This window comes from Stegodyphus dumicola, chromosome 9 (assembly GCF_044657685.1).
Source record: "Stegodyphus dumicola isolate Sdum_Otavi_A_Nest chromosome 9, ASM4465768v1".
Lineage (NCBI taxonomy): Eukaryota > Metazoa > Arthropoda > Arachnida > Araneae > Eresidae > Stegodyphus > Stegodyphus dumicola.
Genome location: NC_140776.1, coordinates 95,397,626 through 95,469,714, shown reverse-complemented (window position 1 = coordinate 95,469,714; position 72,089 = coordinate 95,397,626). Strand labels below are relative to the sequence as shown.

Here is a 72,089-nt window from a genome sequence, read left to right as displayed (position 1 = left end):
GATCCTTAAACTTTCATGGAAGAAAATAACATGCAGGAATCTGAAAAATATTTAAGAATAATGATTAAATAAATAAATTTCTCTGTATTTTTCTGTTGCACTTTTAAGAAATTAAATGTATGTTATTCAGGCTTTCGAATATCTCCTGAAACATCGATAAATATTTTGGCACAAAGCACTATATACACAGAAGTCTTTCTTTACAATGCTCGTTTTTATTGTTCATGTACATATATAATAAAGTATCACAAAATTTTATTTTAAAAGAAAATTATCCCAACATAATTTACGTGCACTATGCTGCTGAAAATTAATCAATTATAGACAAGAAATAAGAAACTAAAACCAAATCCACAAAGACGCGAAAGAAATTAAATTATAAAATTCAAAACTCCCCATAAATATGTAAAAAATCAAACAATAGTCATCAAGCCATTACAGAGAAGGGAAATACAAAAATAACAAATTATATATAGAAACAGCAATGCAACCAAAATTTGGTTCAGCATTATCAAGAGGAGGTAAATCAGATTCAATTGTATCCCTTCCTCCCCCTCGAAAAACCACTGCGTTTTTGTTAATCCAAAAGGACCCGCTGAACCATTGTAAATAATTCAATTATAACATTTCACCCGAAAATTTTAAACTCCTCCTCTACTCAAAGGAATTTCGAAAATGAACTGAAATTATACAAAAACAAATCCATATGTTATAAATTCAATGTCCAATAAAGTAAAAGAATAATAATTAAGCCCTTTTTTACAGAAATAAACGCAAATAATATGAATAATATAAAACATACCTAAAAATTAACAGAGAATTGGTTTCAGAACTTACTGTTAGGCAAATGAAGAAACCAAAAGACCGAAGTTGAAAAGTAGACACCAAAGTTTGCCAGTTTAACTTCTTTGGCGAAATTATTAGCGATGGAAAGTTTGAAATCATACGAATGGGACATTAAAAGCAAGTAATTTTTTTATATAGTAAAACAAACAGTAAAAAAAAAGGTTATTAAAAATTAAGTCTTCACGTCATGAGCTTTTATCATGACGACTTAGAATAGAGTTGGCCCTCTGTTCATAAAAACATGGTTTAGAATTTCATCTCTTTTGTGTCTTTGCGGATGTGGTTTAATTTCTTATTTTTTGTCTGTATGTATATATATATATATATATATATATATGATTAATTATATATATATAATTAATTATATATATATAGTATATATATATATAATATATATATATATATATAATCATATATATAATTATATATATATACGATTAATTATATATATATAGTATTAATTACATATTATATTATATTATATTATATATTAATATATATATATATATATATATATATATATATGATTAATTATATATATATAATTATTTATATATATATTGAATTAATTACATATTATATTATATTATATTATATATTAATATTATTTGATTAAAAAGAATTTGTCCTCCTATCATAGACATACGAGTATATGTCTATGTCTCTCTCTCTTTATGAATATGAAATAATGAAATATGTCTTAATGACTAAAGAAATATTGATTATATTATCTTCTAATATAAATTTAGTAGAAGTATCAAAAAAGATTGAATCCATACATGTATGAGAACAAATTTGTTTTAATCAAAGATTTGTGGTAGCTAGTTAATATAAAGGAAACGTACATCCTAGTGCACACACTAGAAAAATAATCTTGGAAATAAATATCAAAATAAGAGACGATTAACGAATAGTTATATAAACCGAAAAATAAGCTAATAACACTAAGGTCTTTTTCAAGGAAGGGATTAAGGCTGCTCAGTCGGAATGACATTTCTGAATTTTAACTGAATAAATTCCTATAACACATGAACATTAAATGGAAATTCTAAATAAAGCGATTTTGATTTGATATTGGAACGACGGGATTTAAAATGGAGCATTAATAGGGCAAGTTTTGTTTCGATGCGGCCTGTAAGAATAACATGTTATTTTTTTTATGCCACAAATAATTATTGTTTAGAAATAACGTTTCGAATAAAGCCTAAAACAAGAGAAATTTTGCCTAAGAAATTACGTCTTATACATTGTGCACTCATATCCAAAGCTAAACTGAAATTTCATTTCTGGAAATATTCCAAATTTTAAAATTCTTTTCGTGATAAATAATAAAGAGTAACTAACTAAAGAGAGAAAGCCTAATCTCGTATTCTTAACGTAAGAGAAGTATATATTGCAGCTAATCTTAAGAGAAGTATATATTGCAGCTAATCTTATACTGGCATTATTAATTATTTATGTTTAAATTTTCTAAATTGCATACAATTCAAGCTTCACACTCAAACATGTTGCTGGTAATCGTTGACTACATATCATTGATATCATCACCAATGAGACAGCGCCATAATAGTTAATTTCTATACTGATGTTTATGTTCTGCAAAATTTTTGTCAATTTTTTTTTCATTTTCAGTAGTATTATTATGTAATAAAATTGATTATTACATATAATCTTACATATCACTTCAACCATTCATGATGCGAATGAAAACCTCAATTAATGTTACGAATCAAAACCATAGGGGACCAACAGGAATAAAGTCTATAACAGCCTTGTATGCTTGCTATCATAAACTGAGCTCAACATTAGAAGACTGTTTAGTAAATAATCACTAAATCTTTAAAGTACTACAAAATCAAGAGAATGGTGTAAAGGGCCCTTTATTAGCTCAAACAAAGTTCATAGACGGCACCAATTCTTGCTTACAAAAGCCAACACTTTTAGGTTTAACTCAAGAGGTAGTGAATAACTTAAAAGTAATGAAGTTACGTATAGCTGAACGGCTTCACAGATTAACTATCGCGCAAGCTAGCTCTTACTTGAAAGTCAGCGTAAACAAGCCAAATAACACGAATAGCTCAAAGCCACAGAATTCTAATTACTAGGTAATGAATGTTAGCAACGTGGCCTTCAAGGAGGAAGAACACGCTCTGGTTTCATCCACCAAAACCTTCCCATAAATACTAACTTCTTTCTCTCTCATTTTATTATCCGAGCGCTAGTAAATTTGCTTTCTGGGCAGAAAATGTGAGTTGAAAGGAAGAGCGATAGGGGAGCTGCTTAAACATAGAATAACTGTTAAGTAAATTAAATAAATCCACAAAAGTCAAGGAAACAATTTATAATTCTTAACCTAACTTTCAATGTATCAAAAGCATACTCAAAGTATGAAAGCAATATCCCTAATCATCAGCAATTAAATAACATTAAAAATTGCGTCATATTTTGAGCCATATAATATGTATCTTAAGTTAACGAAAATAGCTAATTTAAGAAGTGTTCCTCAAACCTTATGTGTATAAAACTGTACCGCACATATAATCAGACTCAAGTATATCTTTTTTGAATAAGAGAAAGTATAGCTGTAGAAAAACTGAGCAGATCATCTTAGCACAGTTTTTATTTATCAACTCAAAAACTAGGGATCAGTATGACCAGTTACTAAAATAAATCTAGATAGCGTCATAAATATTGCTAGATTAAAAGGTAGAATATTTTTGACTGAAAATGCTTCATTCAGAATGATTGGCGATAACTGAAAAGATTGTTAACTACTATTAATACTTTGAATAAAAGTTATAAATAATAATAAAAACAATTGCACTCACAAAACAAAATTATACATAAAAAAATTAACTATGTGACTGTTATCAAATTCTCTAACTTATCACAGAATATTCAAGCCTAAGTTTTCTTGGGCATATTAAGCAAAAGGCTGACTCTTTGAAAATAAAATAAGTTTCTCAGTTTGTTGATACCATGTAGAATCTGCCGCTTTTTAGAAAAATATGCGATTCAACAAAGTGATAACTTCATACGCTTCCCAGCCTCAAAATTTACCGTCGCGTCTTATCAGTGATCTTCAGACATTGAAATGTTTTTGTTTGTTTTCGTGAAATTATTTATAGAAAAAGAGAAATATTACAGCACTTCACAATAAAATTGTAAATCTAGATATGCAGAATACGTGTAATTATGTTAAATTGTTTCCTTATCATGAATTTCTGAAGCTCTAACTAATAAATTTAAATTTTATTTTGATACTTTTCAATAAATAACACACTGAAAATTTTCATATTGTTTGAACTTCTGAAATGCATTTATATGTTACTTCTTTTAAAACACCTTTCGCAATGTGTATTCCCTTCAAAGTTCTTTCGGCAGAGAACTCACCTTCATGCTTTTTCCCGCTTATCTATTAAAATTACAGTTATCAGTTTTAACCTTTTTGCTAGCCGTGTTAACATTTTCTTCGTAAAATCCAGTATTACTACTTTAAATATTGTGCTTTGATATTTTATGTTAACTTTAATCCCAAAAGCTGCTGTGAATGATTTGAAAAAGCACGCGCTATGAATCTATATCAAGTTACAACAAACAAGTTTATTTTAAACCTTCTTCTGTGCATATTTGTTTTACTGTTTTACGAAAAGTCGCTTAAGTTAGTTTTGTAAATGGCTGATTTCCATATAGATTCGATAAAATTTCGCTAAGAATTTAATCTATGAAGGAAAAGAAGTAGGCTGAAGTACCAAATTCTAAAGATGATATTTTTATTATTTATATATATATTCAAGGATTGATTATTACGAAACGCAATAATCTCCAAATTTCCGTGATATACATAAATTAAAATTATTTCACCTAAAAATCAGTTCTCCTTTTGCAATTAAACGATAATTTTGATTTTTTACATTTGTATCTACTGTATTTTTTTTTAAATTTGTTTCATTTGTATTATTTTATAATGTATCACACATATGCTCAGGTACACTTGAATAACATTTTAATGGTTACCATTCAGCCTAATTTAGTATTTATTTTTCACACTTTTAAATTAGTTGAATTGCATATATTTTATTTAAATTACAATAATATTGAAATAATCTTCATAGGAGATAACAATTAAATTCTAATATTAAATATATATATATTCTCAAGACAATCTTTGGTTATATATTTATAATATATTCTTTTCAATTTTTGCATCAAGTTGCGGAATCAAGCTCGCAACATTAATCAAGCCCTTTCTTTCACAAATTTCCAGTTCTGAGAGTGGTATATATTTTCTCAATAGTGAAAGAACTTTAATTCATTTTTTAAATTATAACAATGTTATTTCTCATTCTAATAGATTCAGGAATGTAGAAACATTATAGTACTTTTAATATTATTTATGCTTAAAACTGTAGCTGTGTAACTTTGCTTAAAAGTGTAAAAAATTAGTTATTTATAAACAATAAGTTTTACAAACCGCCTTTGACGAGAAAAATTCAACCTCTAAGTGAATGCTGTGTGTTCTTTTGGCATAATAATGCGATAAATAAAATAATATGAAATGAAAAATAATAAAAATGAAACTATTTAAAATAGGAATGTATCAAAATAGCTATAAAAAGTTATATACGTACTTCATTCAAAATATTTATATACTTACTTCATTAAATTTGGCCACATCCGCAATGTTAGCTTTTGAAGCCCGTCTGATATCTTAGAACTGAGAATGAAATTTACAAAATTAGAACGCTGAAGGAAGATTTTCAGTAGGCCATATCTCGGTACTCTCATCTCTAGCATACTCATTTTCAGTACTTTCATCTCTAACATACTTACTTTAACAGTTGGTTCGAAAACAATCAAGAACTGCGATAAATTCATTGCTAAGTACTACAGCATAGCATCAAGTCTCGAAACAGTCAGAATAAAGTGTTTCAGTTTAGAGCTACCCAGAGTTTTTATCCACAAACTATAATCAATACTATTTGTTTCGGAAATTGCAATTGTGCTTTCTTATCACATTTAACTTCTCACCAAGAAAGTGATAACATAATGTCATAACAACGCAGATAATGATAATAAACTGTAACGTCACGTTGCTTATCAAATTGCAAACCAAACTGTAAATGTAAAACTAACGAAATATTCCCAAAATGCTACGTCATTTGAATTGCATAATCTCATCTTTTTCATTCATCTGTCTCCGTTTTTTACAAACATATTTTTAATTTGAAATAATTTTCTTCAAAAGAATAAGGGATTTTACTAACATCAAAATTAAAATTTTGATATTATTTATATTTTAGACTTCGTTCAAAAGTAAAATCTGAACACCACAGAAAAATTTAAAACTTCTCAGAAATGCTTCCCTTAAAGAAAAGATTTTAAAGGAAGTTGGGATTCGGTCAGAAGACTCAATGGCATTCTGTAGTGGTAAAAAAAATCTGCTAATGAAAACTTGAAAATAAATGAGAGGAAGAATGTCAACGCAAGAAACGTCAAATCAGTTTTCGGTTAAAGAAAAAGAATTTTGTATTTTCGCTTAATCAGCAATTACATGACATGAAATAAAATTTTTATTACCGTTGAACCACAACAGGGCAGAAAACATATTTACTTTGTTTAGTTTCATTAGTAACTCTGGTAAATCAAGCTTCTAGGGCATTGGTTCCGAACACTTTTTCTTTTTCTTGTCCTTTAAACTAACCAGTTTTGTTCAAAGTTACTTTTCTTTTCTGTCTTTTCTCACTTCCATTTCTTGCCACGATGATATTCCAGTTTCTCGTATAAGTAGGATTAAAAGGTACAATTTAAGCTGGTTTCTGGGTTACTTCAGACAGAAAAAAAGCATACGAGAAGTTTTGGCCAAAGACCAAACGGACAGTTTTCCAGGCCATATGCGGAAAAAGCGATAACATCTTGTAACGGGAATAAATTTCAGGATAGAAAAAAAGGCGATCGCCAAAATAGGCCGCAAGATTTAAAAAAGGGGACAGATAAAAAGTATTTAAACTAGGACGGGTGGCTGCTGAAAAGGGGGTACAGTCACACCATTCGAAGAAAAATCCTTCAAAAGTTCAATTGAATACGGTGATTATAAAAAATTTGTCCTTACCTGTAATTCACATTCGAATAAATAAGGTCCTGTTCGGGCGCCACATGTAGTGTTTATGTGAGTATCGTTTGTTTCATTTTATTGTTGCAAACAGAGTAAATTTCTTTTGTTTTTCTTCCTTTAGTTTTGAACTTTATGTGTGGCAACAAGATAATTGATTGATAGAATTGTGTTTGTGACAGCCATGTAGAATGGCTCGCTTCATTACCGACTTTTGGTGGTAATATTACAGAATGATAGCTTTTAAAGATCTTTTCAGTGCTTGTGTAAGAAATAATACAAATTTATCTAATGCTAAAAAATTGCAGCATTTGAAGGCTTCGTTGAAAGGTGAAGCATATCGCATTATTCAAACCATTCAAACTTCGGATTGAAATTTTGAAATAGCATGGAATCTGTTAGACGAAAGATATTCAAATAAGAGAGAACAAATTTTTGCATATATTAAACATTTTCTAAGCTTACCAACTTATCAAAATGAATCAGCATTTGCTATTTTAAATTTAGTTGACAATATTAATGAAGTAATTCGTTCTTTAGAAGTATTGAATCAAACCATTGATAATTTTGGTGACACTTTAATGACTTATTTTATTTTGCAAAAATTAGATCTTTCTACAAAATTATGGTGGGAACGTCAGTTAAAATGTAATGACATTCCAAAATTTACGACTTTAATTGAATTCCTAAAACACTATGCAAGAGCACTTCAAAATAGCAAATCTACAAGTAATTTAAGGTACCTAAATCTGTGTTTCAAAATAAGAATAATGTTCTGGTTGCTACTTTGGGTTGTGGTTATTGTAAAGAAGATCATAGTTTAGCCAAATGTTCGAAATTTCTAAATTTATCGGTTCAGCAAAGGATAGAATTTGTAAAATCTAATCGTTACTGTTTTAATTGTTTATCTAATATGCACTTGCTCAAAAAATGCAAGCGTTTAAATACATGTCAACATTGCTTTAAGAAGCATCACAGTATGTTCCACATTGTAAGTAATTTAAAGAATAAAACTCAGTTAAACAGTATATCTCAGCCTACCCAATCTATCCCTAAAAGAGATGAATTTACGATTCCTAAGGATGTTTCAGCCACAGTTTGTGCCTCTCATTATGATTCGAATGCAAAAGGTAATCAAACCAGTCACATTTATTGTGTACTGCTTTAATAAAAGTTCAAAATTCTGAACAACAGTTTGTGAAGTGTAGATGTTTATGTGACTCTGGATCTCAGAGATCATTTATTTCAAGGGATTGTGTGAAGAAATTAGAATTACGAGTGAAAGATAATTCCATTTATGTATCATGTCTAGGAGAATTTAATACTATAAGTAATGGGGAAGTCGATTTAGTATTCATTTCTCATTTTAAAAGTGATATTCGTGTATCAACATCGGCGTTTGTACTGGACAAGGTGACGGATAACATTCCCTATGTACCTTTGCCATCAATCATCTTCGATAACTTCAGTGATTTACAATTAGCTGATCCATTATTTTACAAGTCACAAACAATTGACATTTTATTTGGAGTAAATGTATTTCTGCATTTAATGACGGGAGAAATTGTCAAACGTGGTCCTGATCTACCATTTGCTCTAAATTCGAGGTTGGGATGGATAATTTCGGATACTACAAATTTTGAATCTACGAATTTTGAGCCAGTATATGTAAATCATTTGAATACAAACACAGATGAGTTAGTAAATTCTTTCTGTGAGTTAGAAAAGTTTCCAAATGTACAACCTTTAACAAATGAAGAAAAACTTTGTGAAGAACATTTAAAAAACTCGCATTTTAGAGATACATCAGGTCGTTATTCAGTTGCATTACCATTCAAACATAATAGAGATATTCTAGGTGACTCCCGTGAAATGGCGCACAGAAGATTTCAATAATTGGAGAAGAGGCTGTTATCTATGAAAGAAATTTACAACCAGTATATTCAGTTTATGAAAGAGTACTTTTCACTAGAACACGTAGAATTAGTGCCAGACACAGATTATGAATTAGAGAATAAATACTATTACGAGGGCAATCCCAAAAAAAAGGTCTCCTATTTTTGGGGGACGTAGAGAAAGTTTTAATACGGTTGTTGGCAACACTGTTGTGAGTGGTGCTTTCTCCACTACCACATAAGCACGCAGGCGCTTCGCTCGGATGCTCAGTCTTGGCTTGGCAGCCATTCGAAATGGAACTCCCGATAAACGTTACCGCCAAGTGCGAAGTGCGCGCAGTTATTCGATTTTTTAATGCAAACGGCGTTAAACCGGTTGAAATTCACCGCCTATTGACGGAAGTGTATGGACAGTCGTGCATAGATGTCAAAAAAGTTCGCAAGTGGTGTAGAGAGTTTACAGCCAGTCGTACTGAAATTCGTAACGAAGAAAGGAGTGGGAGGCTGTCAATTGCCGATGAGACAATCGCGAAATTTAAGGAACTTGTGCGTGAAGATCGGAGGATCACTCTGGATGCTTTCTGCATTTTGGTTACTGAGGTTTTCAGAAGCACCATCCACAGGATTTTAACGGAAAAGTTGTAATATCGGAAGGTGTGTGCAAGATGTGTGCCGCGTATGTTGACAGAAGACCACAAACAGCAACGGGTTTATTCTTCCCGCGAATTTCTTCGCCGCTATGGAGACGAAAAGGACAACTTCTTGGCTTTCTTGGAAAGATGAGGGTCAACACTTTCTGAAGGGCATGGCGGCAAGCTGGTATGACATGGGCATTGTAAAACTGCCACAGCGTCTACAAAAATGCATCGATTGAAATGGCGATTATGTTGAAAAATAAAGCATTCTTCAATCTTTAAAGAGATGTAACAATTATAGAAAATAAATGTTTCTTTGTATATCTAAAAATATAGGAGACCTTTTTTTTGGGGGGATTGCCCTAGTATATCCCACATCACTTCGTGTTGAAGGACTCTAGCTTAACAACAAAATGGAGAGTTGTTTTCGATGCGAGTGCTAAAACAACCACAGATGTTTCTTTAAATGATATGTTAATGATAGGCCCAAAAATACAAGATGACTTAATTTGTATTTTACTAATTTAGACTTAATAACATTGCAATAACCGCTGACATTAAAATGATGTACAGACAGAAAAAGGTTCATGAAAAAGATAGAGATTTTCAGAGAATATTATGGAGAGATAGCCCGTATAAACAAATACAAGTTTGTCGTTTGGGAAAACAGTTACATATGGAACTGCAGCTGCTCCACATTTTGCAACCAAAGTTTTGAGTCAGTTAGCGATTGATGAAGGATTGAACTTTCCAAAGGCAAAGAAAGTAGTTGTAGGGTTTATATTTATTTTAACTAACATTTATTTTAAGTTTAAACTATCTTTCCTGTTAAGCCTTACTTTCCCCTAGAACTGCCAATGCCAGAGTATGTAAATTTTAGTAGAACGCGCAAGGATTCAAATTATCAGCGGAAGTATTCTGAGTTAAATAGAAAGGAAACGAGTTTGAAAGGTGTGCTTTTCTTGCTTCACGAGTGTGGAGGTGGCTATTTAGAAATTGAAGAACCACGCGTTTCGGCTTGTGTGCTTGCCTCGGCAAATTGTTAATCTTTCAACGTAATATTCAGAGTTTGCTGAATTATCAGCGGTATTTTAGAACGCGGTGAGGTTAGTCACGTTTAGAGAGCCTCGTAGTTAGTCACTTGTTACTATTCTTTTCTTAGTTTCTTATTTTTATTTTACCGCCGGGTCGGCGTAGTTTGTGAGCGTCAAGAGCACGCATTTGTAATTTCTAAAGTTGAATAAAAAGGGATTTAAACCCTTCTCAAGACTTTGGTCTATTTCCAGTTCTCAGCAGTCACCGCTTTGTTGCGTGCAGGTTGGAAGCGCGCAACTTTACATAGTTTTAAGATATTTTTATGTTGATGATATGTTAACTGGTGTAAAAGATAGTTCGGAAGGTATTGCATTGATAGACGAATTGCAACAACTACTGAAAAGGGGTGGCTTTGAGCTTCACAAATGGTCGACAAGTGAACCGTCATTGTTAAAAACCTCTGGCTTAACAAATACAGATAGTGACAATATTCATTGTGTAATAGAAGACAAAACATTGAAAGTTCTGGGATTGGAATGGCATCCGGACAATGATGAATTCAAATGTAATGTCGGTGTAATAGAGTATCAAAGTGTTCCGACTAAAAGGATTATTTTGTCATTCTGGTAGCAAAGCTATTTGATCCATTGGGGTGGATAGCTCCGTTTGTAATTCTCGCTAAAATGATCCTTCAGCAATTGTGGAAATTACAATTATCATGGAATGATCCTGTAACAGAAGAGATTGATCGAAATTGGAGAAATCTATGTAGAGAAGTTAAACTTTTGAATTCTATAAATATATCTAGGAAAATTCTGCTGCCTGATTATTTTCGATATGAACTTCACGGATTTTGTGATGCGTCTGAAAGGGGTTATGCAGCAGTTATTTATGTCAAAACTTGCAATAACTTTGACATTAATGTTAAACTTGTAACAGCTAAAACTCGTGTAGCACCATTAAAATATATTACGATTCCAAGACTGAAATTATGTGCAGCAGTGTTATTGGCACGCTTGATTCAGTCTGTAAAAACTGCATTAGTTATAAATTTTGATTTAGTGCAAGCTTGGAGTGATTCACAAATCGTGTTGTCATGGCTAAGGTCAGATCCTAAAAAATGGCAAATATTCGTATCCAATAGAGTTTCAGAAATACAATCCATCTTACCACCTGAGAACTGGAGTCACGTTGATGGAAAGGAAAATCCAGCTGATTGTGCTTCACGTGGGTTATTTCCTGCAGAACTACTATCTCATCAATTGTGCTGGAATGGTCCTTCTTGTTTAAAGTGCAGTGAGATTTCCTTGTCTAAAAATATTCTTATAGATGAAGAGGCATTACCAGATGCACGTAAAACAGTCTCATTTGTAGTTTCTGAACCTGTACAGGAACTTGCTATTATATCAAATATATCTTCATTTCCAAAGTTACAACGCATATTTGCTTGGATATTATTAAGATTCATATCGAATTCTAAAGTAGTGTGGGTTGGCATCGTTCATTTATAATCGGATGACGAGACAAGCTGTGAAAATAAATCTTTTACTTTTCCGATGATAGAAGGCAGACGATTCCGGTATTAAGACGATGACGCGATTCAAAGATGTTTGCTTATGAAATACGATTCCTTCTCTTCGTTTGTAAATAATCTCATCTATTTCCTTCTATGTATGTAATTACTTTGTAGTTTGTAGCAACTCTTCATGTTTCATTAAATATTCAAGTTTTACATAAATCGGACTAGTTTATTAGCCCCTAGACAGCCACATCGGAAGTAAGTTTACAAACATCATATTCCTAGACAGTAAGTACCGATTCTACAGATTTGGGGGCTCGGCCGGGATTTCCAAATAAAGATTTTTGAATTTCAAGTTTAGCTATTACTTCTTTACTAGAGGTGGTTTTAGTTGGATGTAACCAAACAAATTTTGTAAACGAATCAATAACCGCGAAAATGTATTTATAATTCTTGTTAGAACTCTCCAAAGGTCCATATAGATTACAACAATATTCTCCTTTAAAAGATCACGAAATATATCGTAGATGTATCTTTGGAAAACACTTGGGCTGTTGGCAAGACCGAACGGAACCCTCAGAAATTCATACTGTCCGTTTTGTGTCACGAAAGATGTGTATTTTCTACTTTCTTTTAATTTTTTCCATGATATTATACCTTTCAAAGACCTAATAAATACTTTAGCAGAACCAGTTAAACCTAAATAACTTTGAACATCTTTTAAACATCTAGGTTCTGGAAAGTTAATTACTGCTTTCGTTTTAGAAGAAGAAGGATATAATTTCCCATCTTTAATTTTGTGTCCTAAAAATTCGATTTCGCGCTTCAAAAATTGACATTTCTTAATGTTTAGTTCTAGTCAATATTCCGATGCAGTCTGTAATACGCGTTTCAATTTTTGAATTCCCTGAGCTTCATTCAGTTGTGGGTTGGCATCGTTCATTTATAATCGGATGACGAGACAAGCTGTGAAAATAAATCTTTTACTTTTCCGATGATAGAAGGCAGACGATTCCGGTATTAAGACGATGACGCGATTCAAAGATGTTTGCTTATGAAATACGATTCCTTCTCTTCGTTTGTAAATAATCTCATCTATTTCCTTCTATGTATGTAATTACTTTGTAGTTTGTAGCAACTCTTCATGTTTCATTAAATATTCAAGTTTTACATAAATCGGACTAGTTTATTAGCCCCTAGACAGCCACATCGGAAGTAAGTTTACAAACATCATATTCCTAGACAGTAAGTACCGATTCTACAGATTTGGGGGCTCGGCCGGGATTTCCAAATAAAGATTTTTGAATTTCAAGTTTAGCTATTACTTCTTTACTAGAGGTGGTTTTAGTTGGATGTAACCAAACAAATTTTGTAAACGAATCAATAACCGCGAAAATGTATTTATAATTCTTGTTAGAACTCTCCAAAGGTCCATATAGATTACAACAATATTCTCCTTTAAAAGATCACGAAATATATCGTAGATGTATCTTTGGAAAACACTTGGGCTGTTGGCAAGACCGAACGGAACCCTCAGAAATTCATACTGTCCGTTTTGTGTCACGAAAGATGTGTATTTTCTACTTTCTTTTAATTTTTTCCATGATATTATACCTTTCAAAGACCTAATAAATACTTTAGCAGAACCAGTTAAACCTAAATAACTTTGAACATCTTTTAAACATCTAGGTTCTGGAAAGTTAATTACTGCTTTCGTTTTAGAAGAAGAAGGATATAATTTCCCATCTTTAATTTTGTGTCCTAAAAATTCGATTTCGCGCTTCAAAAATTGACATTTCTTAATGTTTAGTTCTAGTCAATATTCCGATGCAGTCTGTAATACGCGTTTCAATTTTTGAATTCCCTGAGCTTCATTCAGTTGTGGGTTGGCATCGTTCATTTATAATCGGATGACGAGACAAGCTGTGAAAATAAATCTTTTACTTTTCCGATGATAGAAGGCAGACGATTCCGGTATTAAGACGATGACGCGATTCAAAGATGTTTGCTTATGAAATACGATTCCTTCTCTTCGTTTGTAAATAATCTCATCTATTTCCTTCTATGTATGTAATTACTTTGTAGTTTGTAGCAACTCTTCATGTTTCATTAAATATTCAAGTTTTACATAAATCGGACTAGTTTATTAGCCCCTAGACAGCCACATCGGAAGTAAGTTTACAAACATCATATTCCTAGACAGTAAGTACCGATTCTACAGATTTGGGGGCTCGGCCGGGATTTCCAAATAAAGATTTTTGAATTTCAAGTTTAGCTATTACTTCTTTACTAGAGGTGGTTTTAGTTGGATGTAACCAAACAAATTTTGTAAACGAATCAATAACCGCGAAAATGTATTTATAATTCTTGTTAGAACTCTCCAAAGGTCCATATAGATTACAACAATATTCTCCTTTAAAAGATCACGAAATATATCGTAGATGTATCTTTGGAAAACACTTGGGCTGTTGGCAAGACCGAACGGAACCCTCAGAAATTCATACTGTCCGTTTTGTGTCACGAAAGATGTGTATTTTCTACTTTCTTTTAATTTTTTCCATGATATTATACCTTTCAAAGACCTAATAAATACTTTAGCAGAACCAGTTAAACCTAAATAACTTTGAACATCTTTTAAACATCTAGGTTCTGGAAAGTTAATTACTGCTTTCGTTTTAGAAGAAGAAGGATATAATTTCCCATCTTTAATTTTGTGTCCTAAAAATTCGATTTCGCGCTTCAAAAATTGACATTTCTTAATGTTTAGTTCTAGTCAATATTCCGATGCAGTCTGTAATACGCGTTTCAATTTTTGAATTCCCTGAGCTTCATTCAGTTGTGGGTTGGCATCGTTCATTTATAATCGGATGATGAGACAAGCTGTGAAAATAAATCTTTTACTTTTCCGATGATAGAAGGCAGACGATTCCGGTATTAAGACGATGACGCGATTCAAAGATGTTTGCTTATGAAATACGATTCCTTCTCTTCGTTTGTAAATAATCTCATCTATTTCCTTCTATGTATGTAATTACTTTGTAGTTTGTAGCAACTCTTCATGTTTCATTAAATATTCAAGTTTTACATAAATCGGACTAGTTTATTAGCCCCTAGACAGCCACATCGGAAGTAAGTTTACAAACATCATATTCCTAGACAGTAAGTACCGATTCTACAGATTTGGGGGCTCGGCCGGGATTTCCAAATAAAGATTTTTGAATTTCAAGTTTAGCTATTACTTCTTTACTAGAGGTGGTTTTAGTTGGATGTAACCAAACAAATTTTGTAAACGAATCAATAACCGCGAAAATGTATTTATAATTCTTGTTAGAACTCTCCAAAGGTCCATATAGATTACAACAATATTCTCCTTTAAAAGATCACGAAATATATCGTAGATGTATCTTTGGAAAACACTTGGGCTGTTGGCAAGACCGAACGGAACCCTCAGAAATTCATACTGTCCGTTTTGTGTCACGAAAGATGTGTATTTTCTACTTTCTTTTAATTTTTTCCATGATATTATACCTTTCAAAGACCTAATAAATACTTTAGCAGAACCAGTTAAACCTAAATAACTTTGAACATCTTTTAAACATCTAGGTTCTGGAAAGTTAATTACTGCTTTCGTTTTAGAAGAAGAAGGATATAATTTCCCATCTTTAATTTTGTGTCCTAAAAATTCGATTTCGCGCTTCAAAAATTGACATTTCTTAATGTTTAGTTCTAGTCAATATTCCGATGCAGTCTGTAATACGCGTTTCAATTTTTGAATTCCCTGAGCTTCATTCAGTTGTGGGTTGGCATCGTTCATTTATAATCGGATGACGAGACAAGCTGTGAAAATAAATCTTTTACTTTTCCGATGATAGAAGGCAGACGATTCCGGTATTAAGACGATGACGCGATTCAAAGATGTTTGCTTATGAAATACGATTCCTTCTCTTCGTTTGTAAATAATCTCATCTATTTCCTTCTATGTATGTAATTACTTTGTAGTTTGTAGCAACTCTTCATGTTTCATTAAATATTCAAGTTTTACATAAATCGGACTAGTTTATTAGCCCCTAGACAGCCACATCGGAAGTAAGTTTACAAACATCATATTCCTAGACAGTAAGTACCGATTCTACAGTAGCATATCTAGAAAGAAATACGTCTTTTTTATCTAGTAACGAAATTCGAGCTGCAACTTTCTGTATTGTCCGAATAATACAGCGATTTCACTTTTTTAAAGAAATTCAATGTTTGGAGTTGGGAAAGGACTTACCTACAAACAGCAACCTCCTTAGCTTGTGTCCAATTTTAGATGGCAACAAAGTGTTACGTGTAGGAGGAAGACTGAAAAATGCGCAACTATCAGAAAATGAAAAACATCTAATCTTATTACCTTCAAAACACAATCTGACAGAAATAATAATTAGACACTTTCATGTCAAATATCTGCATGCAGGACAGGAACTTCTTCTATCTTTAATTAAACAGCAATTTTGGATCATAGCTGATAGATCTGCTATCCGAAAAGTAGTAAGATCTTGTATCACGTGTTGCAAACTTAGAGCTAAAACAGCAAGTCAAAAAATGGCTGATCTACCGGAATCTAGAGTAACACAATCGCGACCATTTCATCGAACTGGAGTAGATTTTTCTGGACCGTTCATGATTAAACATCGTGCAGGACGTGGACAAAAATCATTTAAATGTTAGGTATGCTTATTTGTGTGTTTTGTAATCAAGGCAGTACATCTTGAAGTAGTAGAAGATTTGTCAACAAAGTCATTTTTAAGTGCATTGAAACGATTTATTGCAAGAAGAGGGAAACCATTTGAGATTTATAGTGACTGCGGTACTAACTTTAAAGGTGCAGACAAAGAAATCAGAAAATGTTTTTCGCAATGTAAGCAAAATCAAGAAATTCAAAAATTTTTGTCTTTACAGAAAATAAAATGGCTATTCAACCCGCCATCATCTCCCCATTTTGGTGGACTATGGGAATCGGCAGTAAAGTCAATGAAATTACATCTAAAAAGGACTGTTGGGGATACTGTGCTGACCTATCCGGAATTTCAGACCTTGACAGTGCAGGTCGAGGCTTGTCTCAACTCTAGGCCATTGTGTCCAACATCGGCTGATCTAAATGATTTAACTGCATTAACACCTGGTCATTTCCTAATAGGAACGTCTTTAACTGCCATACCTGAACCAGACCTAAATTATAGCTCCTTCAACTGTCTCAGCTTCAGCAAAGACCTAAATGGTAAAAAAGTCAAAAACAATTTAGAAGTCAATGACTTAGTCCTCATCAAAGAAGACAATCTTCCGCCTCTTAAATGGAGGTTAGGGAGAATAATTGCTGTTCATCCGGGCTCAGATCAAAGAGTCAGAATTGGTAGTATTAAAACTGGTCATGGTGTCATAAAACGACCAGTCGTGAAATTGTGTCCTCTTCCTATTCAGACTAAAAACTATGAACTGCTTCGCATATAATATTTTGTATTATTTTTCTTATGTTTGTCTTTTATTACAGACTAAGAAGTTTCAAAATGCTCCAACAGTTGAAATCCCCTGGGATATCAACGAAGGCCAGGATGTTTATGTGAATATCGTTTGCTTCATTTTATTGTTGCAAACAGCGTAAATTTCTTTTGTTTTTCTTCCTTTAGTTTTGAACTTTATGTGTGACAACAAGATAATTGATTGATAGAATTGTGTTTGTGACAGCCATGTAGAATGGCTCGCTTATTTTGTATCAATTATTTCAGATCGCTGACATTTTATTTATAATTATTGTAATACAGTCCATTTGTTGATTGATTATTGTTTGTGAAACATATTAAGTTAAGAACATGTAGAGTCATTGGGTTAGTTGGAAGCAGGAAAGATGAAAACTTAGCAACCGGCTTCGCCGGGAATCGAACCACGGCTCTTTGGAATACCGGCCCAGCGTGAAGAACCAGTACACCACGAAGGCACGCTAGGAAAGTGGAAGAAATACCTCATACATCTTTGCAGAGAAAGAGAGCCTAATGCGTTAATTTTGGGCTCTTGAGTTTTGTTTAGATGAGATACTTCAAGGGATTGTTGTCCGTAATGATCTCTACCTTTCCCTCAAAACTTCAATTATCGAATATCTTGAGAACCAATAAAATTGCTCAGGTCTTCTTTTTTTATGTTTCCCAGTTCCTCTGAACGCCAGAAAATGTTTGGAACGCAAAGGTTTTAAAATGATCACCCCCACATCCCTCTGAGTAAGACAACAGCCGACCGCGAAATCGGACGCATCCGAATGCTTTTGAAATGGTAAATAGAAATCACGCGTGACTAAAAATGTCAGCTGACACTGAATAACTCTGTTTCTTGAAAGTCCCTTCTTCGACTTGGCCCCATCGGTAAACTATTTGGCGCATTTCTTTTCCTCAAATCCGTTAAGGGTTTCAGCTATTTCTGCATAAAACTCAATATAGTAAATTACATACTATGTTGCGATTACGAATGGGGGTGATTGAAAGAATAAATAAGTAATTTAAATTAACAGACTATCGTGTGTGTGGTTCCCACTGTTTTTCGCGCTTCCTGTGTCCTGATTCTGGGGAAAGAATGAAAATATAATATTAGTATTCAAAATGAAAAAAATTACATTTGATTTTATTATTTAAGGTTTTATTTACTTATTTATTTTTGCTTAAGATTTTACAGCTTTTTTTTTAAAGGTTTTGTAATAATTCAGATTTTATTGTTTAACAATAGTTTATACTCTTTTTGTTATCACTTATATTAATTTTGCACTTCCTGTATTTTATCAGTGTTCAAATCGTTTTACTTTATTTTCAGAGTAACTTCTTCAGTGGGATTTGAACATTTAATTTGTTTTGGGTTTACAATTTATAGTTTCTGTGCAATAAATTAAATTTTTCTTGTTTAATTGCAGTTTTTATTTTTCCATGCTGTTCATAATAACTTTTATTTTCAAAGTTTAACAGAAAAAACATCAAATGATTGTCAAAACAAAACAAAATATTGCCTAACTGTGATATTTATGTTAATACCGTTGTCAGGACTGCTGTTCCTTCTAATTGCCTTTGGAAACATGTACTAATCCTGAATGGGAGCAGGAAGCTTATCCAAACTATGCTCGTGAGATTGTAGGACAAACAACACCACCAATAATTGTTAACTTCACCCTTTAACCTTCACCCTTTTTCACAGTGTTCAGCCGTTCCCGCACTTTGGGATACAGAGACCAGCACTTATGGTCTAAAACGTAGAAAATAGAAAATAAACTAACTTAATAAGAACTAAACTTAGATGCTTTACAGAGGCTAGTAACGCGAAGATTGGCCTGTTAACAATATATAGTGAGCGAAATGCAAAACTACAATGCATTTTCCAATATCAGCGGGAACTAAGTTCTGGCTTTAAAGGCAGACACGAACTGACTGAAAAGTACGCGCGTGGTAAAGCAGAAAGAAGTCTCTCTCTTCTCTTGGTTAAAAGCCACATCTTAAATACTTATACAGTTTGCAACCTCGTTAGCATAAACAACTCTACTCTCGCTTATTCTGGCCGGAAATGGAAAATAAGATAGGCTAGCAAAGTTTTAAAATAAAATAAACGTTAGTAAAACTTAAAATCTTCACACCGTGTATAACTGAAGTACATTAAAACTGACTGAATATTACCGATTTTTCTTAAAGCTAATTAAATGTTATTTTGTCCTTGGTTATTTATTGTTAGCTATTTTCATTTTCCCCCAAATTATAGAATTTTTTCTGTAAATAGATTGAAGAAACAAGTTGCGCCTAAACTGTTTTTTATATTTGTTTTTGGGTATCTGATTTAAATATTTCTTCGAAAGCATTTACTTTTAAAGTGTAATCTTTTCTTGCTTGATTTTTCCCAAGAAATATTTGAAAGCTAATAAAATATTACTAACTTTTATATATTATAATTTTGATATTTTATATGGAGCTTTTTCTTTTGTACTATTTTGAAAAAAAAATATTATCAAAAATTTGTTTTTTATATTTGATTATTGCATTGCATTACTTAAATATTTCAAAGCTTTGTAAATATTACTGGTTCTTTGAGTAAAAAATTTGGTACTTAGACAAGATTGGATAAGTATTTTTAAAGAACATAAGCACTTAAAAGATTTTGGTGCCCTCTCCATCCCATATATTTACAGTTTAACATCTATTTTTTCTTCATGCTTTCTCTCTCAGTCTCGGTTTTAGCTGCAGCATACATTCCATGGTAAAATCTAAATTTGATAAATATTTGTGTTTCTTTATTTCCGCTATGCCCTAAGCACGTACTTATTTTGCTTAATATTTAATCCAGTTTTGTTCAAGATTACTTGTATTACTATATGACTATATACTTGCTCCTCCTGAGCAAGGTCAAAGAATGCAAATAGAAAAAGAATATAAATATCAGAATCTTTGGTAAGGTCCCTCCCACTGCTGTGAGTAAAGAGAAGTCACTGTCGCATGCATCAGAAAGAGAAAGGTTTGACCTTGAATACCTTTGTTTGTCTATTTATCTTTGTTCTGATCTTAGATATTATTTTAAGCATCAGTTTTATTTTCGTGTGCTTTGAGTCCGGTGCAAATTGTCATAAAATTGCCCTTAACAGGCTTTTTGTTAATAAAAACTTCCAGGCTTCAATATTCACCTCGAAAAAAAGCTCTTTATAAAACTTCAATGGAGAAAGTCAAACCGAGGTTACATATTACCTTGAATGAAAATGAATATTAAAATTAAAGCATCATTGTGTTTCTCTGCGATATTTTGTGTAATTGGTAGGTTGTCTTCTTTATTCATAGTGCGTATCCCTGTATTTTTTTACTTCTTTTGATGATAAAATCGTTAATCTAATCTACAGCTGCTCAAAACTTTTGAATTACAAAATAATAAACGGAGCAAATATCTTAAAACAACTGATATACTTTCCATAATAATACTTTCCATGTTACCAGAAGTGAATTTCTGTCATAGTTTGAGTAATTGAATCATTTTATGTTATATCTTCATCTTCCATTTAATATCTGTTTAGAAGCTAATGCTAATGATTATAACTAAATACAAAAAGTTAAAATTTCAAATAGACGGAACTTCAGAATAGTCAAATAGACCGATATATACTACAGAAATACATTACAAAGACAAAGGAAGATTATTCTGAAAAATTAAAAAAGTTCTAAAATTTATGCAAGCTTACAAAAGGAATATGGGGTTCGTTTGGCATGCGTGATCAATTGGCAAACGGCTACGAAATAAAAAAAGAAATATTTTGCATTAAAATTTACAATCTTCAGTTTTATAGTTTTATACAAAATGTGTAGCAAATACATTTCCTTAGAAACTCAGGACTCTTCGATTGCCAGTCAATCGTGCTTTCCACGAAGGTACAAGTTAAGGATATGCTAAGCTCCACGAAGATGTGCTGCTTGTCAGAATATTGGAATAAGAAACAATCGATGCATTTCCGCGTAAAATGTGTCGCAAGACGTAACGTATTTCTAAAATTTCCACGAAAACAAATGAGAATATTTTTTCTTTCAAATACTATTAAAATAATAAAGATATTTCATTCTAAAACTAAATTTTTGCATCAAAGTGTTTAATACCTCTTTTATCTGCTTTGAAAATAATAAATGCGTCCTTACAGAAGCACAGTTGAAGCAATTAGAGAGAACCTTTCCAAACGTTCATGAATCTATCCTGAAAATTATTTTCCGCTTGGTAGTCTGAATTTTTCACACTGAGTTTCAGCGTGAGAAACTTGCGTTCATCTCTTTCCACTTTGAAAAAATAAATAAAGTTAGAACTAAATTGTTATAATAGCCAACAAAGAGTATAAGAAAGATTTCACCGCAATTAAATTTATATGTTTCGAGATAAGGCTCAGTCAGAGAAGTTCGTTTCGCTAAAGAAACTTCATCTTCCTGTTACCCCAAACAAATGGTTTTTAATGCTAACAACGTAAATTGTAAGTGAAATTTGTCAAGAGATAAATTTCATGTACATGTCACCCATTGAAACAACCATTCATATCCATTTTAGGGTTTTCACAATTTTATGAAATTTGATGCTTGCGACTTTTGGATCACTATGAAAAATTTTAAGGAATTACGAATAAATTACTTTCAGTTATTTAAATATTACTAGATATTATGTAAGGATGCATGCATATAGTATATTTCTAGTTCTCACTGGATATTCTCACGATATTCAGAAATTTTCTAAAGAAAAATTGCAAAAGTTAATTTTCGCTATTTTCTGCAAGTTCTTACACAGTGATTTTGCATAATAGATATGATTCTTACGTAGAAAAATCTACACTTTCAGTAACAGAAATTTGATGTATTAAAATATATTTACTGACAGCATACGTGCTATGTAACATCGCTTTTAGATGGAGTACAGACTGAAATAAAACACCTAAAATAAAATACAGAATATATCAAAATAATGTTTATACTTTTTGAGCATTAGTAACAAAGAAATTAAGATACAATAACACGCCGAACAAATATTAATTTAGAAGTCAAACAACAAAAATCAGCGTTATATTTTTCAAATTTTCACAGGACTAGTTTCGAAGGTTTTACCGAACCATCATCCTCAGCTGCAAAAGCGCAAATGAACGAGATAGGATATAATGATTAGATAAGACAAGAAAAGAAAGTTTGGACGGGAGATAAGCTACTGGCGCCATCTGTTGATGAAACCAGAATTAAAACATAATATCTTTAAAGGCAAAGATGGATTGGAATTAGGGTCGTTAACTAGACCAGAAAGATGTTTTTGAATTTGAAATGCCTCTAGAAAATCCAGTTCACGAATGGAAGATGTTTTTTGAATAATTTTGGTAGCAGAAAAATTGAAAGTGTGATTTTCGAAAAAACAATCTTGGGCAACAGAAGACTTCTGTGTTTCCTTTTTTCTAACATATGCCTCATCTCCTTGACGCGAAATTGTAAGGTTCTCTTAGTTTGGCCAATGTAAATTAAACCACACTGGCAAGGAATCCTGTAAATACCCCAGGAATTCATATCCGGAATGGAGTCCTTGAGTATGGAATACGGAATTTTATTGATGGGAGAATAAACGACCCGAAAGTTAAATTTCTGCAAAATACTTGCAACTTTATAGTTAATTGATGGAAAGAAGGGAATGACAGCAGAATTTTTATTATCTCCTAAAACAAAACTGTGTCTTTTGGTACGTTGAGATGAGAATTTTTTAACTGCGTGATTAATAATGTTGGGTGAAAAAGCCCCTGTCAATAGCTATTGCTTTTAAATAATTTAGTTTTTCATCAAGGGATAGTTTGGAGGAACAAACTTGAAGAGTACGGAAAACATAGGAATAAAATGAAGCTAACTTTTGTTTAGTCGGATGACATGATTTAAAGTGTGACATGTGAACAGAATGTCGAGAAACGGAAGAGAATCGCAATTCAAAAGTGAACTGAATAGCAAGATCAGCAGAATTCATTGTTGAAAGAACTTTATTTAAATCATCTTTTTATTACCTTCAAACAGGGTAACAGTATCGTCTACGTAGTAGAACCATACCGGGAAGCATATTTCACAAGTGCACATCTGCGAAGCCACCGAGGGAGTGGTTTCTAGAATGGACCAATGGACATCCAGTAATATTCTGGCATGTTACATGATTTTTCGCGTGCTTTAAGATTTAAACAAGATGGTTGAAAATATTTTGCCACGCTGTTTTCTGTACAAAATAATTAAAGCATCGTCGATTTCTTCTGAAAATTTTCATTGCGAAGTTAGATCAAATATAAGCAATTGTAAAGATTTCACTTCCTGGCTGAAAGAATTTGAAATAAATACAAACAAATAAAAAGAATGCAATCATTGAAACAAGAAAACACTAGATTCATTGTAACACTTCCAGCCTTTCTCAACTCAATTAAAATAAAATTATACACTTGAATTCTCTTAATCTGCAGGTGTTAGTAAATCCATAATATTAGGCTAATTGTAGATTGAGTCATTTTCTCGAGAGCGATAATATGCCGTGAACATCAATCCAAATATTAATGCGTGATAAAAATCGCGAAAGTGAAATGTCAGAGATTAATTAAACTCACAAAACGAAAGCACTACGAGATTTTGTACTATTGTATTATTTACAACTACGAAACAAATACAAATTAAAACATAAACAACATACGCTCACATGCATGAAGAATTACCGTCACAAGAGCAACAGAAGCTCATTGGTCCATTTTCGAAACCCCTCCCTCTTACTACGCTGATGTGCACTTGTGAAATATGGTACCGGGAAGTTTAAAGTTTCAAACAATTTTGATTCATAATAATGCATGTAGATATCAGCCAAGATGGGACTGAGAGGGCTTCCCATGGCTAATCCCTCGGTTTGCTTATAATATTTATTTTGGAAAACAAAATGCGTTTGTTTCAAACAGAGTTGAGTGAGAGAAATTAGTTCACCAATTTCGATGCAAGAGAATTGAAATTCGCGAAGTCTGGTTTCTAAACATCTTAATGCACCCTCCACTGGAACACTGGTGAATAATGATTAGAAAAAATCTTTCTGTTCTAGTTAACGACCCTAATTCCAATCCATCTTTGCCTTCAGCCTTTAAAGTAATTATGTTTAGTTCTGGTTTCTTCAGCAGATGGCGCCAGTAGCTTATCTCCTGTCCAGGCTTTCTTATCTTATCTTATTTAATCATTATATCCTATCTCGTTCATGTGCGCTTTTGCAGCTGAGGATGATGGTTTCGTAAACCCATCGAAACTAGTCCTGTGAAAATTTGAAAATATAACGTTGATTTTTGTTGTTGGACTTCTAAATTAACAAAGAAATTGTTAAACATGACTTGATTGAATATTTTGCATTCAAAGCTACGATGTTATGTTGAGTACGCATGAATATGTTGGTTTCTCGACTGTCAGTCATTAGTACAAAAGAGACGGTAGAAGTTACCATATTCTTTTCCCAGCAGCAAAAGTGCTTTTTAGTTTTTTATATTAAAGTTTTACTGGGAAAGTGAGGATGCGCATGAGGGACATAGACGCTGAAGGGCAGAATTTGATATTCAGCCGATACATGTTTTCTCCGATATATGTTTCCTCCAACGGCAGTACATTTCACTAGTCGTCTTGAACGGCTGAACTCATGAGTCATTAGGACGTCTCGTCATCAAGAACGTTGCTATGGTTCACTATAGGAAGCCATTCAATTATATTCGCCAGAAAGGGGAATCCTTCCCAGTTTTCTTGGATAACAAGCGATGGATTTGAGGGTCTCCCAACCAACATCAACTACTCGACAAACTCGGTAACATCAATTACTCGAAAAAACTCTCAGTTCGATAGTTTTTAAGAGCCAAAATCGATAAAGGCACTCCGCACTGAGAAATATCCGCGCATTTTCCGGACTTTGAAGCCAAGCACAAGTTCATGGCAACCGGTTCGTTACTACCGTGTTAACAAACAGGCACGATCGCAATATTATGAAACAACTATGAACCAACAATAATTGTGTGTAATGCGATAAAAGAACAACAGGGAGAGAACAGCAATGAAAGAAAGATTTGTGGAGGCTGTATTACAGACTTTCACAAAATCGCAGAGAAAAGACACGCGCCCTGGATGGCACAAAATGATGTGTAATGTTAAAAAAGGATGGCGTGGCAGAAAGAGAACAGCAACGACCGAAGAACTCGTGGAGGGTATGTGACATATTTTCACGAAATCTCGGACTCTCAAAGACATGCGACTGAAAATAACCTTATTTTCTTTTCTGTGGAAATCATATCCGTTATTTGTTGAAATAGCTGATATGATTTCTACAGGCGTTGCAGTTGAGACAGCGGGTTCGACAGACTATGCATTATGGCCAATGATGACCATTTTGAAGATTTGAAACTTTATCGTGCTTGAAACAAATAAAACAAATTTCTGTGTGCTATTATTAGTATTCCTGTCATTAAACTTCAAAGAATATAAATATTATTTTGGAACATCACTGTTGCTAGAATTTGAATAAGTAAATAAATAAATAAATAAATACAAGAGTTTGCACAATTAAAAATAATAGGCGAAAAAGAGTAGACTGTTGGATTAAAAGTTTCTTTACTTCCAACGCTTAGTCACCACTTAGTCGACACTATAAAGTCCTACCAACTACTAAAACAGAAGCAGCTCCATGGCTCAGTCATAATAAATAATTAACAATCGAAGCTCTTCACTCTTTATGTTACATCGCCGTCGGGATAACCTCCAGTTTGAGATGCCGCAGTAGAACTCTCCGTTTCGTACTACTTTGTTGTAGGAGAACCTTTCCAAAAGTATTGCAATTCAAAAATGGCTTTTTGAAAATCTCACGTTATCATTTAAATACTTTCTCGATTTTTAAAACATACCATATCACGTATTTAAATGTTTTGACATGAGCTGAAATTATTGTACCAAACTATTATGTTAACTGTTTATCAATTACAATTTTATTTTCTTAATATATGTGAGTGAAATTTTCTTAATATAATAGCATGATTTCTTTTATCGCGAGTGTTCTAATTCTGGACATGCATCGACATTACTTGATAAAAACTACAAATTGCAAACTTGTTGCCCCTTGTCTCGGATGTTCAACATGATATATTGACAAATATAGATATGCAATGACATATTCCAACATTTATCATTATTCTGAACTATGCAGTCAACATGTATTTATATATACAATACGAAGAGAGACAAGGCGGAAAAAGAAATATGTTAGCTAGAAAAGTTTCAAAAACTTATATTATTCACAAAAAAAGAAGAAGTAACTTTCACTTTGAAATTAAAATGCACTTGCAGTGTAACAATCATCTGTAACACTAAAAAGTGGTTTGCTTAATTTACAGTTGGGTAACGATAACTTTTATGATAGATATCCTTACTTGCATTTATGTTTAAATGAGTTGCTATTTTCTAAAACTGAGTATTAAAACATTGGAGATGAAATCATTAACATTTCAAGACATTAATTCGAAATGATAATTTCTATTTCCTCTGAAACTACATTAGGTTTTACTAAAAAAAAAAAAAAAAAAAAAAAAAAAAAAAAAAAAAAAGACTGAAAATATGTTACTGGATGAAATAAAACCATTTCATCTTTAAAAATTTAGATAATAAATTGAGAAACAAATTTTAGTAACATATTTTAAACGCTAATGTTAATTAAAATATAGAAGTTGGTTGCAAAATTTGCATAATGAATCTCATTGGTTAGTAATAAACTGGATCTCGTAATACTAATGTTCAAGCATCTCGCTTAGGTGACTTGCTTTAGTATTTGACTTGGAGATTATCTCTTCAGTTTGTTTACACTGGCTTTAATTCTTCTGTAATTCAGGTAATTGAAATGGCAAGTCGTGATACCGGAGATGCTGTGAATGAAAGACTGGTTGCAGCTATATTCGAACGGGCTGCAAGCCATCGCTACGATCCAGCTGTTTATAATGAGGTATTGCGAACAAGTTTTAATCTGTTACAAAATCCTTGTATTTAAGTTATGGGAAGGTACTTAAATTATCCCAAAATACTGCAGTCCTAAACGTTTTCACATTACCTACTGTAGCCAAACGTATGAGATTAGCGCAATCCAGAATTTTTAATTTACTTTCAGTTATGTATATTATGAGATTTTTCGTAATAAATTTTATATTTCTCTTCGATTAGCATTTCGAAATTCTGATTAAAACTGTTATTATTTTCTGGTAATCAATGGCTCTTACTGTCATAGTCGTTAGTTAATAATATTAAATAGTGTTAAAAGCTTAATATACGTAATATTGATTAACATAAGTGTAAATAATTTACGAACCTTTTTATTCTTTACCTGTTTGGATTACACTTCATGTAAATTGATCAAACGTGGAAAGGAGGTAAACAAAGGTTTCGTAGTAAAATGTTTAGAATTTAAAATATATTTTTCAGAAACGGTAAAACTCTTTCTAATAAAGACAAGTTATTCTTGCTTTAATTAATAACTCTCGTCGAAATTTTATATGTGAAATCAGTCACTGGTTAGGTAGAATTCTTTAATTACTCAGTTCATTTATATGCGGAATTTTTCAGAACTTTGAGATTTTCACGATAAACTTAAATCCCCCTTTAGATATTAATTGGTGAACTTCATTTATAACTAATCAATTGCGGAATGAATATGCATAATGAAATTATTTAACTAAACTTTCAAATTGTAACTTTTTCCAAATGAGGATATGGCAGAAAAATCATGTGTTTCACATTTTTTGTGAATTTAAAATATCGAAGTGTTATAAAACAGTTAATTGAAAATTTTTATTCAAAGTAGAAATCTGTAAATCACTTGGGCAAAGAAAACGTACTAAAATAACTCTTTAATTGCCCTTCTGAATAAAAATATAACAAATATTATGATTTCACAGTTCATAATATTATTCACAGTTCAAGCAAAGGAATATAGCCCATTCTTTGAAGGTATGTGCATATATAGATAAAAAGGTTTGTTTCATGGCAGTTTATGAGAAGCTAATAGTCTGATTTCATTTCTGCTACGATGTGAATAGATCGAATGTTTTTGTACTCTATATTTAACCGAGATTTTCCTAGCTATGCAACACACCGTTTTCATAAAACCTACTCCTAGCACTGATTTACTATATTTTTCCTTGGAATAATCTGTAACCATTGAATGTTTCATAAATTAGATTTTATGAAATATAGCCATTGTCTAATTTATTCGATGAGTCGAAATTTGCATCACTTGCAAATTCTTATTCTGATAATAAGACTGATAATTTTAGAGCTATCTTAATTCTTGCTTAAATGTTTTCACTTTTGCAGGAGGATGAAAGAGCATTCGAATGCTGTCGGATCCTTTTCAGTAAAGATTACAATTGTCAAGTGAGTTGATTGTTTCCCCCCAAATGCTTTTAGAATCGTATGCAATTCTAGATTTCCTTATTTTTGGCTACAAATTAGCCATTTGATAATTTCCAGCTTTGTTGAAGCAAAATTGTCCATGGCATAATATAAGAAATATTTAAATTCGAAATCTTAATGACAGGTGGTGTCTAATTGTGAAAATCGCAGCGCCCATTATCCAGCGAAACTCATTATTCCTGTAAAGGAGAATACAGGTATTGCCGAACAAGAACCCATTCCCGGACAACAAAGTTCCGACGACAGGTAATCATCTCCCAATAATGTTTTGAATTTTGTGCGATTGATTTGCATATTTTAAGAATGTTCGTGATTAATCGCTTACTTTTTCTCTAACAAATATAACCGAAACATATTTTTTCAGAATTAAGGATTTGAATCATAATGCTTAATCCATGAACTAGCGACTTCAAACTTCTTCAGCATGCATGTACTTTAGAGTGATTAAAAAGCATGTTTAATTTTGTTCCATATAGATGAACGTAACCTACTTTGTAGCACTCGAATCTGTGGAACCTGCCATTGGTTAAGATTTATTACACAGGAGTTTTTAATAGCGCTTTGCCTGAATTTCAGCAATTTTTGCTCTTAATTCATTTAACGAGTTTTATTCTAAAATTATGAATATTGCTTATGAATAAACAATGATTGTAGTCTCCACCATCGACCGAGCGATGGAGATACAATCATTGTTTATTCATATGCAATATTCAGTCGCTGAACACAGGCAGTTTAACCGGGTTTGTAATTTTGGCGAAGTATTTGGCTGCAAACGTAAATACAAGCGAGTTTACTTCTAAGCTTGGTTTGGTTTATTTAATTATGGCAAAGCACACTAGGGCTATGTGCCTAAGGGAAGGGATGCCATCCTGGAGGACTTTCTAAGGGAAACTGACTCGTATACACGTTACACATGGGGGTAAACGCCCATGCAGCCAGCCCGTTCGTGGGATTCGGACCTCGGACCGAACTACCAGTGTTCAGCGACTTTACTGCTGGGCCTTCCTTCTAAGAAAGCATCCATTTCCATAAATATCCCTGGAGTTGCTTTCCTTTAAGCAATTAACCTAAAACAAGGATCGTAAATTGAATAAAAAGCTAATTTGAATCTTTGGCCATTAGCAGGTTCAATGCTATCAGATACATTTTAGAGATTAAAATACGATTCCTAAATAGCATCTTATTCTGAAAAAATATTCAATTAATAAATGCAATATTTTAACTACGCAAGGAAACATAATGGGCTATTTTCCGTTAAATAACATGCCTCCTACAGTTTCCTCAAATTTATATGCCTCAACATAACTTTTAACAAGGCATGCTAAAATTCACTAAATAGTTTGGAATATAATATTTTTCTGGAAATCTTAAAATTTCCGTTTATTTAATTCAGTAATAGAAAATAAAATAGAATGATACTCTAAAACACTTTATTGGCAGTACTTAATTTGGAAAAAGAACTGTTATCGGTGTAGGGAGTAACACATTTAACAGAAGGCAATGGGCGATGTTGGTGAACTTTTTTTCAGAGAACTGTTTATTGCGTGTTGTCCTGAAACAGGATATGATTGAATATTGTTGTCGTAAATTCTAAATTAAGGCGATTCAAATGTTTGCATATTTAACATTCTAAACGTGAACTTAAAAAATCTGCTAAAATTCAAATGATTTTAACCAAAGCCTACCAAATAAGTTTTTTTATAAAAGATCTAATACTAGAATAAGATTTAGATTAGTATAAGTTATACATTAAACCCGAATTTACTCAAATTTAGAGCTACTTAAACTGCATCTGAAACCTCAGCAAATGTCTTACTGAAAGAGCAAACCACTTCTCATATCTAACTTATAAATTTGTGTAGCAACGACAACTTCTGTTCTTTACACAGAAGACTGTTATGTAAATAGATGTTAAGAACGTCTAATTTAACGTAGTCGAGTGCATTTTTCAAGATTTACATCAAGGAATATAAACTCCACAAGAGAGTAATTGTTCTTTCTGGGAAATTCAAGAATCTAAAGCTTTATAGTCTGTAATTATGAGATTTGTTCTAATAAAACGCCACAGTTTGTGACTACAATTTTCATTGACGTGGAAAATACCTTTGCAGAAAAATTGTTAATTGATATGTTGAGAAAAATTAATATCCAATCAAGTGATGCAGGAAATCATTCAGAATAAGGTAACTTTCCTTGATGTATACTCAATTCTTTATGCAATTAATAGTGGGAAAAGCCTTGGTGAATTCTGCGTATGTATAACAGCGCAGAAACGACTAAATGAAATCGGACGATACTATAAATTTCGAATGCAGTAAACACAAAACTAGATCAGTTTATTATCAATTGTTGATAAAATGTTGAGTATCTTGAAGTGTTTTGAAACTGGAAGTTTGATGTGGAGTATTTTGAGTTTCTGAAAGTTATTCAGGAATTTCAGAACTTACACTGGGGATATTTTATTTTAGCTTCAAGCATAGTTTCAGCTGTTTAAATGCTTGCTAAATATATTCAAGAAAACCCTTATCCTACATACTCGCACATATGAAATTAAATACCCAATAATAAACATTTTCCTAGACAATAATTAAAATTCTGAAGACATTTAGTACGTTATCCGAAATATATTCTCCTCTAATACGTCTTTCTGTAATCTAAAGATACTTTTTCGGAAGTAACCCCATTAAAAATCACTTCTTACATAGTTTGCTTTCATACTTCGTAGAATAATTGCAAAGTTTAAAATTTCATTTTGTACTGATTCTGCAAATTTCCGCAAAGATGACCGAGAGTAGAGTACAATTTTTTATTTTATTAAACTAAACAAGATCTTGAAATTATTCCGCCTTTTGCTGAAACAACGTCTCCATTTTAATTACAGCTCTCGGAGTTTCCAAGCTGGACTTTATGAGAACATGTTTAAAAGTTCGCAAGCTTGTAGAATGAATAAACGGTTTCCTGTCCCAACAATATTATGGAATGGAAAAGTAAGTCAATTTTTAGTTTAATATCACCTTATTTAAATTTGTACATTTCAGTTCGATATGTATTAGAAACTTTAATGTTATCCTTATTTTTACATTAAAGTCTCAGCCAAACAGTTAATGAAATATAAAATGAAAGAATATAGAATCTTTCAGCAACGTTTCATTTTTATATCTAGCTTCTAAACCCGTATTCTCACAATTCAAATCTAAAAACGTTTAAATAAAAATATACTTAAATATTATTCCATCAATAGAAGTAATATCGTCGCCAGGTAGTGAAAATTTGACGCCTTGGAATGACTGTATATAATTGATTACGGCTAGAATATTTGGCATGCAGTTTCCACAACCTGATGCTAAAAATATGGAAAAGCAGAATATATGATCTAGAAATATTTTTGCGGAAATTTTGTATCAAGATTGAATATGTTTGTACTTACCGAGTTTCCATTTTGAATTGTTTAAAATTCCCCTTTCTATGTTTGTTTTGCAACGTACATTATTCTCGAAATTAAAAGGCGTGTGATTTCCTCAAATATTGCTTTAATTACTCCTAAATACTTTAACATTCCGTTTCCTAGTTAAAGGGATATGTTCTTGTATTTAATATTACTTATTTATTATTTTTAATTCCATACAGTTCTCTCCACGAATTTCTCGTATATCGATATAATTTTAAGTATTCAATAATGGCCACAAGTACACCAATCAAAAGCCTCGACATTTCCACCAACGTGGTAAATATTTTAGTGTTTTTAGGTGAAGAAATTTAACTAACATATTAACATGGGTCTAAATAATGAATGTACATAATGAAACCAAATTTGGTACTATTCGGTTTCGAGGGCCGTAAAAAATCGCCAAACTATTGATGCCAATGCTGCCAAAAATAATTGCGGCAACCCTAACAATTGCGGCAAGAAAGGAAGTATAATAGTAAATAACTATCTAAGATTGATGTTTTAATTTAGATGAAAGGTTAATTTCATATAATACTTTTTATTATTATAATTTATATGAAAAAGGCTAAACATGACTGAATGAAAGCATAAGAGTAAACTATTTCAGATCATTATTATAATTTATATAAAAATTGCTAAACCTAATTGAATGGATGCCTGCATCGCTACTTCGCTACCGACTTATCGCTAAAGCATGATTTCATCTCGTTGGTTGTTCAAACGTAATTTTCTATAATGAATGATGCCTTTTCTTTGAAAATATTCTCGGTAAAGTGCAGAATCACTCACTTATTTGTTTGCCGCTTTTTACAAGGGTAAAAACAATTGGATTTTTGTCAATTTTCTTTTACTTTTTAAGTGAAAATAGGTCGATGTGTACATAGATAGTCAAGAGTGTGCGCAGTGCCATTTTTGTGCAATTCTAGGATTTTTTTTAAGTGAAAATAGGTAGATGTGCACATGGATCCAGAGTATGTGCAATTCTTAAAAACGCTTTAAACAGTGGGGAATTCTTCACTTTACCCAAAATTCTATTGCCGAGTTTTCGTCATGGGCAATTCCCAAATTGTTAAATCCATAGGTTATCAAAAAAGGATTTAAAAATTAAACTAGTATTTCAATGGCATCTTAAGAAATATAGAACTACATAAACTTACGCAATCTGAAATCAGCGCGTACGCTACATTTGGCGCGCTGTTAAATGGGCGCGTTTGTTAGATTTGGCGCTTTTGCGCGCACATTTTCGCTGCAATTTTTTTACGGCCCTCGAAACCGAATAGTACCCCAAATTTATATTTAAGTTTATTTCAAAATCTATAATCGTAGATACGAAAAGCTGAATCCGAGTTTGATTTCAATCACAATTCTTCGAGTCGAAGTTAGAAGCTGATCTTTTATCAGCCTTTCCGAATATTCTTGGGATTAGTAAATCATCCAAACAGTGTGCAAATCTAACCTAAAATGTAGACATTTTTTAACAGATACCAGTAACCTGAATAAAGTAGTCTTAACTTTTATGGGAAAACAGAAATTGGATGGTTAAGATTGATGATTCAGTGCTTCGGAAAAATTGTTTCAACATTAGATTACATCTATCTGAACAATCGTATGAAAGAACTTATCTGCAGGGCAATGGCTTGGGGTGATGAACTTCCAATAAAGACTTGGTATCTAATAAATACCAATGCCAGTTGATGTCGCGAACTTTATTACCAAAACCCATATAAAAGTTCGGAATTTGAATCAAATATCATACGGTCCAGATTTGTTTATGTCTGAAAATCGCTTGAATGCGTTTCAGAAGAATAAATGTGGCTTTTAACAGCTGAGGAATCGCTTTAGCATTGATGGCATTCATATCTAAAGAATGAGCTCTTTAAACGTAAATGCTGGGCTATTGATCTGAAGACCGCTAGCAAATGTTGGATACGAGATTGGGTAAATAAATTGGATAAGAGACCACGGCATTGCATTTCGCAATTTAACATCCTACTACTAGGCTCAGCCAATGCCCGGATAATAATGTTGAATACTCGTAATTCGGCCTGCATGCGAACGGACTTGCAGAGTGTTTACCCCATGTATAATATAAATGAGCCAATTTTCGTTACAAATTCCGTCTCATCCCTCAGGTAGATAACCGTAGTTTGCTTCACCAATCTTAAACTAACTTCAAATCAATCTGGATCTTGCAAATAGTTCCTAAACTTGAACATTTGAATAACATAATTCAAGTGTTCTTAAGACGCTAATCTTTGATCGTGGACCTGTTGAAAATATATTTTTAGAAACCATTAATAGAATTGGAACCATACTCCTTATTTAGGAAACCAGACTTGAATGTTTTGGACTCTAAAATTCGAGTGAGCATATTAGTGCTATTAGCTACCTAAATTGTGGATTCGCATAATTAGTTTAAGACTTTTAATGTTTAATATTTCGTTTTTTAAGACTTTTAATGTTACGCTGCTGAAGGGTGAGAGTTCGGAATTCCTTTACTTGCTCATACTGCCGAAATTAGATCGATAAATTTACTAAGATTAATTTCATTGAAGCTCTTTAAACGATTTTAAAGCAAAATGCTATTTTTGCTTTAAAATCTTTACCCAAGATAAAAATCAATGTTCAAATGAATGTAATGACGCTCCTTTTGGTACAAATTAGTACTCTATGGTATGTATTTGTTCTAAAGTGTTACGAAATTTAAAAAGTAAGAACGCCTGCTTTAAACGTAAAATACACAATAAGAGATGGTTCTGGAAAATAAAGTAGTCAAATTTCCTGATTAGAAAGGAATTCAATCTTCAACTAGGGTTAAAATGTTTCCAGCTGTAAGCCTTGCTCCTATACTCTTTTCTTTATAAACGGTACCTCTATTCAGCGTCTTATTTGCTTTATAGATTTTTCCTATAGTAATTATTTCATACTTCCTAAATTTAAAGATGTCATTTCGCTAAGTCTGCCATATGCATATGAAGTTGTTTATAATAGTGTAGCATCTAAAATGCATTTCCAAACTAAAGACTACATTTCACATTACTTGAAAATTTCCAATTTTAATCGGTGTGGTAACGTCTAAAATTAACTAATTTACAGTATTAATTTTAGACATAACTAAATTTGAAAAGACTTGTTTAAAATTTGCATATTAGCGGTCTTAATGTAACTACTTTTGCAGTAACTTAAATATTTCTGCGTTTAGTAGATTACCCAAAACCTATTGCACATACCTGAAAATATATTAATTCCATATTTAATCCACATTGAATGTCAATTTATTGTGTCACGTCTAACTTAAAAATTTCTTATTTGATCTAACGCTTTTCATCGAAATTTAGTATCTCTCTCGTACTGGTTCACTGGATGTCCTTTCGGTGGCAACAGATATGGATGAAACTCTAAAGCAAGAGTAAGTAATTTAATGTGTTTCGAATTGTTTTTCTCATTCGGGAAAACCTTAAATCATTTAAAATTGAATGTTTTACTACTACTTCCATGAGCTGATTATTTTAGTATAAAACGTTTTTAATTTTAGAAACGTCCTAAGCTGATTCTTTCCAAAAATTGTGAAATTGTTACGTTAGGCTACTTTGTTTCTTATCAGAACTAGACTTGAGTACAAATAGTCGATCCTTAGTCATCTCCTTTTTATATGTCATAACATGCCTGAGTGGATAAGACCACTAAACATTAAGAATTCCACCTGAGTTCATTTCCTGCTAAGATGCTAGCTTTATAACTGTTTTCATAATTTTTCTAATGTGTAACTAATACAATCATAAATATTCCTACCATGCAGTCATTTTTCTCGGTGCCTAGACAGTTCTCGGTAAACTCTACCAGAATCAACTAGCAAAACATTTTCATCTTTTCGAATTTAATGTTATTGTTTCACGTCATTTAAAAGCAACGAATGTAATAAAGTTTAATCTTCCTAATTTAATATATTCAACAGGTAACATTTAAGTTTTATTTAATGTACTATTTTTACGAGAATACGCAGAATTATTCTAATTAATATTCCCTAACCCTGTATTGCTTATCAAATATAGAATGGCTTAGTTACTCATACAAAATGTAATTCATAGATATATTTTTAAAGAAACAATTCCTTTAGTGTATTATGCCAGTGATATTGATGTTTACACTGGAAGAATTAGGTATGTGATTACGCTTAATTCCCCTAGTAAACTCCTTAACAAAAGAAATACGATCTGACCAAAAAATTCAATACAAAAACTGAACAACAAACAATAAAAGAGCAATACAAATAAAAGCAATATTATTAGAAGTGTCGGTCTTCTGTACAATGCTTGATAACCATAAAACTGAAACTTTTATTAGGAACATAAGTAGACTCCAAAAAATTATTTATTGAATCGAATACCTTTGCTTGGTGTACGTTTGTAACTGCATACAGTGAGTGTTGATGTGCAGTTTTGATTGCTTGTACACAATTTTAAAAACTACGTTGAGTTATATCTTATTTTTAATTTGCTATTTAATTGACTAGATATCGTTACTAAACATAACCGTTAAATGGCTTTGTATAGAAAACAAAATTTAAATGGATATGTAATTTTGATGAATTGATTATGTAGAAATTTTTCTACATAATAAAGCGGTGGCATTCGAAGTCCCTACATTGTAAGGCATAAGATTTCTTTTTTGAGCTGGCCGAGTGCTAACTTCGACTGGCAATTCGCCTGGGTCTGATAGCAACAGAACAGGCTGGCTGTATAGGCGTTTTCGTGGTTTTCTCTAAGTGTATCGTAGATAGAAACAACGTTTCGTAGAAATTCCTCCACAAAGGCATTCCTTCTCATAAACAGATTGCTCTCGCATCCTTTATCATAAGCCAAACCATTCTGATCCATAATTCTTGTGAATCGAAATGACTCATCATTCATGAATTAATCAGTAATATAGCTTTCTTATAAAGGCATAATGTAATTCTTTTATACACTTTACAAATACGCTTTGTGAGGTAATTCTTTTGTACACTTTACAAATACGCTTTGTGAGGTAATTTAAAATATTTAAAACTAGGGTTAAGTTTTTCCCGAAAATTAGTCTTTAAGAAAAGCATCTAGTGGTTTATTCAAATTCGTGCGTCTTTTTCTCTTCCTGTAAATATATTCCTCTAAAAATGATTAAAATTAGTACAAAGCTCATTGCTACAAACAAGAGATTTTGAAAAAGCACGACTGCTCTTTGAAGGATCTTACTGACGTCGATCAAGATTTAAAAATAAGTATGTTAGAAAAGGCTTCATATTTTATTTCTGCTAAATATAAGAGATTCCAGAAAGATGCTTTTTACACTGAAATGACGTGCATTCGTTAAGTGTAGATTCCAGCTCATCCTCAATGAGGAAAACTCGTTAGCTCTTCAAAAACAAGCTATAAAGTAGTTGCAGTTCGTAATGAAAATGATACTTCATCAGTGGCACATGCATATCCTGCATGCAAATGAAACCTTTAAAATGCCTCGCTAGTGACCGAGCGGTTAAAGGTTGCTAAATATCTGTTTCGGGTTCGAACTCTGGTAGATGGAGTAGCTGCATGTTTCGTTTACCATGTTTAAAGCGAATATATCGGGCATTTTTTTATTACCTGAGTAATAGGGACCGAAAAAACAGGGTAATACTTGAGGTTTGGTTTATGTCATTTATGACAAAGCCTCGAGGACTATCTGCCTAAGGGGAGCGATGCCTTCGTGGAGGATTTTCTAAGGGAAATTGGCTCGTATACAAGTTACTTGGTGAAAAACCGCGAATGCGCCTATGCAACCAATCGGTTCGCGGGATTCGAATATCGAACCGAACTACTAGTGTTCAATGACTTTATCACTCGGCCACTGGTGGGCTGGTAATTCTGGAGAAAAATCTCCTACACAATGTGAAATATTGGTACATTCACTTAATTTTTTCGTGTAAAAATAACATACGGAAATACTTCTCTTGGGCACCGATAAAAAATAATTTTGTTACAGACCTAATACCCTCTGCCAATGCTAGCCAAAGTTTGAGGCACTGTTTGTTGGCCGTCATACTTAACCAGTATCACGGATCTTAAATTTTGTTTTAAGATTTAATCAGGTACAAAATTCCTTGAAGAAACTTGTAAAAATTATAAAGTAAAATTCTGAACAGCTAATAGATGAACATCGAATATATGTGATATGAAAATGTAAAATGAACGCGCTAGCGTATGGAAGCGCCAAAATGCTAGTCGACTATGATGCAGTGTAATAAGAAATGTAACGAAAGCAACGGATGTAAACTAATATTTTACTTTATTGCCTGTTATGACCTCATTAAGGTGAAAAAATCGGAAATACTATGGAGATTAGCATTTTAAATTTAGAACAGTCTTCTTCAGTTTATCAATTTAGTTTGTGACCGTATGTATTGCTTAAGATATGAAGTGCATTAAATATGCATTTGCATTATTATCTTTCCAAATCTGTCTTTACTAACTATGGAATAGCATCAATCGGATTTGGAGAACAGCTCCAAATTCCTCCGCTTATTATTTTGTATATTTCTGAGTGCTTCGCAAGAATCTTGTGTAATTAAAACCAGCAATAATAATGACCTATTCTTTTTTCAGAGGTTCTCAAGCAAGTGACTTTATATTCCAGATAAATATTGCCACTGCAGCTTTCTTCATGAGGTAAGTTAATTTACGAAGTCTCTAAAACGAGTAGCTATGACTTACAAATTATAACTAGAGTGCTCGCTGTGATCGCATGGAACATTGATAATTCAACCTGTCTTCAAATGCTGGATTAACTATACCATGGTTTTCAAGCAACCCTCACGTGCTTTGCTCTAGTTAGTAAAACTATAATGGCGACTTTAAAAGTCCATGTAAGCTTTCAATGTCGCAAGAAAATGTAACCACTAGGTAAGGTAGAAAAGTGATAGTGTTTCCTAATCACTTTTTGCAAAAGAGCGGCCAGTTACTTGAGGGTACGAGTCCTTAAAGATGCCAACAAATTTGAGATCCATTTTCAAAGATTAACAGAAATGTTTAAACAGCTTATATTTTTATACAAAAATTCTTAATTTCAAGTTCAATATCATGTGCTAAAAGTTTATAAAATATGGATTTTATTAGCTTTTCAGTCTGCATTATGCTTTCAAAATACAATGATGAAATTTTGATATCAGTGTCGAGGATAATGTATATAAAATTAGAAACGTTATGACAGCATTAACAACCAGTCCTCTCTGTTGAGTTCATTGTAACTAAAAAAAAATTTTGTAACTTGGAAATGCTGCACGAATCAGCCCTATAGTTCGAATCGTAAAGTACTTGGGAGGGAGGGGAAATCTAAACCAGAGTTTCATACGTTCTTCAGTGGGATTCTCGGTTACTCTTAACAAGTTACTTTTTTATGTGAACGAGAAATCCAAAATGTATTATCCGAAGAAATCATTTGATTCTTCAAATTTCTAGAAACCTTCCCAGATACTAGATTTTCTCACAGCACGGCAGACGTCGTTGTTAATTTAGGTCTTTTCACATTTGTAACGAATCAGTCGATCGCATCGCTTATCTGCTGCCTTGTCTGCCTTAGTCTTGTAGGGTATAGGAAGGCCTTCGCCTTTTCGAAGGAAAATATATAGGCGTTTTGTCCGGTGGCTCGCGATGTTAAAAAATATGGCACATTATTGGAATCAACGTGAGAAATCCATTTTGAAAAATGCTCATTGAGGCGATCTGCTAACGTGATGGGGCATCATGTTGCAAAATTTTGGGTGCTTTTTCAGTGTGAGCAATAACCGCTTTGACAGCATATCGATGTAAATGAACGCTGTAACACACTCCGATATGCTATCCGAGTTGCGAATGCGCAAAGAATAAAGACTTAACCTGGTTTTATCGGAAGTACGTTTATCCTCAGAGAAATGCATTCATTACCCAGTTTGGCATGTAGATGTGCAGTGTCGTAAAAGCTTGCCAACGGCAGTACGTAATACTGCTCAACACTGGTAACTTGCTCGGAATCGAAATGAAGCGCAAGGCGAGCGCTAAAATCCCTGAATGCATATGCTCAGATGCAACTTCAAATTACGAGGAAAGGAAGTCGTCCACGGAGGCATCTTTTTCCTTAAGCTGATAAGCCCTCCAGTACTTCATTGTATTTAAATAAACCGCACCCAAACCTCTAAGAGTCGCAAGGATATCTGAATGAGATTTTGTTTTCCTCTTACGGATACGAGCCAATTTCCCCTGAAGACGTTCCTCCCTTTTCTGTAATCTAATAATCAAAACTTAGAGTTCCAAGTCCACTTGCAACAAAAGTAAAACCTCGTTTATGTGGTTAACATGAATCTGGCTGTGGAATTATTCCACCTCCAGCTGAGGTTATAAATCTACATAAAGCTTTCTCCGTTTTGGTTTGTCAGCAAGTTTTAGCACCTGTACTAAATGAAATTTGTAAGGCTTGAGCTGTCGATGATTGTGCAACGAGTCCCAAAATGTTACTTGCGACATGACGAATTCTTTGAGGTTTCGTAGATGAGTCATGGTGCAGTTTTTGTACAGTTTTGTTAATGGATAGCCTTTCTGCAAAAGTAGCCCTTCTGTTCCGATTTATTTCGCAATTAAAAATTTTTTTCCTCTATCATTTTTACTTTATCGGTGCCTCTTATGGGCACTTCTTAAATGACGATCTCTTCGTGCAGCTGAATCGCTGTATTTCTGAAATAAGATCTTTAAAAATTTTAGTCGCAACTTTTGCTTTTGCTCCATCAATTCTGAGTTGCCCTTAAGTTTTATAGATATAAGTAAGCTTATTTATCTATTGCAAATCATTAATTGCTCATTGAATAACTTTTATTTGCAATATATAAAATTTTAAATCTTTATATGAAAGAATGCCTTTTATACTTCTCAACATTTCTATCGGTGGTCGTGTGGATAAGAAAGCTTGGTACTGGTAGTTCGATTAGGTAAATTTGATTTCTTCAGGTACTTTACATTCGCAAACATTTATCAATTTTAATGATACTAATTCCAATCTAATTCTTTCAAAGCACCTTTTAATTCCTTTCTTAATAGATGCCTAGAATTTCATTTGGATTTGTCCTGTCCTTTGGACTCTATGTAAGATTATTGTCCTGCCTCTGTTTCAGAATACCTTTCCTCTTGGAAGAATGCTTTATCTGATTGTTCTCGAAATCACCAATTTACTCAAAATTGTTGCCAATGTTTCTTCGCTTAATTTTTGATTTCAGATACATGGTATATTTTGACATGAATTAATCTGGATAGGTTAAAAATGCGGTAACATTTATTTCTTACAGGAACATGAAATTCTTTAGTGAAATAAAAATGGACGTTGCTCTTTTGGAATACTTGGATGTGAATTACATTTGTGACTTGAGAGTAAGAGACACAAGCAAAAGCTTTCCTAATTTGTAAGTTATTTTGATATTTCTTTCTGAACCAATACAGAATCCAGCTAGTGCATTCTAACTTTAGCTTATTTTACAGCGCGGATTCTTGTGAAGCTTACCAGAAGTATTACGTAGGATTCACAACTGTACACATGCCATACCCAGGTGAGTGACATAGCTACGTAAATACTGAAGGTTAACCAATATTTGTATTTTTCCGTCAGCGTTGAAACTTGGAGAACCTTCCAAACTTGTGCCAGGCTTTCCGGCGTAAGCAATGTAGTTAAGCTTCTTAATGTCATAAGTGCCTTATGTAACTTATGCCGATAGTCCTTGAGTGCTTTGCAGATTAATCTCTTTATAACTGCTTTATAATGGAAAATTCTGTATATATATTTCGATATCGTTTATATTGCATCCCGTTGTGATTTTCTTCAAACTATCTTAAAAAGAATACCTCTTTTATCGACGTTAAATTGAAACGCGCACTATACACAGCGTTATGGATAACTAAATCTCTGTATTTAGTTAATTTTGTTTCAAGCTGTAAAAATATTAAAATAACCTATTTTTTATGTAGTTGACTTTTTCTTAAAATAATTGATTAGTTCTGTGAGCCTAAACTAGACTCATTCTTGATTTAAAGTTTCTAAGGATTTATACGAGAAGCTTCATAGTTGATTAGTTTTATACTTGCATAGATTTCACAAGTTCATCAGTTTTCGGAGAAATTCTATCCGCAAGCAGCAAAATTAGAGAAATTTTGAAGGTAAAATCTTGTCAGTGTACATTCTAAATATTGATTAAATATATTTAAAGTTTGTAAGTATACATAAGTACGTATTTTAAACAGTATCGCATAAAACGAATATTATTTAAATGTTGACAAGTGAGAACTCGGATTTTCTAAGGTTTATACATTTAATTATAATTCTGAACGTTCTTACGTCAAACAGAATAATTGCTCTTGCATATAGGTCTGTGAACAAGAATCTCAAAACGTTTATTTTTAATACTAATTAGCCATTTCGGAAAATCCTGCATGCGAGAAGGAAAATGGCCTTTTTATAAAATCTTCACTGAAATTACCTTGAAGTCTTGGAAGAAAGTTATTTCATGAAATAAAATATAAGATTATGCTAATACGGGTTTTCGTGTGAAACAATATAGTTGTACAAAATTGCAAATGGAAGCATTTTATCTGTAATTCGGGGAATTTTTATATGGAAATGTGGAACCATCTGGCTCATTCAAATGGCAAAACTTGGCTCTGTTTTATCCCAACTAGGGTTCTAAAGAGCAATTTTACTTCAGTTTGCTTTAAAATGATTGTAAGAAATCAAGTGTAAATAAAAGCATAAAATATTTGGTTCTTAAGTATTCAAAGGTACCTGATCAATTAAAATGACGATCAGTGTCATGTATTTTTGAAAATAAGGTAGAGTATCGAGGGAAATGTAATAATGAAACAATATACATCTAATTGGTAATGCCTGTTAATTAAAAGTTTATGGTTACAAATACATATAAATGATCAATAATAAACAGAGTACTAAAACTTTTCAGGACACTTCTATACCCACGTGCTGGTCGTGATGCTCTTTTAAGAATTGCTGCACATCACGAAAATATTTCTAAGTTCGCTAAAGCAAATATTTCATTTCTTTCTCCAAATCTGAAATTGTTTGCTTTGAAAAATGTAAGCAGATTCATTACAAAATACTCTAGCTCTTGCACCGTTTTCTAAGCTTATTTATCACATTACTTGTAATTAACATTAAAGCTGTTGCACGAAAAAATGAGAATCTCGGAGCAATCTTAAGGAATTCCGATATCGGTTCGGTCACATAGCTAAAAATACCATGTCATTTGCAAGCTGTCAGTAGCTGAACGGACGAGAGCACTGAACACTAATAACTCACTCAATATTCGAATCCCGGAAGCATATAAGCATTCTGTACCGCGCCACGCGCATAAGAAAAATCCTCGTGATTGGATTTGGCTTGCGATGACATTTCGTTTACGTTTAGGAACGTCTTGACTTTGCTTGGGCTTGAGAGTACACTTCCATACCGTTTGCTTACATTTTGATAGCAGTACCGAAAAGATTATTAATATGCGTTGTATTTTTGGTTCTATGATATTAAACTTCTTGCAACTCTGTGGTGTGGGGAATTTAATATAAAAATGTGGCTTTTTTTGCCCAAAGAAAAAGTTTCTTCATGCTCTAGCTCCGTAAATGTGTATTAATTGTAAAGAATTTTAATAAATGTGTTCTTACTTTAAAACCGTTAATATTAAAGGTGTTGTGATTATTAATCCATTATTCCACGTATATTATATATACATTTCCTATACATGCAATCTGAGAGAGCATGACAGAAGTCCGTTTTCTAGAATAGCCAAAAACGGTGTTGAAAGATTAACACAGTAAATTCATAATATTTATAATCGGTTTGAAAAGGTAAAATTTACTTTTGAAGTTGGACTAATATAGATTTGGAACAGAGAAATAGATACCTATTTTAAATGGAATAATATTACTTAATTGCCCATTTTTAATGTGTATCATCTTTTACACCTTTGCATAAAAGTTGTGTTTGCCAGAGAAAGGAGTTTCGTTTCTTATACACCTGTATTAAATTCAGCCACTATACTGAATGCACCTTTTATTTCATTTAAGGCAACAGAATATTAGAAATTTGATGGAAATGCATATTCTTTTGCAAAGGAAATATTTCCTGCTATGTAAAAGGAACAGAATTTAACAATTGCAGTAATAATATACTTACTAGTACACAGTGCCTTTACACTTGGATCCAGATCGTCGTGTTTTGGCTTTTGCATTAAATTTATGAACTTGGATATTTATATAATCTAAGAGCTTAAGATTGCTTCTGGTATTAACAGCATCTTTGAAAGATTTTTATAATTTTATTATACAATGAAACAGGAAGCTATGCGCAGAAAGTTGCAGCTAAATGTTTTCCTTTCAAAGAAAAACTAATTTTCACGCTTCGGTGTCGCTCATGTGCGTCATTTAACAACAAAAAAAAACCATAAGAATCGCGCCTAAACGTTATTACGCTAAGATAAATGTCATTGGAAAGTATGTCCTAAGTATGGATTTTACTCTATGCGCGTGGCGCGGTACAGAATTCTTATATGCCTCCCCGGAAAAGGGGCTTGTTACCGATGCGTTTATAGCCATAAACAGCTCTGGTGTGGTCTGAACTCGAATACACATACACATGTCGTGAGACCAGAGGAAGCCGTACTCAAAAATTGGTAATATGAACAAAATCTTGCACTTGAGGACTTATTTTCCTGGATTATTCGGTGTAATAATGCAAAATAGTGTTTGAGGTAATATATTTTATTTAGTGTTTGAGGACATACTTTCCAATGACATTTATCTTAGCGTAATAACGTTTAGGCGCGATTCTTATGGGTTTTTTTTGTTGTTAAATGACGCACATGAGCGACACCGAAGCGTGAAAATTAGTTTTTCTTTGAAAGGAAAACATTTAGCTGCAACTTTCTGCGCATAGCTTCCTGTTTCATTGTATAATAAAATTATAAAAATCTTTCAAAGATGCTGTTAATACCAGAAGCAATCTTAAGCTCTTAGATTATATAAATATCCAAGTTCATAAATTTAATGCAAAAGCCAAAACAATGAGTAACCCAATGAGCCAGTATCCGTTTGAGTAAAGTGTATCTTATTTATAAACTGTCTTCTCTAAAAAAAACTCTAGAAGAGTATCAAGAACTCTATTGGCATAATTTTAAGTTGATACAAATTTCAATAAATACCTATGCTACACCGTTGTCACTCTTAAATGTATTTATTCATAGGGTTGAGCAGTCTTGGGATCGTCCCAAATTATGAAATTAGATATTGTGAATTTCAGAAATGCTCACTTCATCATAATCCTTAAGACTCTATAAAAACTGATCCATTAACTATAAAAACTGATCCATGTAAGCCCGGCATATAGCCACTTCAGCACAGTGTTATTTGGAATGGCTTAGTCATCGAGTTGAAATCAAAAAATTTTCTAACAATTTGAATCTTTATTTATATTGTATCTAATTGGCATAACTTTAAACGAAATAATTTAACATAAGTTTGGAAATTCAGATTGTTTTTAGTGCTATTATAAATACGATATGGTTTTACTGATGTGTATGTTGCATGCCTTGATATATAATTATTTCTGTTCCGTCAGGTATCGGCTATTTTAGAAAATACCACAATCTACGGAGGCCTAAATTACTATCTTGCGATCTAGATAAGGTAGGTTTCAATTTCCATTTAATTTCCAAAATTAATATCTGAAGAAAAACTGAGATGCATTTCTAATTTTAGTGGAAAAAAGGTTAAATTATTGCTGTATTTATATATATTATGAGGTACTTCTATAGACTACACTTAAGACTAAGTTTTAAGTACCATTCTTATTTTTCGGCTTCCGCAAGATTCTGAACTTCAAAACAAATTTTATCCGAAGTACCTCTTTGTTATTCAGTGGAAGCATTGTGTGCTCATCCTAAGACATCTTTGTGCATACGTTAGTTTCATAAATCAACTTGGACACTAATCACGTATGGTAAGTTTTCAGCGGTGTTAAATATTTATTCTTGTAATTTAGGTGAAAATAACAAGCCGAAGAATGATTATTTCAGGAGTCGTACAACAAAAATCGGAGTTTTTTGCAAATATAACGCTGAATTTTATTTTTTGACTCCTAAATTAATAGTTGTTTGGCTTGTTATTTTAACCTAAATTATAGGAGCTCTAAACACTTATTTTTTGCTTTTTTTACGCGGGGTGGTTTCGCCATATTGTGATTTTACGAGTTTCGGTGTTTTCCAATTTTTTAAGTTTAATTTATGATTAGAAAATTTGCAAATATAGATTTTTGTTTTAAATTCAAAATATTTTGTTCTTGTATAATGAATTCCACCAATTATGCCTGAAGAAAATGAGATAATTGTATGCGGTTTTAACCACCTAGTTGTATACAAATTCCCAGAGACCCAAACCATTCAGTTTAATTATGAATCATCTTTCTGGTTTATGAAAGCTTATGTAGTTGAGCAAATATTCTAGAGTTCATAATAACGTCCAAACTTTAAACTTACAACGACGCAGCATTCAAAGTTTAAAGGAGTAACCACGAAACTGGATAAAAGCGCCTCTTGCTGAACTGTACATTCATGAACATTTTTCAGACGTAAAGCTACGAATTCATCTTTACTTCAGCCGAAGACTAAAATTCAAGTTAATTTCTATGTTTCAAGAAATCAAGACTCGTTTAAAGGTAGCTTATTTTAGAATTAAGAAAAAGATTCAACAATTAACAAAAGGACTAATTAAAAAGTTAAAATTATCTCGAGTCAACATTAAGAATTAATTCTTAATTCTTTGTAAGCCCACCAGCGGCCGAGGGGTAAAGTCGCTGAACACTAATAGTTCAGTCCGAGGTTCGAATCCCGCGAACGGGCTGGCTGCATGGGTGTTTTCGTGGTTTTCCCCATGTGTAACGTGTATACGAGCCAGTTTCCCTTAGAAAGTCCTCCACGAAGGCATCCCTCCCCTTAGGCAGATAGCCCTAGTGTGCTTTGCCATAATTAAATACACCAACACCTTAATTCTTTGTAGTTGCTAAACGATGGACACTTTCAATATGACAGAAAAAAACATATCGCATGAAAGAAATTTTCTTAATTTATTACGTACTTGATATCTTTAACAAGAGACTAGCTGTACAAAGTAACTGAAATTAATCTTGGGTTTTTAAATGGAAGGAGTTGTATCTTAATGTTTGCATCATTTGTGACCTGGGAACTAAACAGACTTCGAATTTATATTCAGTTCTATCAACTATAGAAGTTGAAAGAAATTTTTTAAATTTCTTGTATTGAAAGCATTATGACATGAAAGTTCACCAAATAAAATTCTTGTACAGAGATTAACCTTGCTTGTATATGCTGCCCCTTCACTGCCTTTGTCGCCATGTTTCATAACAGCTGCTCTGAAAATACAGGCGTTTCAAAAATAAGATTTCAAATAATTGTTTCAATACAAAAATACATACGCAAATTATTAAGTTTCGCTCACTATAGTTATAAAGGCTGTATTAGACAGCTGTATGGATAGCATCAAGACAGCTCCTGAAATCGTCTCTGAAGAGTTTGAAAGTCTTTTTTTTTTTTCACAGAAATTATTAAAACTGATAGTCAGTTCAATTAGGTCGAAGTTGAGGGAGCCCCAGCAAGCTGGTCTTCGCGTAACATTCCCGGCAAATTTTGCATCAAATTGTATTATATATTAGCGAAAAGTACGATATTACTTAACCACTCGTGATATTTTCATCCTTAACCGATTTTTTCAACTTCATCATTAATATGCAATTTTTTAGCCAGTTCGTAATTCTTACTTCAGAACAGGAAAACTGACTATCATGTAAACATAAAAACGAGGATTCAAGAAGCCATAACCGCATTCCATAAATTCTCTTCGTCTGCTGGATTTATTTCAAAATGATGTTCCAAGTTTTGTTAATCCAAGTACATTTTTTACCATTGTATCGATTGCCTAGATTATTTCAAATGAATTATTGAAATCCACTAAAATGTGTAAACCCTTGTACTTCAGAGTTTAACTGTAATATATTAAATGGCAGAGGTGACTCGCATATTTTTGTAATGACTATTTCTTATGATTTTCTTAGTTTAGTACAATACTATATGCTTTCAGGTATCTCCACCACGCTATGAGCTGGCATTGGCTGACATAGACTGCACGACACTTTTTCAAACCGACTTGAAAAAATACGAGGTAAGAAATGCTTTAACTTCATTTAAGCATTTTGTTGGTTGGGATTATTTGCGTTTTATTTCGTATTTTTAGAACTTTATTTTTGTCTTAGAGTAGAAATAGACGATTCATTTTTTTCAGAAATCCTATTTTCTGATAGAGTAGACATAAATATATGGGACATGCAGTGTATTTTGAACTAAACTATTAGTAAATCAAAATTTAAGTTTCTGCGGCTCTCCGTTTTTCATCTTGAAGGGAAAATCTTGAGCTATTTGATGAGAGAACGTAAATTAAGTTCTTAAGAACTGACCGGATGAAACTGAGATTACACCAAGATAATTTTCACCTTTAAACACAAATGTTGAATAATTAGCCTCCCGTTTCCTTGAATTTAACTATTGAAATCAATCTTGGAATTCTTTCCTCTTCCGCAGAGATCAAAACCTGCCTGGCTTGAAACATTCACATTTCAAGTTGGTATTTTATCACATGACTGTAAAGTTTTCATCTGAGTTTTGCCTGTGTTGGCAATCTTTCAGTGTTCCTTGCAGAAGAAAGTTCCTCGGAGATCTTTGCTTAGGATGCCTTATGCTTAGGATGCCTTATGCTTAGGATGCCTTATGCTTAGGATGCCTTATGCTTAGGATGCCTTATGCTTAGGATGCCTTATGCTTAGGATGCCTTATGCTTAGGATGCCTTATGCTTAGGATGCCTTATGCTTAGGATGCCTTATGCTTAGGATGCCTTATGCTTAGGTTTAAAGTTCTTTTCCAAATACAAAAATAAAATTTTATGTGTTTACGATAATTACTGCCTGCATCTATTTTACATCTGATGTCTTTGCATTATCTGTTAGCATTCCATTGTTTTTCGTTTGATACTTTTGGTAAACTAGCCACCTTAATGTATTTATAAAAATGGAAAAATATAACTTTAATGAGTTTAGCTATTGTAATTTCATGTGTCTAATTAGTAATCATTATTAGATGAACTCCATCTCCTGTTTTTAATTCAATTTAGTTATTTTTTGACAGAATTTAAAAGAAATATAAACTCCTAACATGCCGAATAGCAACAACATACTGCCACATATTTTATTTTGAACAATGGCAATAAATTTATCTTTAAATTGTCAAATCTAGTGACTAAATTTTTTAAACTGAAATATGGCTTTGCCTAGTGATAACGAATAGCAGAGTTTCTTAATATACATAAGTTCGTGCAAAGTAAACAAATAAAGCATTGGCATTTCAAAGTTCAGATGGAAGACTGTTTTCAAAATTTGACGGTTCTAAGTGACGTTGTTTTCTGAAATGAGAGTAACATTCCTATTCTTAATTCTCCAACAGACTACAAATACTGTCATGCTACTTGAGGGTGTTTACACATTTTGAAATTTTGGTCCCGTTAAATTAATGTTTAAAATGCAAAGGGTATTTTTCAAAGGTTCAATTTGACAGCTTTCTGGGCTACAAGCCTGCGTCTTGATTTCCAGGATAGAAAGGCTTTTGTAACTTTTCCAGAGGTATTTCTTTCCATTTCTCTTTCAGTTTTCTAGAAACTTCAGTTGCAGTAGGTTTGCGCTTAAAAGCTGTTTTCAAAGGAATAAAAGGCACAATAATGCTAGGGTGAACCTTTAGGGGACTTCGCAGGAATACGTTGAAAAGATATATCAATACCTGTATCAGCCTTCGTTTTTTTCGAGGAATGCAACGGTACCTTTCGAAGTATAAATTGTTGCTTTTTCTTGAAGTTTCAATCTTTGAAAGTTATTGGGATACAAAAACGGAAAATAAGACGTAACTTTCGCTTGCTAATAGGGTGAGATGTATTTTAACATCTTCCATTCAGATTTTTTGATTCCTCATTATAAGAGAATCCTGCGACAATCATGAACCTCTTGCTGAAATTCCGTCGAGGGAACCATTTTCTCTTCGCTTTCGATAATGAGCTTTTTGCTGCATTCATTTAGGTAAGCCCATACTTCATCAATGCTCACAATATGTTTCTATTTATCTCCTGCTAAATTCGTTTCATGCAGGGTTCTACTAATTGTTCTGCCATTGAGCCACATGCCTTGACAAACTCTGGTGAATATTATGCTTTTTAGCTTTTTTCAGCTACAAATCTTGGTTTATTAATTTATTACAGATGTATATGAAGACTGCTATTTCTGCGTAAGTGAATTTACTCTTGTTACCAACAATGCATTAAAAACAGTACATATTGTTTTCGGGTATTCGTTTGGAGCCTTTTTTTCCTTTGTTTGAAGTAATGACAGATAGTTTTTCTCTTTATGATTAATAATGCTTCTTTTGCAGTTAGGTATTTTAATATGCTTTACTAAGTTTTTGAATTATATAATACTTCTCTTTCGGAAAGCACAAAACCACATCTTTAAACCCACAGCTTGTTTACATGCTCCATTTTGAAAATAACAGAGTATATTTCTCATTGCAAATAAGCTGTTATCAAAAATTTTCATTACAAAACAATTGGTTAATTATCGAAATTGTTCTAAATACGCGTGAATACTCTCTGCATAACTATTCATAAATAATTGTGTTCATTCTCAAATATGTTTCAAAATTAAGATTTATAGCCGACTTATGCTTAAAACTAAAGATTCATGCTTTTTCTTATTAAAAGAAAAAGCACATGCTGAGAGGCTAATAATGGTCAATTAGAAATTGTATATATACTACATGGCTGCATGCAACTATTAAGGTAAACTCATGCCTGAACTCTCATGATAAAAACCTTTGGTTTGTCAGAGGGTTGACACCACCCGCCAAATCCTCGAGATCTTCGTAACTAGCTCAGCCTTCGGTTTCTCGCGATTGAATGCTTGGCAGTATGAAGTTCATGCTTACATCAAACCGATTCCCTTAGAATGAATTTCATGAATTCTTATCCTTGTACATAATGGCTTTTTTCAAATTATTAATCCAAGACTTCGTTCTGTAATCAGTCTGAATATAAAAAAAAAAGTTTGAACTGCGAGCATGAATTGACATAAAGCTTTCTGATTAGGATAAATTTGACAGTTATAAGAAATGTTGATCCTATCTGCTTTAATTGTCGAAGGTAATTTATACACTGATATTTACGATACCGCCATAACCGCGTTAGTAAAAGAAATGGGCAAAGTGATGTTAATTCTATTAATTCGTTTTTAATAAACTTAATTGCATGCGTATAGTAAAATTAAAGTATTAGAGTGGACTATTTTAAAATGCAAGCATCAGTCCTTTGAGAAAATTGTGTTTATTGTTTTACAGGGTTATCAACTTAATAATGCAAAACACTTGCGAAACGGGAATTACATGTATATATGAAAGGCGTCTAGGAGGGCTGTTTAAAATGAACCCATGGCATCTATGCTGTGAATGTTTTATAATGCGCGTTAAAAGAAGTTCGAAACATATAATTTAAAGGAGTGGGAACTCAAATCATGCAATTACTTCCACTTTAATCTTGCAATGTTATCGTACAATAATATTTACTTAAATATGATACGAACATGTGTTCTTCACATTATGTACTTAAAATTAAGTCTTGAACATCTTGAGTGAGTTTAATCCAAATTACCTAAAGACTAATTTGGATATTTTCTTTTTTCCAGAGATGGAGCCTACATGATATAACACTAAATTATCTACTGGTTTTACAGACTTATCTTACTTCCGGTGAGTATGATTCAGGAAGTTCTGGTAACCTTCTAAATTAAGGCGTAGTTTAATTTTAACTGAAGGGTTAAATACTCCAAGTTATCATAAATGAGGATGTTCTGTAGTTAGCCAAAAAAATCTTTTCTTCCAAAGCTTGACGTTTCATGTTATTTATATGTAACTACAACTACATGAAGTTGGTCACTTTTATGACACGGTTTAATTTTTATTCTATATAAAAGAATTGTAAACATAATAAAACTTTGCAGACTTGTATGGAACTCCTTCTAGTTGATGTATTTGGTTGAATTAGTATTTTCGTTATATAGACAAAGGGCTAAGGAGCTGCAAGAGAAGAATAGATCACATTTCGAGAACTAGGTAAAAATGTAGCGCAGAACAAACTCAAATTGGAAACATCAAATTTTATTTAATCGCAGCATTCCATTTGCACTAAATGTTCCAAGCACGTTAACAGCAGCGAGAAGATAACTTTGAATTCTAGCAACATGGCATGTTACGCTTTCTTTCACATTCGCTGTAGTCTGTATTTTTCCTTTGTAGACACTACCTTTCAGGAATCTTCATAACCAGAAGTTGCAAGGATTCAAGTGAGGAAAAGTAGACCTGGTATTCGGAGGAACTTCTCGAAATTACCCTATCATCTCCAAAGCAGTTCCTTCTCTCGTTGGTTAATACGAGGTGTTGCATCATCTTGGATGAAGACGGGACTCTATTTTTGTCTAAAGCAGGAAAGATTTGCACACAGAAGTACGCAAAAACGGGCCCTTGTGATGTCACCTTTTTAGGGCATCGAGTTCTCTTTTAAAAGAAAACGGAACTAAGAACGAATTCGGCAGTATAACCATATATAGTAAGATTATCATAATGCAGAGGCTGTTCACGCACAACATTGAACTTGTAATACCCTGTAATGCGATATATCTGAGTAATTGCTGCTTGCCCGTCGTTTGACCACAAAATATTCTGAAGCCGTGCGTCGTCAGCAGCTATTCTTCTCAAAAGCGGTAAGCAAAATCAGCACGTTAATTCGGGCCTTGAATGTCCAGCTTTTGCACCATGTTAATCTTGAATAACACCACTTTAAAATGAACATAACTTCCCGTAATGTAGACCGAGGTAAACAACAGACGACACTGCTCGAACATTTATCGAAGGAAATGGAGAACAGGAAACTCTGTGAACCACAGAGACTTCTTCCACAATTTCATTTGAAATTTGTTTCCGCTCTTTGTCAGAACACCCAACTATTCTTTAAATTTAGTAATCATTCTTTAAAATCATTGTGGATATCTCTCAACATAGCTTTCTGGCAAGCCTTTTAAAACTTTCATATTTTCGCATAGGAGGCAAATTATTACTGCAGTTCTGGTAAAGCAAATTAACATAATTTGATCGTTCCCTATAACGTATAGTTTAAACGAAATACGTCAACCATAATCTGCCACCTACCTCATTCAGATCTTTATAGATCTGAATATGGCCATTCTAATTTAGCCCCTTATGTCGGTTTGAACACTTTCACGAGTTAGTTTATCATTTAGTTATTTTTTTATCTTAATCTAGATTTGTACAAAATTAACCAATGACGTTTTTGCAGAGTATATATAAATTGCCTTGTTTGTAATGAAAGAAACTTTAAAAAGATTTCGATTTATCTCAATATAAATTATATCAAATCTTCGATTCTTAAACGTAAGGATTATTTATTTCAGTCTAATTAATAATGGAAATTCTAAATCCACACATATAAAATAGGAAGCAAAAGTATTTAGAATGTTAGAATGTTACATTTACATGAAAGCCTCTTTGATGTAGACCTTCAGTAAAATAATTGCAGTCTTCTTGATTTAATTGCTTTTCAGACACCCTTCCAAGACGAGGGATCCTACTGCATTGCATTGCTGGTCAAGATAGGACCCCACTTTTCGTAACACTATTGCGTTTGTCCTTTTGGGCTGACGACTTAATGCATGAGAGCCTGAATCCCCTAGAAATGCTCTACTTGACCGTTACCTATGATTGGTACATGTTTGGGTAAGTACATTTTGTTTCTTAATTCGCAGTGTCTTTCACACACTTGTATACACAGTATTCTATGTAATTGATAATGTATAGTGTTTTTCAGTATTTCTTGCAAATTCTTTATTTCCAGGCATGATTTGACGGAATGCCTAGATAAGGGTTACGAGGTAAGAAAAATTTATCTGCAGGAACTTCTTGATCATGACATTAAATTATAAAATTTAACCTTTTATTGGAAAATCTCGAAACTTCCGCCTTGATAACGCCTTTCTTCGCGGGAATTATACATTCTTGTAATTATACAAACTAAAGTAAAAATTTTTTAAGTGGCATTTTCTAAACATTCGCGTTATACACTTCTTGCTTACACTCCTAGCCCTTCTACTGTACTTCTCCCGAACAATAGGCTTTTTAGTAAAATTGCCTTACTTCTAGCAAATTATGTATTAAAATAAGTAAAATCCTTAATTTTTAATTTTCCAAAAGTTCTTGAATATTTTTAATAGATTGTTTGAAGCAGCCTAAAAGTTAAAATATTAAGGAATCGTTTTATAAGGTGTTAATACATCACAAATTAAAAAAAGTGCAGTTACGACTATCATTAGACGCTGCTCAGGTAAATATTCAGTTATCTTCCTTCTATTGTTACTAAGCAAAATTCATGAGAGGTGGATCTGTTCGAATGGTAAAGTGTCGGCGGAACAAAATGGGACATTCTATAGAATTCAATGTATAGTGTGCTAATTAATGATAAAATCGCTAATACTGCTGAATCGCTTTAGCTGCGTATTACTCCTGGATATTTCTGGTGCTCTTGGAATAGGCATAGAATACTATAAGAATCCATAGAGTTTAGTATTTGTGGTCAGTATCACTTATATGAAGTAGGCTTTAAGTTATCAGAGATATCTTTGAAGTAATTTACTACGTGTTAATTTGATAAGGTATTTTAATAGCAATAAATTCCTTAATTTTATAAGCTGGCTACAATCTTGATAAAATGGAAATAGCTTACTTGCAGAATACGGTGTACGTTTTCATATACAATAATTTATTCACATCGCAATCGCAGGCTTCTTAAAATTAATCTTGATATTGGGATACTCCTGTTAATTTCTGTTATAGTAGTTGATTTTTAAGATTGATAATTATTTTAAATTTCTAGTGTAATTTCATTTCAAGTATCAATATTGAATGTTGCATTTATGTTAATCTTCCATTACAAATCATTACAAATCTATTGCAGATAATGCATTTCTGTTACAACATGCTTGATCGCATTTCATCTGACAGATTTTCAGTGAGGTAAGTACTTTCAAAAACTAAAACGAGGTATTCTAAATGTTTAACCACACTATTAAGAGCATTAAAAGCATCTTCTAATGCTTCCTCTAAATTCAAATAAAAATAGCGGTTAATTTTCAAATCCTTGGCACCATAATGTATTCTTCTGAATGAAAATAAACAATTCAGTTGGTTTTTCATGTGGCACTGGGTAACAGGGATTTTTTTCTAAATTACGAAATTCAGTATATCCGTGAATGTTTCTAACCGCGTTCATACATATCTTTTTTTGATATTATATTCTGTGTTTTGAAAGCTTCATTTGATTTTCCATGATTGAAAACCATAAGCGTCTTTGAGGACGGGGTTATATCTACCAAAACGGAAATGTCTTCGAGGTACCGTCGTTAACGAAGCTAACTTTTTGTATGCTTAATGTGATGTGAAAAGTAGAAAAATACATTCAGGAAGGCATTAAGTTCTGATATTAAAAACTATTATTCATGCTAATGATTGCTGACATGAGGTGTTAATTGTATCATTCGTCGGTGACATGAATTCGCGACTTTTGGCAACAAATGTTTTGAGTTCTGTAATAAGATAAATCCTTATTACTCTCCGTGGTGAATGCCTTACTTCGGACCCCGTAGGCGATTGCCTTGTAATATCCATCTAGATTATTTTGAAGAAAATTGTTGGCAGTGGAAAACCAATGCAAGGAGGCACTGAAAAAATGGCGCACTGTGTATCAGCAAATTTTGTATGGCATTTCTTCACCGAGAAAACGGTTTCAATCCTACCATACCAAACTTCATACTAAAAACATACATCTACTACTTGGTTTCTGTATAATATTGTACTTTTTCGATTTTATTAACACTTGCAAGTATAGCAATTAGAACCATAGTTTTACAGTTTAACGTTACCACGGTGTTAACATCCAAAAAATATTGCAATTAAGCCAAACTTGTATTAACACGGTTTTAAACATCTAAAATAATTTGCAGTTTGATAAATTGCAATTTTGATAAATTGATTCGCATTAAAATCTTTGTTTCTAGGTTAGTAGAATTTAATGGCTACATCATGTTATCGAAATCTCTGAAGATGACTGTTTTGTGACTGTAATGAATATCTTTAATTTTTCAAAAGTGGGAGTTAAGGAGGCAAATCTCTTTATGCCAATTACTTTGATGTTTTATTCTATTATAATTTATCTAGAATGCTAAGCTAGCAAAAAATCGAATCAATAATTAGTTACAAAGAATACAATAAGAATAACATGTACTACTTTACAAAGTTAGTTCTCATCTGAAACTTTTATGCTATTAGCTTCTAAAACGTCATCCAGAAATATTTCAGATCAAAACATTTAAATAGAAATAATATAAATGCTTACTTGCGCAGTCGCATTGCAACTACAAACTGTTCAGATATTATTGGCTGCCACATTCGAAGTAATTCATTTTTTGCCTTTTTGAGTTTTTCCTTTAGGAAAAAACATGCATTTCTAATGAAGGTATCCTAATGAAAGTTCGCACTCTGCAAAATAAACCGAATTGCATTTCTATTATAAACGTTGGTTAGCGTTACTATATAATGCGTAAAGGAGAATTTTTAATTGCATTCTAAATTAAAAAGCTGCTGCTATTAAAAAAATTAGGCAGAGAGAAATAGTTTCTTTAAATTTCCGGTTCCGGGTGTAAATTAGCACTGAAGATTTCAAGAATGCTCCTAAGACCGGGAATCTTCGTTATTTTAATAGGACTTAAAATTTTTATCCAATAGTTAATTTTAAATGATGCACAAAGCCCTGATTAGCTCTTGAAATAATGAGATGGCTAAATACTAGATTCTAGTTTCATTCTTACTGAAGAGCTTGCTAGATTACCTTTTCATTTGGGTAATCCATCTACTTTGCCCTCTAAAAGTTGGAACACAAAGTTTTTCAAAGCTCACTATTACAAAAATGTCAGTAACGTTTAAATTCACAATTCATATGCATGACAGTAACGAAGTTTAAGAAAATATATGCAAAAACAATAGCTGCCACTTTTATTTTATAGAAATTAACTCTTGTGTACGAGTTGGAGGGGGAAAAATGCAAAAATTTAAATATTTGTTCACTAATGTTAATCTTCAGTTGCAATTAGTTTCGTGGACAGTATCCAGTCTATCAGTGTCCAGGAGAAGTCGATTGCCCGATTCGTTAGGTGGCGGGCGATCGAGTGGATGGAAATGGAAATGTCCCAAGCTGGTGTTGCTAGTCTCAGTGTCTCATAGTGTGGCCCACCGACTATGGAATCAGTTTGAATCCGAGGATTCTATGTCTAGAAGACGTGTTCCAGGCAGACCTACAATGGCACCTGTGAGAGACCGTTATTTAGCCATTTCCGACCCAAGGAGGTGTAACATTACTGTGCCTCGGCAGGTCATTTAGTGGCAACGGGAACAAGATTCTCAGCTACTACAGTCCGAACGGGAGTTTAGCTCCTGGTAGGGCCACCCTAGGCGTGAAGACAGTTCAAACATGCCCAGTTAATGCATAGCAGGTGAAGATCCTTCAAGGGATTACCGTCTCGGTGATCGGGTGTCACAATCCTGGATCCCCAGTGATCTCTCCTCCTTTCTGCCTCCTCTCCTCTTAACTGCAACTTTTCCCGTTTTCCTTCTCCCTTGAGGTTTCCTCTTCCGAGGTTTGGGCTCGTCATGAAAACCTGGAATAGCCTTGTCCCTAGTTCTTCGAGTGGCGAGAAAACTACCCACGTGTTTGCCGTGCGTGGAGACCCGTGCCACTGGAAAGGAGGGTCCTGGTAGTTGAGGAGCGAGGTACTGTCCACAACACACTGCTTTGGCCTCTGCTGCTGTTAAACGCGAGGCACCTTGTTGTCCTCACGGGTGCCAGTCGGCTGGTCGCTACTCCTTGTGTCAGTGGCTTGGGGACAAGCTCTCGGGAGTACCTGCTTTTGGGAAAGCAGACTTCGGGACTTCAGATTGCGTATAGGTCCGGCTAGCCCTGGCGTAGGAATCTGCGTCCCCTTGTTTGGCTCCATTGTGGGTGGGGCGGTCGGACCCGAATCTTTCTCCATTTAAATATGAATGCTATATCTTCTTGCTCCAACAATGTACCCGATACTCCGACTGTGACTAAGACTAAAAAGCGACATAGAAAGCACTGCATCAGATGTACTTTGTTCACGTTTCTTAATTATAACTAGCTCTGAAGAATTGAAAAAAATGTCATCCTTTCTAATAAACAAACATCTTTTGTCTTCTGTAGGAGAACTGGAAAATATTAAGAGACTTCGATCTGGACACATTTTGATGGAAACTGTGTCTGGAAAGCAGTTTAATAGTGTTTTGAAATTAACTAAATTAGGACAAGCAAGCATTGTAGTTAAGCCACATAACACCCTAAATTCGTCCCGAGGAGTAATCTCTGAAATAGACTTACTGTTAGTAACTGAAGAGGAATTTGTTAGAGTTGGCAGATCAAAACGTGTGCGGTGCTTGTACGATCAAAATGCAGAAAGAAGGTAAACTCGTTCCCACTACACATGGCATACTTACTTTCAAGTCTCCTAACCTGCCTAAATATATCAAAGCTGGATACCTAAACTGTTCAGTCAGGCCATATATACCGAATCCAATGCGTTGCTTTCAATTCAGCGCGTTGGACATGGAAAGACCTCTTGTCGCGGTAGCCTCACGTGCGCTTGATGTTCCATCGTAGGCCATGCTAGTGAAGGCTGCTCTGCTGCCCCCTTGTGAATAAACTGTAAAGGCGGGCATCCAGTTTTTTCAAGATCATGTCCGAAATGGCAGACAGAAAAACAAATACAAAGCATTAGTTACACAAAAGATATCATTTGCAGAAGCCAAAAGACTTGTTCTCTCTAATCAGCCAGACCTAATAAATCTTATGCATCCGCAACAAAATCATTCAGATCAATATCAACGCAAACCACAATAACCGCACAGAAAAAAGATCTACCAATGACAGAAGATCCTAGAAACCAAAAATCGGGGGAAAATCTGAGGCTAAAAGTAGTACGCCGGTGACTGCTCCCAAAGGAAAACAGGATTTCCAACAGAACAAACATGGAGATGGTATCAAAAGAGAAAAATAAGCAAAAACTCAGGACCACCAGTCAACGTTTCATCGGAAGTACGAGTTCAGGACGCTTAGACGACTCTTACTAAATGGACGTTGAAGAAGGGTTATCCCTTCCGAAACACCAAAACCGCCAAAACAAGCATCCCATGATGGGTACATTTATTTCGTGGAATTGCCGGGGTTTTCGTCAAAACCTGGATAACATCAAGGATTTAATAAATGTGCATCAACCTGCCTGCCTTGCGCTCCAGGAGACCTTGTTAAAACCAAGCAGACATGGTAAGATACGGAGATATACAACAGTAAGAAAGGATAACCCATCTGAGGATCGTCCCTGTGATGGTGTAGGCCTTATCACCTCCCACAATCACCCATACATTGCTCTCCCTTCGAAGACATCCCTTCAAGCTGTGGCGGTTCAAATTAATTTGCGCTTTTAAATCTCTATATGCACCATTTATTTACCCCCACACGAGCATATTGATCAGCGAAAGTTGGACAGAATAATAGAGCAGCTCCCAGAACCTTTATTGCTTTTAGGTGACTTTAATACCCATATTACATTATGGGGAAGTGGGGACACTAATTCAAGGGGCTGGCAGATCGAACAATTAATGGAAGATCACTCTATTTTTCTCCTTAATAATGGAGAATACACTTACTTTCATCAGTCGACTAGAACACTTCATGTAATTGATCTGGTTTTTTGTTCTCCATCTCTACTACCTTTCTGCTTTTTCAGTGTAGGGGAGAATCTCTACGATAGTGACCACTTCCCAGTCGTTGTAAATATTACAGGCAATTCAAAAATCTCAAGACAATCACGTTTAATTTACTATAAAACTGATTGGGATCTTTTTTAATCTTTTGCTGTGGTGATTGAAGAAATGGTCAGCGATGTGGACATTAATACAGCAGTAAAAATGATCTCTGATACTATTGTACAAGCAGCTGAACTCTGTATTCCGAAGTCCTCGACAGAGTTCCCTAAACCCTGGTGGAACAATGATTTCCATAAAACTTCGAGAGAGCAAAAGAAAGCTTGGCGTATTTTTCGCCGTTATCCAACACTGGAAAAACTTCTTGCCTTTAAAAAAGCTAAGGGGAATGCAAGAAATGTGAGGCGGCAAAGTCTGAGAAAATCATGGGCAGCCTACGTGTCCACTATTACCTCCTCAATGTATAGCAAACAGGTTTGGGAAAGAGTCCGCAAAGCCTCTGGACTATATAATGATTACTCATTTTCTGTTCTAGGAAAAGATTGAAAGTTGATAAGCATTAGAGAAGAAATTGCCGATGCTTTATGTGATACGTTTGCTGCTGTATCTGGCAGTAGCAATTACTCAAGAATTTCTGCCCACAAAGATGCACTTGAAAGGATTCAAATCGACTTTTCCCATCCTAATGCAGAATCGTATAATAAAGATCTCACCATGTTTGAGTTAAGAAATGTAATATCTCGCAGAGATAGGACTTGCCCTCATCCTGATGGCATAAGTTATCTGAGTATAAAGCACCTTCGCTATGAATCTCTAGTGGTCCTTCTTGCTCTCTATAATAAGATATGGAAGGAACAATTTTTTCCTACTGCTTGGTGCAGGGCCTTTGTTATCCCTATAGTAAAACCCGTCAAGGACCCGAAAAATCCTTTAAATTATCGCCCCATCGCGCTCACTAGCTGCCTTTGCAAGATTATGGAAAAAATGGTAAATCACCGTCTCGCCTACTATCTGGAGACTAATCATTGCCTATCGCCTTACCAAAGTGGTTTCGTAAGGGAATATCTTCTCTTGATAATGCCCTGTTTTTAGAAACCGCAGTACGCAATGCATTTGTGAAAAGAAATCATGTGCTTTCAATCTTCTTTGACATGGAAAAGGCGTACGATATAACCTGTTGGCATGGGACTCTTCATGACCTTTACAGCACGGGATTGCGAGGTAATTTACCCATCTTTATTCAAAACTGTTTGAAGGACCGCACTTTCCAAGTCAAGATTGGTTCGTTGCTTTCTCAAGTCTTTGTACAACATTGTGCACCACAAGGCTCAGTGTCACTCTTTTCAGCCTGAAAATTAATTCCATTTTAAGAGAACTTTCTCCCACAGTGTAGGGTTCCCTGTATGTTGGTGATCTGATGATCCATTGTTCAAGGTCAAGATACGAGATGCATTGAGAGACAACTACAAATTGCTCTAAATAGAATCATAAAGTGGCCCAACAACAATAGTTTTAAATTTTCTAGCTAGAAGACAGTCTGCGTGCACTTCTGTCGCAGAAGAAATCTACATCCTGATCCAGAGCTGCATCTTGACGGCTCTTTGATCAGCTTTGAGCCAGAAGCAAAATTCTTGGAGTTGTATTTGACAGAAAGCTCACTTTCCTTCCGCATATCCTAAATCTAAAAATGTGCTAAAGCTCTCAACATACTAAAAGTCCTGGCCGATACCTCATGGGGAGCAGAACGTTCAATGCTCCGCATTTATAGAACTTTAATCCGTTCCAAACTTGACTATGGCTGTGTTATCTATGGATCAGCAAAACCTTCTGTGCTCCTGAAATTGGATCCAGTCCACCATAAACCGCTACGGATTTGCTGTGGAGCCTTCAGAACATCTCCAGTCCAAAGTTTATATGTCATCTGTTTTGAACCATCTTTGGAATTCAGACTCAAGCAGTTGTCCATTAATCTTTATTATAAAGTAACGTCACAAGCCGAACATCCTGTCCGACTCATGACATCTGATCAGCACTAGCGTCTTTACTAAGCTCGTCCTTCATGTATCCCACCTTTTGATCTTTGCATTCACTCACTGATTGAAGAATTCAACCTAAATAAATTATCTGCACCCCAAAAACTTTGACCGTTTCGGTATTGCTCCCTGGCAAGAAGTGAACATTCACCTACTTAACATTTTTGGAGAAATACAGAAGAGCAGTACCAATGATATCCAATATCAAAAAATGTTCCTAGAGCATAGAAGCAGTTATTCTAACTACAAAACAATTTTACTGATGGCTCAAAGAATCATGATCATGTTGGGGCAGCTTTTGTTTGTGATAAAGAAATAGAGTAGTAAACTTCATAAGGCTGCATTTGTCTTTACTGTGGAAACTTGCCATTTCCAATTCCTTAATCTTTACCTCTAGGCAAAATAGCAGAAAGTTCATTATCTACTCTGACTCTGAGTGCTATTGAATCAATAAATACCAGCCACCCTTTGGTCCTAAAAATTTTAAAGGCACACCTCCGTTTGAGAAATGCAGGTTATTATATTGCGTACTGCTGGGTGCCTGGACATGCTGGCATCAAAGGCAATGAACTCGCCGATATCGCAGCAAAAGGGGCCTACCAGCGGCTGAGCGGTAAAGTCGCTGAACACTGGTAGTTCGGTTCGAGGTTCGAATCCCGCGAACGGGCTGGCTGCATGGGCGTTTTCGTGGTTTTCCCCATGTGTAACGTGTATACGAGCCAGTTTCCCTTAGAAAGTCCTCCACGAAGGCATTCCTCCTCTTAGGCAGATAGCCCTCGAGGCTTTGCCATAATCACACATATCGCAGCAAAATCTGCTGATATAACCTCAGAAAATGCTGTCCCTTTTTACAGACATACGGAATTACATCAGAGCAAAGATCTTGTCCAGGTGGCAAGAATTCTGGGAATGCCCAACTCTGAACAAATTAAGTAAGGTAAAACCCAATTTAGAGTACTGGAAGTCGAGAGGGAATCGGAAGGAGGATGTACTACTGACTCGCCTACGAACTGGTCATTGCAGACTGACACATCAATATCTCTTGAAAGAAGATAATGAGTCTATTTGTGGCACTTGCATAGTTCCCGTTTTAGTGAATCACATTTTAACCTGCTGTCCTGCTTTTAGTCAGAAACGTGAATTTTATTTTAACTCTACGATTGTTATTTTAATATATCTAATTGGAAGAAACCCTTACATCAATCTCATAAGATTTTTAAGACATCTCCTTTTACCATATGATTTGAACTACATTTTATCCTACTCTACCTGAAGGCATGGAGAAATGCTCTAGCAACATCTCATTGGAAGAAACCCCCACATCAACCTCATAAGTTTTTTAAAAGACGTCCCTTTTTACCATATGATTTGAAGTTATTTCCCTTTTATCCTGATCTACCTGTTGCTAGAGTGCCTGGACATTTCATCCATTCACTTGATGCAGAGCGTTTTGCATCTTGACTTTTTTCACCATTTGTTTGGCGCATAACCCTCGAGGTTTTGTGCCATTAAAAAATCAACCAACTACAATCCGCAGACGTCTGCACAGTACCGGTCTGTATGCAGTACTATCAGTTGCTTCTGTTCCCTTCACTCGAGGCCCCCCAAAGTCCTGCTATGCTGCTTCAACGTGGCGGGGATGTCACTGGGCGGAACGGGCGAAGTACGTCGGGAGCATAGCTTCTGGTAGAGCCACCCCAGGCGTGAAGGCCGTTCCAACATGCCCAGCTAAAGCATAGCAGGTGAAGAACCCTCAGGGGATTGCGATCTTGGTGATCGGGTGTCACACTCCCGGGGCCCCAGTGACCTTTCCTCCTCTTTCTTTTCTCGCCTCTTGTCTAGCTCTCTCTCCTATTTCTCTCTTGTGGTTTCCTCTACTGGAGGTTGGGGCTCACTGTGAGATGCAGCTACTACTCTGGTTTCTATTTCACCATGGTGAGAATACCGCCTATGCGTTTGCCGTGCATGGTGACCCGTAGGGTGGGAAAGAAGGATCCTGGCAGTTGAGGGGCGAGGTAATGTCCCCAACACACTGCTTTGGCCTCTGCTTCTACTTAAAACGGGAGGCACTTAGCTGTCCCCGCTAGTGTCAATCGGCTGGTCACTAGTCCTATTGGTCAGTGGCTAGGGAATAAGCTCTCGGAAGTCTCCGCTTTCGGGAAAGCCGACTGTGGGGCTTCAGTTTGCGTATAGGCCCGGCAAGCCCTAACACAGGGATCTGTGTTCCCTTGTTGGGCTCCATGGTGGGTGGGTGGGGCGGTCGAGCCCGAAACTTTTATCTCTTTTCAATATGAAAACTTTAACTTCTCCTAACCATATGGATACGAAAAATTCTGGAGCTGCTAAAAGAGTTTGCACTTCGACCTTAGTTAGCACAAGCAAATGTCCAAAATTCTTAGTTATTACTGGTCAGCTAGAAAACTTATCACCATTATTCATCGATAAGCATATTGTGGCCTCAGCAGGCGAGCCAAAACACATAAAAAAGCTCCGTTCAGGATCTCTGCTCATCGAGACTACATTCTGATGCACAATCTTCCTCTCTCCTAAAAATGACCAAAATGGGGGAACATTCTATTACTGTATCCCCACATAAGTCTTTGAACACGTCAAGAGGTGTCATTTCGGAAATAGACTTGATATCAGTCTCTGAGGATGAACTTTCAAAAGAACTCGCCGAGCAAAATGTGTGTGGGGTCCGCCGAATAAAAGTCCGTAGAGACGGGCAACTCGTCAACACAAAACATCTTCTGACTTTTCATCTCCAGAGCTACCGAAAGCCATTAAAGCAGGTTACCAGAATTGCCCCATCAGACCTTACGTGCCGAACCCACTGCGCTGCTTCAAGTGTCAACGGTTTGGCCATGCGAAGGCCGCATGCTGGGGAAACCTGGCATGTGCTCGCTGTTTTGCAGATGGTCACGAAAGTCAGGAATGTGTAGCTGATCCAAAATGTGCAAACTGTCATGCCGATCATCCAGCATACTCACGAAACTGAGTGGAAAGAAGAAATACAGCATATTAAGACTGCAAGAAAAATCCCCTATCCTGAAGCTAAGAAACTTTTTAGCACGGGTCAGTTAAAAGAAAATGTCTCTAATGCACAAGCCACTAAATCATATCGGTCAATAAGTACACAAACATCGCAGAGCACACAGAAGACACCTGAACCAAAAACAAATGACAAAGAAAAGGTTTTCCTGCACCTCCTTCCAAACAGACAATAGAAAGTCGAGAAATAAAAACACAAGAAACAGTTCAAAAAAGAAAATCAAAAGCTCAGAAAAGCGAAGCTCTATTGAAGGGATCTTTTCATACTTTATCGAATCTGAGATGGAAACGGATGGAGGCAGAGATCTCTCAAAAAATGTTCTACCTCACAAAACAAAGAAACAGCATCGAAGCAATAAACATTCCTAATGGCTACTCTCATTTCGTGGAACTGTCGGGACTTCTATCAAGGTATTGATGGCATTAAGCAACTTATTAATAAATATCGACCTATTTGTATAGCGTTACAAGAGACATTCCTCAAGCCTGGTAATTTTACAAAGCTACGTAGATACTCAATGATAAGAAAGGATAAGACATTCAGTGAACGCGCAAGTGGTGGTGTCTGTCTACTAACCTAAATTAATTGCCCTTCGAGTGCTCTCCCTTAGGATACTCCTATCCAAGCAGTTACAGTACAGTTGAGCATTCGAAAGTTGACTACTGTTTGCAGTATTTACATCCTGCCTAATGAGAACATTAATTTAAGAGATTTAAAGGATCTAATTGCCTAACTACCAGCTCCGTTTATTCTAGTCGGTAATTTCAATGGACACAATCCCCTGTGGGGAAGTAAAGAAACAAACCCACGAGGGAAGCAATTCAACAGCTACTCCACGACCACTGTCTCTGTGTCCTTAACAACGCAGAAAGCACTTATTTTCATCAGCCAACAGGCCTTCCATTCCATTGACCTTGCTATTGTTTCTCCACAGCTTTTGCCTTTTTGTTTTTTTAATGTCGAGAATTATCTATATAATAGCGATCATTTTCCTATTATCATAAGCATTACAGGAAATAGGAGTGTGTTTATACCTAGAACACCACGCTTTTTGTTGGACAAAGCCGACTGGGACTCTTTCACACATTATGCTCTTTTCACTGAAGAAATAGTAAAGAATGTGCACATTGATCAGGCTGTGAAGATCATTACAGATAAAATTATTCAAGCAGCTAATATATGTGTACCAAAATACCCAAAGCCCTGGTGGAATCCTGAATGCCAGGATCCCATCAGAAAACAAAGGAAAGTTTGGAGCATTTTTCGGCGATATCCTTCAGAATCAAATCTCATAATATTCAAAAGAGCTAAAGCAAAAGCTCGGCAGGTGCGAAGGAAAAGTCAGAATTCTTGGATCTCGTATGTATCTTCGATTAGCTCTCCAACTTCGAGTAAGAAGGCCTGGAAGAGAGTCCGGAAAGCGTCCGGTATCTACAAAGAGCACACACTTTCCATTTTAAAGACAAGTGGTGAAACAGTTACTAGTAGGGAAGGAATTGCCAACGCTATTGGACAGTTTCTCAGCCGTCTCACACAGTAGTAACTACCCTCTTGAATTTCTTTCCGCAAAAAAATGCATTGAAAAACAACTAATTAATTTCAAATCTCCCGATACTGAACCATATAATCAGGATTTTACTGTGCTTGAACTGAAAAGAGCTCTGTTGCAGACAAAAAATTCATGTCCTGGTCCAGATGATATTGCCTATCCTATGCTGAAACATCTTCCTTCCAAGTTACTGGCAGCCATCCTCTTTCTCTTTAATAGAGTATGGAAGGAACAAGTCTTTCCAAATGCCTGGAAAACAGCTTTTGTCATCCCCATTGTTAAACCGAGAAAATACCTTACTAATCCGTCAAATTACCGCCCCATCGCTCTAACTAGCTGCCTCTGCAAACTCTTTGAAAAGATGGTCAACACTCGTCTGGTCTATTATTTAGAGACAAATAATTGTATCTCCCTTTATCAGAAGGGTTTTAGAAAAGGAAGAGCAACAGTCTATAATATCCTACTCTTAGAAATAGGTATCCGTAGAGCGTTCGTTAGAAGAAATCATTATTTCCATTTTCTTTGATATAGAGAAAGCCTATGATACCACCTGGAGATACGGTATCCTTCGTGACCTATATAGCAATGGTTTACGAGGAAACATGCTGATATTCATCAAACATTTCCTACAGGATCGTAAGTTTCATGTGAAGATAGGCGATACACTTTCTGACATGTTCCATCAAGAAGAGGGCGTTCTGCAAGGAAGTGTATTAAGTGTTACATTATTTAGTATAAAAATTAACTCTATTTTAAAACAACTGCCTCCAGCAGTCCAGGGTATGCTCTACGTCGATGACCTGCAAGTCAGTTGCTAGGGAGAAGACCTGAAAGACATCGAATGTAAATTGCAGACATCTCTCAATAGAATTGTTAAATGGTCGCAGGAAAATGGTTTTAGATTCTCTACTGAAAAGACTGTGTGTACATTTCTGTCGAAATAAAATTCCTCACCCTGACCTCGAATTTTATTTGCAAGATGTGCTGATTCCTGTAAAAAAGGAAATAAAATTCCTAGGAATGATATTTGACCATAAGCTTACGTTTCCTTCCCCGTATTACCTATCTAAAAAAGAAATGTTTAAAAGCTATGAATATTCTGAAAGTACTGTCAAATACTTCTTGGGGTGCTGATTGAGGCTCAATGCTTCTTATATATAGAGCTCACATTCGTTCGAAACTAGATTATGGATCAATCATTTATGGGTCGGCAAGGCCTTCAGTATTAGCCAAACTTGATCCATCACCAAGCACTTCGCATATGCACTGGCGCCCTTAGAACTTCTCCAGTGGAAAATAACGAGACCTCCATGCGGTTAAGAAGTGAAAATATTTGTTTCAAGCATTATTTCAAAGTCTTATCACAAACCGAAAATTCTACGCAGTCAAAATTGCTTAATGACCAATACTCTCGTTTATATCGGGCAAGACATCATGTGTCCCATCTTTCGGCTTGCGGATGAGTGCTTTGGTGGAGGAGGAGAATTTTTTTGGAATTCCTCCCTGGGAGGATTGGAGAATCCATTCTCTGGATACTTTTCGACACTGGAGTAAATCATAAACTAACGAAATCATCTACAAGCAGATTTTTTTTAACATAGAAACAAATATAGGAAATATATCCCTCTATATACAAACGGATCAAAATCCCAGGATATGTTGGCGCCGCTTTCGTCACAGAGAAAACAATAGTAGAGGTTCGATTACATACAGTTTGCTCTGTGCTTACTTCTGAACTTACTGCAATCCATCTGGCTTTGACTTACCTTTCAAAACAAAAGTACATGAAGTTTATTATCTACACAGATTCTATGAGTGCCTTAATGTCATTGGAAAATCACGCTCAATGTACTCATCCAGTTGCAACCAGAATCCTGAAGTTGAATTATTCTTTAAGAATTCGGGGATACCAGATTCTTTATTCGTGGATCTCTGGGCACGTTGCCATTAAGGGGAATGAATTGGCGGATATTGCAGCTAAAACTGCAACCACAATGTACAATCTTCGGATTCCACAAGCAGACATCAAAGGGTTTGTCAAAAGCAAAATTCTCAGCAAATGGCAGAAGCAATGGGATGACAAAGTATATAACAAGCTGAGAAATGTAAAACCCACCATTGGATACTGGCCGTGTATGGCTAATAGAAAGGAGGATGTCCTCTTGACTCTAGTGAGAATTGGCCATTACCGCCTGACCTATGAGTTATCTTCTGAAGGGCGAAGAGAATCCAGCTGCCCAAACTGCAATGCAGATCTGACAGTCCATCATATCTTGGTGGAATGCCAGAGTTTTATTTTCGCCAAAAACAATTTTAATTGTTCAGAACTGGACTTAAAAAATTTAATTGGAAAAACACATCATCGTAATTTGTTTCTGTTTTTAAAAGATATTGGCTTTTATGATAGACTTCAACCTGTTTTTCAAAAGATATCAGCTTTTATCATAGATTGTAATCTCTTTTTACCCAAGCTGGAAGTTTTCACAAATTACTAATTGCATTGTTACCATTTGTCTGGCGCAGATAACCTTGACAGGTTTTTGTGCCAAATTACAATAATCCAATCCAATTTCCTTGACTCGAAGACACAAAGGTGCCCGTTTATGTTGGGCAAAAGAACGTCAGCAATGGGTGTCTGTTCTCTTCACAGACGAGTCCAGGTTTACATTGGGGAGTGATTCAGATCGTCACTTGATCTGGAGGGAACAACGCACCAGATGGCAACCAATCGCACATTGTACAAAGACGGTTACAGAGGTGGTGAAATAATGTCTTGGATTGGGATCTGTCTCGGTGGTCACTCTCATCTGCATGTGTTCCATGGAGGAGCTTTGACCGGTGTGAGATATCGAGACGATATGCTGCTCCTATTTATCTTGGATTTCTTCTGATGAACGACAATCCGCGACCGCACCGAGCTCGGGTTGCTGAAGAATATCTTAGGGTCACGGTATGGAGCGGATGGAATGGCCAGCTCCACCCTCAGACCTGAATCCGATACAGCATCTTTGGGACTACCTTGGGAGATCGGTTGCATCTTTAAATCCTCCAAGGTTGTTAGGTGATCTTTAACAAGGATTACTCCGTGTGTGGTGGTTGCTTTCCATTTCACTGTCCGACAACTTAACTGACAGCATGGAACATCGCCTGCAAATGTAATTGCATCTAGGAGTGGACACATTCCTTATTAGAACCTATTTTTGTGAAGTTACTACCCCATCCATTTTTACGCAGGAAATTGTGATACTAGGTCTCAGAGTGGATTTCTCTGCAGAGAATGCAATGTTTTGTTGTAATTCATGTTTGTGTTGAACTTTAGAAACATTCTTTCTCGCATATATTAAACTGTTTATTGAACATGTCCTCTAAATTTCTGGTTTCGGAGTTGCTTCGTTCTCAAATTAGACCCAAAAAAACATGCTCATCCTTAACTTTTGGATATTTGTGTAGTTCAAGATTCTCTTGAAGTTTCTTCCACAAAGCCATTGCTTAAAGATTAGATTTTATGTACTTAAAATTTTAACAGTATGATTCTTAAAGTAATCTGCACGGGAAAGTTGAAAATCTTTTTGAATTTTCTCTACTGCATGCCAACATGCACCAACTTTTTACTTCCAGAGGGTGCTATAGTGATCGAATGGTAAAACTGCTGATTACTCGACCAGGGCTCGAAACCTGACGATCGCGCTGGTTGCGTAAGTCTTCCCTTGTACAAAGTAAATACCAGTCAGTTTCATTGTATAATTCTCCACGAAGATGTCCTAGGGAACGTTGGTGCATTTGTTCCTACAGAAAATTGTTTCGCTCATGTAATACTTTGACGTAAGATCAATCTTTAATATTATTGAAACTGTTCCGCCCTTATTGGCCTTTTATTAATTTAATGAATTTGTCTTTTGTAAAGAAATTGGCAAAAGCGAGTAATTCTGAAACTTTAATCCTTCAATCATTGCATGAAATGCTGAGACTTGAATTAAAAAATTTCGCCTTTTCTTAATGTTGGTAATAAGAACTGAATATTAACGTTACCAAACAAAACATTTGTGAATGTTGAAAATATATATCGATCTTCGAACATAGGTAGTTGTTGCATTAAACAAGTAAGTATGCTCTAGGATGGCAATGACGATACACGGTCAGATGGATTCAAAAACATCACAGTAATTTCTACATGATGTGTTAAAAACTAGTTAATGGTGATGCTTCTTAACTGCATCTTATTGAAATTGGTTTACTTTTCAGGAAAGCTGATGAGCCAGCTGCCAGAGCAAGGTTCATTCCGTGTTGTCCAACCGTAACTGACCGTAAGAGAAAGCTTACAGAAGTAAAGAAACTGTTTTTGAAATTTTATGCCAGGATTGAACGAAGACCCAGCCAATAGCGTGCGTCGACAAATAGAGGGTGAAGATGATTTGTAGATCAGTAATTGGCTAGTGACTTTAGACTTCTCCAATTTGAATGGAAGTTTTGGATGCAGGAAATCTGCACTTTACGTACACATTCAAATTAGTGATATATTTTAATGGCTTGTATTAAATTTTATTATGGCTTGCTCTCTGAATGTTTCTTGATATTTTAATTCTTATATGAATTATAACGAAATAAACTGTTTATTAATTTTACTTGTATTCATTATCTTGTGTAAAGCAGTTTGCTCATTTGCTTTGGCAATGAAAAATCTTCCCTTTCTGAACTTATTTGATGATTAGTAGACTTTTACTTATTTGATGATTAGTCAAACTTTTAAACGTTTTCAATATCCAGTTGTCGGACTTTGCCTTCCATTTTACTAAACATGTTAACATCTCTCAAAACTAATCCATTGTCGACGGTCGGTATTTTGAATGCTCTTCCTTAAAAAGTCACTAATATATTCATAAATTTCTATTGAAAAATCTAAAATCTGGATG

General features: G+C 34.3%; 1 protein-coding gene and 1 long non-coding RNA gene across 3 annotated transcripts in view; one reads left to right on the top strand and one right to left on the bottom strand.

Annotated features, from left to right (window-relative positions):
• LOC118186970 (uncharacterized) overlaps positions 1-5,887 on the bottom strand; it is a 7,426-nt gene extending 1,539 nt beyond the window's left edge. Inside the window, exons 1-2 of the long non-coding RNA XR_015043041.1 lie at positions 5,504-5,887; positions 1-40 (exon numbers count right to left, since the gene is read on the bottom strand). The exon at positions 1-40 is cut by the window's left edge and continues 1,539 nt beyond it. This is a non-coding gene — a long non-coding RNA (uncharacterized LOC118186970). The remainder of the gene's footprint in view (positions 41-5,503) is intronic.
• Positions 5,888-27,367: 21,480 nt separating this feature from the next.
• LOC118186969 (phosphatidylinositol-3,5-bisphosphate 3-phosphatase MTMR14-like) lies at positions 27,368-71,801 on the top strand. 2 transcript variants are annotated; one of them, XM_035357132.2, is made up of 15 exons: positions 27,368-27,555; positions 28,920-28,979; positions 29,143-29,264; positions 31,900-32,005; positions 35,805-35,875; positions 39,081-39,143; positions 41,786-41,899; positions 41,976-42,043; positions 46,111-46,178; positions 48,645-48,725; positions 52,334-52,397; positions 54,266-54,437; positions 54,556-54,592; positions 55,672-55,730; positions 71,422-71,801. In XM_035357132.2, the coding sequence occupies exons 1-15, from the start codon at positions 27,454-27,456 to the stop codon at positions 71,558-71,560; spliced, it is 1,326 nt and encodes a 441-aa protein (XP_035213023.1). In that variant the 5' UTR covers positions 27,368-27,453; the 3' UTR covers positions 71,561-71,801. The 2 variants fall into 2 exon arrangements, 1 of the variants encoding a protein (XP_035213023.1); XR_004757862.2 differs by lacking the exon at positions 54,556-54,592 and having other exon boundaries at positions 71,422-71,500.
• The last annotated feature ends 288 nt before the right edge of the window (positions 71,802-72,089 follow it).

Bases quoted from the DNA above. Each gene is read 5' to 3' on its own strand.
- LOC118186969 (XM_035357132.2), top strand. From the start codon at position 27,454: ATGGCAAGTCGTGATACCGGAGATGCTGTGAATGAAAGACTGGTTGCA. The intron at 27,556-28,919 runs GTATTGCGAACA...TCACTTTTGCAG, and splicing joins ATCCAGCTGTTTATAATGAG to GAGGATGAAAGAGCATTCGA. The intron at 46,179-48,644 runs GTAGGTTTCAAT...ATATGCTTTCAG, and splicing joins TATCTTGCGATCTAGATAAG to GTATCTCCACCACGCTATGA.